At 39.5% G+C, this 70,443-nt stretch overlaps 4 protein-coding genes across 5 annotated transcripts in view; all 4 read left to right on the top strand.

The window, feature by feature from the left end:
• LOC149283305 (RNA 3'-terminal phosphate cyclase-like) overlaps nucleotides 1–2,718 on the top strand; it is a 5,944-nt gene extending 3,226 nt beyond the window's left edge. The window contains exons 7-11 of the mRNA XM_089497745.1: nucleotides 331–455; nucleotides 1,043–1,101; nucleotides 1,419–1,513; nucleotides 1,937–2,041; nucleotides 2,626–2,718. Coding sequence (XP_089353871.1) covers nucleotides 331–455; nucleotides 1,043–1,101; nucleotides 1,419–1,513; nucleotides 1,937–2,041; nucleotides 2,626–2,718 — 477 coding nt within the window. The remainder of the gene's footprint in view (nucleotides 1–330; nucleotides 456–1,042; nucleotides 1,102–1,418; nucleotides 1,514–1,936; nucleotides 2,042–2,625) is intronic.
• A 7,273-nt stretch (nucleotides 2,719–9,991) lies between these two features.
• LOC149283304 (dual specificity protein phosphatase CDC14A-like) lies at nucleotides 9,992–41,446 on the top strand. 2 transcript variants are annotated; one of them, XM_089497667.1, is made up of 17 exons: nucleotides 9,992–10,034; nucleotides 13,137–13,227; nucleotides 18,450–18,525; nucleotides 24,719–24,811; nucleotides 25,663–25,742; nucleotides 27,924–27,990; nucleotides 30,904–30,966; nucleotides 31,190–31,277; nucleotides 32,830–33,060; nucleotides 35,124–35,262; nucleotides 36,264–36,417; nucleotides 36,886–36,995; nucleotides 37,220–37,270; nucleotides 37,770–37,898; nucleotides 38,315–38,332; nucleotides 39,594–39,855; nucleotides 41,417–41,446. In XM_089497667.1, the coding sequence occupies exons 1-17, from the start codon at nucleotides 9,992–9,994 to the stop codon at nucleotides 41,444–41,446; spliced, it is 1,725 nt and encodes a 574-aa protein (XP_089353793.1). The 2 variants fall into 2 exon arrangements, with proteins under 2 accessions (XP_089353793.1, XP_089353791.1); XM_089497665.1 differs by having other exon boundaries at nucleotides 36,868–36,995.
• A 6,870-nt stretch (nucleotides 41,447–48,316) lies between these two features.
• Nucleotides 48,317–49,318, top strand: LOC149283303 (G protein-coupled receptor 88-like). Its single transcript, XM_089497695.1, has one exon. It carries the CDS (start codon nucleotides 48,317–48,319, stop codon nucleotides 49,316–49,318), a length of 1,002 nt encoding a protein of 333 aa, XP_089353821.1.
• Nucleotides 49,319–63,366: 14,048 nt separating this feature from the next.
• LOC149283302 (vascular cell adhesion protein 1-like) overlaps nucleotides 63,367–70,443 on the top strand; it is a 23,788-nt gene continuing 16,711 nt past the window's right edge. The window contains exons 1-3 of the mRNA XM_089497693.1: nucleotides 63,367–63,427; nucleotides 68,661–68,939; nucleotides 69,516–69,836. Coding sequence (XP_089353819.1) covers nucleotides 63,367–63,427; nucleotides 68,661–68,939; nucleotides 69,516–69,836 — 661 coding nt within the window. The remainder of the gene's footprint in view (nucleotides 63,428–68,660; nucleotides 68,940–69,515; nucleotides 69,837–70,443) is intronic.

Genomic DNA, 70,443 nt, shown 5'->3' with positions numbered 1-70,443 from the left:
AAACCTGTGATCAGAGGTATTGTGTGCCTTAGTTTTTGGGGTTTATTTTCTCCTCTAATTTGTTCTATGTAGGGCCCTTGAAAACCTCCTCATGGGGTGTCTCACCTGTACGCTATACAGTGCAGCACTGAGAACATAATCAGTAAACTCCAATTATAATCGGACACTGCTTTCATTCACACAAAGCAATGATATTTTCTGCTCTATGATAGGCATGGAAATAATTGTCAACAAGACATGCAAGTTAAGAAATAATGGATAACATGGAAAGAGGATCCCAGCCCTCAGAACGTTGCAGTTTACGGTGTATTTCTCTTTTATACGTGTCAGGTGGTGAAAGATATGATTTCCGCAGCAGTGAGATGTATACGCAAAGAGCTGAGGGATCTGTATGTAAATATCCAAGGTGTACAGGAACCCAGTGAGAAGGCGGTGGGAAATGGCAGCGGGATCATGTGAGTAGTGGGGATGGTCCAACCAAACTAGTAAGAATGGCATTGTTGAAATAACACCAGAATGCCATCAGTCCTGAGTTTGCTGAGGCTATCAGCAAATGTCCTGTTTGTTGGAGATCGGGCAGCTTTGCATGCATACCGTTTTAAGGGCAGAGCATCCTGGGATATCATGCTGACGTCCTAACATTGTAGGAGGGGTCACATCATGATGTCTTGGCACCGGTAACGACGGTGTTTTGTGTGTAATGGAACACAGTAGGATTCTAATATGTTATTGTCCTGAGGTTAACAGACACCGTATTTGTTCAAATATAAGACAATGTTTTTCCCAGAGCAAATGCTATAAGACTAAGATCCAGATCCCCAGCAGCGCTGCAGGACACCTGGATCCTCCTCTCTGGCAGCCTCTTTTTTTTTGGGGGGGGAGCGTTTTATAATCGAGCATAATGTGTGTATGTTAAGAAGCCAATGTATTATAGTCCAATGACAGAACTACCATCACACAGGAACCAGTATTGTAAGAAGAATGTAAAGATTAGATAATAGTCTTCATTACTGTTTAACATGTTCTTTCTCCTTTTGTGCAGCATTGTTGCCGAGACTTCCACAGGCTGTTTATTTGCAGGTTCTGCACTTGGCAAGAGAGGTAATGGTTACTAATCCCCTCACCTGCTGTCATGTATTTTTTTTTGTTTTTGGTTTTGTGTTTTCACTCGTCAGATGATATGAAGGTTCATACAAGTAATTTACTTGTAAATATCCAGTTTTATACCAATCCCCTTTGCGGTTACTGGAACTTGTGAAGTGTATGTTCAGTAAAATGTATGCAATACATCTATTTACGCTTTCTTCTGGTTTACTTCCCCTTAGCCTCACACCTGTTGTGTCAAAATACGTCCCTTTTCACTGGATGCTTCTTTGATTTTGTGGCTTTGAACTCGTTCAGTAATGATGTTTTCACAGGGATTACTGCCGATCGAGTTGGAGCCGAAGCTGCTGATATTTTACTCCGTAATCTGCGCCATGGAGGCTGCGTGGATGAATATCTACAGGATCAGGTACACAAGTGGAAAGTGCCCGATAACAGTCTGTATTTAAAAGGGGGTGTCTACAAGGTATATTTTTAAGTGGCCTGGCTGCCTTAGATGTAATTCCGGCATGAAAATGTACATCTTATTTGGGCTCCGCTCCAGAAGCCAGTGGGTACTCAGCATGGGAGAACTTTGCAAAGATGTCAGGTGTTTGGTAAGCTTAATAAATCCACCCTGTGTAGTGAGTAGTATGCCCTTACTACACCTTCAGAAGCTAGTAGTAAACTTACTTTGGGCTTCATTAGATTGCTAGCCCTCTACTTTAATTTCGTATAAGTGGGTATTCATGCTGTATATGTGATGACCGACCCCATGTCTTGTATCTCTTTTCCCATGTGTACGTATGTATAACCTGGATTGCTGTGCCTCCATTTTTCTGCTGCTGTGCAGTTGATCATTTTCATGGCGCTGGCGGATGGTGTCTCCTTGCTCCGAACTGGTCCTGTGACCTTGCACACCCAGACTGCTATTCATTTTGCAGAGACTCTAACTAAGGTGAGACACAATAAAAATTCTATTTGGTTGCTATTTTGTGTAACAGAGGGTTTTACATTAATTAATGGGACTGTTTGTCTCCTACCACCCCTCTATAGAAGGATGCAAATTTAAAGTGCGTTCTTCAAAACTAAAAAAAAAAAGTTCCTGCTTGCCACAGAAAGGGTAGCCCCCAGCAGCAGCTTCCCTACTCCTTTATGTGCTGACTGTTCTTGCCACTGAGTATTTTTGTTGAAATCAATGGAAGCACTCTGTGCGCAGGGGTCTAAAAAGACCCCCGCCTGCAGCATTCCCCAAGCCATCACTTGTACACAGAAATGTGGGTCCAAACACCTCTCCTGTATGGCATATAGCTGGGGTGCAAATATTGAAAAATGCATATGTGGAGTGCAGAATTCCCCCCCCCATGTATTTGCAAAACGGGCAACAGAAAAAGTGCATCTGATGCCAGGAGTCTGTCCTTGCAATGGATCATCTAAGGATAGACAGACTACTAAGAATGATTGATATTGTCATTGGATGTCGTAGAAAACGAGAGACACATCACGGTATGTAAATGAAAGGCTTTGTTTTTTACCCCACAGGCAAGGTTTAATGTAAAGAAGTGTGAAGATTCAGACTCTGACAGTTATATAATTGAATGTCAAGGAATTGGCCTCCAGAACAAGAATATGTGAGGCTTAAAGGTCAGGATGGCCACAGGAAGCCCGAGTCCACCAGTATGGCACACCAGGAGCAGCGCATGGTCCGATGAGGACAGCATAGAGGAATCATAACCTCTTCTACAGAGTTGGTTTCTGTTATAGTCTGAGAGCTAATCAGACGGTTTGTGTGCATGGAAGCAAGTTTCAGTTAACCTTATTGCACTGAACAACGTGTGACATTCTACAGTCACATTTGTGCCTCCAAATAAAATGGCGGTGAATCAAATAATGGTAATCTGTTGCTTTATTTATATGACCTGCCATGCAGTATCTAGGCTGAGACATCATTTTTTTTGGGAGTCAAGGTTTTTCAGATGCAGATTTGAAATATGTTCTGGGAAATGTCTTTTGTGGTGGTCGGCTTTCAAGCGGATCCGATGAATGTGCGCTTATGATGAATAGCCTACCTTGTTTATTTTATACAATAAAGTGTAAAAACTGCATATGCTTCACACTAGGGGACTGCATCGGGGTGTCAAAAAACTTGCAGGTGCGGGTGGTCAGACAATGTACCTGCGGATCCCAGTAATCCCACACTCCCCCAAGGCTGCCTTTGCGTTGCTCGCACACAGCATCTCTTCTCTTGTTCCGCCTAGGAACCCAGCGGAGTTATGTGAATTTACGTCACATGACTCTGCTCCGTTCATGCTTCCCCTGGGCGGGACAAGAAAAGAGACGCTGTGAGCGAGCAACGCAAAGGCAGTCTTGCGGGAGTGCGCGGGAAATCTGCAGTTCAGGTAAGGGGGGGTTGTATGAACGAGTATGCGTGATTGAGGGAATGAATGAGTGCCTGTGAATGAGGAAATTAAATTCTTCACTATCTCTAAAAGCTGTGACAGAATTTAGAGAACTTCATGATGAAATAAGCATTATTTTCTTAATATTCCAAAATGCAATAAAAGGGACACTTTTGCTTTATGAGGTGTGAGTTATGGGTTGGGGTTGAGGCTTTACTGGAAGTTTTATGTGACTTTATGACCTGCTTATGGCTGTTTATGTAATCAATGCATTTACATGCAATATATGTATGCTACATTAATTTAATTAATATATATTATTGTGAATCTTAGAACACTATGAAGTTCCCGCCACACAATCTGAGCTCCTATGGAGGGAACGAGAAAAACTTGATTTGGGTCCCAAAAAGGGACTGACCCTTCTAAAAAGAGACACTTGGGAGGTATTTCATTAAAAAAGTTTGTGCTACATTTTCAAAAGTGTACATTTAAAAAGTGTGAGTTATGTAACTATATTTCTTTACATATAGCGTGCAACACCTGAATACATTTGATTTGAAGACTACCAGTGAATTTAAGAATAATAGATGTTTTCTTGGTGCTAAAATGGGATCATTAAAACAGTGTGGGGATGCTGCCACTGGGGGGCAGTATAGAAACACAAGAATAGGCAAGTGCAGAGGTTACTGATCCCTGTCTGCGCCAATGTGGAGATTAAAAGATTACTGCGGCTCTCGTTGAGCCATGCCTCACTAACTAGGCCTCTAAATCCTAGGTTTGTTGTTTCTCCCTCCTCCCTGTGACTTCACTATAATACGCCGTCTACAAGAAATTCCGCTAGGTGCTTCTGTTACACCTGTCAGCGCCTTTTACTGTCCATGGGGATACATTGTACAGTCTTCAGTATCCTCCTGGATATAATAAGATAATTACACATCACTATGCTGTGTAATAATGCAGAACTCGCCAAAATTCAATGAGGAACGTTTAGTTCTGAAGGTAAATATCTGTAAGGCGTGGGTTAGTTTAACCTGGCGCATTATACATTTCCTTTATTATAACTCTTTGATGTGAGAGATCAATTTCCTCCCTTACTACGACATACTTCCTGCGTTACTTTTCATCTTTTGTCCTGTAGTGAGCTTCCAACCGGTGCTGGAGACAAATAAATATTTACCTGGAGAGGCTCTGCTGGATGGCGGAGGTGCCTTTGTTTCATAATATATAAGTAGCAATAAGAGTAATTAAGGTGGTTTTGTACCTTAATAATCATTTACTGCAGTTAAGTTGTTTTATCACAAAAAAACCCATAATACAATAATAAACTGACTCTAATGTTAGTTTTAAACACAACATTGACATTTTTTTTTTTTAAATATTAGTAAATAATTTTTAATGACGCATTAGGTATGTGAGTAATATATACTTAATGCTTTTGCTTAAATCTCAATAATTACCTAAATGTTTCACGCAAAGGCTCACCATGATCCCGTGGCACTGTGAAGCTTGTTATCGAGACCTGGAAGCCTCCCGAAGAGCTATTATGTCACACGCAACACATTTAATAAAGAGGCCGCAAATGGCATCCAATGTCCCTTACGCAAGCTGCAACCAGCAGAAGAGAAATATTTTCGGCAATGCACCCCAATACAATATGGGGGTTCTGATGTCATTGTTTGCGATTACTGCCTCTTTTAATCTGAAGTCTGGTTGGGAGAGGTGACACTGGAGAGCTGTGAAGAAAGGACACCTGTGCAAAATATCAGATTTATCCTACACACTGCTACATACTAGGTAAGGACACAATACTAGGTACCCTACTGACCGTGTAACTTTACCATGGAATAAAAACTGGTGGGATTTCCCATTAAACGTACATGTCAAAGCTCTTCTACTGCAAAGATGATGTATCCCAGCATGCAGCTGATCTCTCCCATCTAGTTTGATTTCCACTCGACTGTTTTGGAAATACAGTGCATCTATGGCATTTTGGAATCTCATTAATGTGCATGTAGCTGTCCCATGTTATACTCAAATGACTTGAAAGCACGCAACAATACTTCATTACATTAACTTGAACAGAGACTTACCTATTTACAAAAATTTGAGTTGAACTTGAGTACTGTCATTGGGCATGCAAGCAGAATTCACCAAAATTCAATCGGGTTGAATGGAGTTCTCTGCGTGATTGTGTTATGTTGGAATTGATTGTCACCTCAACAGCCAACTCAACCCATGTCAAAATGCTATGATTCATTTTCGTAGGAATTCTCTGAGAGTTGGCAGTGGAGTTGACTTCAACTGTGCTCCAGTTGACAGACGAGTTTAGTAAATATACACGTTGCTCAATTTCACCCAGCGTTGTTGAGTTTGTCTTAGCAGTTCCACTCGATCGTCAGCCTGATATTTTGGAAATAGATCCCCCTCTGATAGGCACAGTCTGGAGACCGGTGGGAGCAGTGGGGGGCTTGTAGCTGATCAACATCTAAGAGGCTTCTGGTTGCTACCACAGCTCTATGCCAAGATAGAAGAGCAGTAGCCTCACAGGCTCTGATCCACCCTCTAATTTAGGAAGATGTGAATCATACATTACCTTGAAATGAGATTTATTTCCCTGTTTGAGGAATACAACTGATTATCTGAAGGATTTCACATCTATTTTTTTTAGATTAGTGTCCATTAGGAGAGTAAACAACATGCAATTTTTAACCGTCCCATGTGGCCAAAATGTTAACCAAGTGCTCAACTATTTTAAAGAAATCCAAGCAGGGCTGATGATTTACTATTTCATCAAAACAATTTACATGCTTAAAAACAATGAATATTTCAGGAAGGCTTTTGGGTGAAATATGACATTAAAGAAAGGAAATGTGCACTCAAAAATAACAGGAATGGTCTTTCTGAAGCTGTGTTTAGTTACAAAACCCTTAAATTCACTGGGTGGCCTTGCGAATGCTCAGCTCACCAAAGGCTGACTGTAAAGGTGATGGTGATATTGATGGCTGTAAAGTCCCCTGTGCTTTGCTAAACTAATTGGCGAGGCATTGGGTATAGGTTCATATGTGAGCAGATCCAGTGCAAGGGCGAGCTGTGCAAATGACTGTGGTGACGCCTGAATAATATCAATTCCCCATCACTACGATACATTCCCAGGACGTTAACATGTGAAAGCAACAGCGGTGACTGGAACATCACACCTACTCTTTAAAGCCGCACACACCTCAACATCAACCGGCTGTTCATTCCATTAATACGTGTTTCTTTTCTTTCTCGGAAACACTAAGTTTCGCAAAATCTCTCCTTTTGAGGAGTGTCTGATGAAGAGACAAAATCGGAATATGTCACTCTGCCAGCTTGAATGACAATGACAGAAGCACAATAGTCCATGAAGCCTCTCCTTGAAGCAGGCAGACACAAAAAGATCTATGATATATGATAGGGTTGCTGCCCAATGCATCATATAACATAGTGAGTCCTTCCGTGCCTTTAGCCTTTATGGTTCCACACCCTATCCTTTATTATCTGTCCACTTGTATAGTTTGTCCCAAACTATTCCGCACCAACAGTTTCCAGGGAAGCTGTCTGCCACTCCCCGAGTTCCTTTGTGCAATCATGTCCGATATATTAGAGACTGGAATGGTGTTATTTACCTTTAAACCAACCCTTTCTATGCCAGTTGTTTGTATTATCGCCATGGACTCTGGTACACATATAACGTAGTGCTAGTCCAAACAGCAAAGGCAAGGGTTAACCCTGTGTATGACACTCCGGGCAATAATGTTTGTGAGGCTTGCTTGCCTAGGTTACCGTGTATCTGAAGTTGTACTGATAATGATATCACGATGTTTCTTGAACCAAAAGCAATTGTGTCATCTAATTATATGACATCACCTCCTGTGGGTCAAAAATGTGCAAATTGGAGCATTTAAAGCCCATCAAGCAAGTAAAGAGTTAGTTAAAAATCTGTTCTGTGCCGGTATATTGCAGTCTCATTAAATAGCTATGAATACAATTTTATGACCTGAAACTGCCAAGTTATGGAGCAGTAACAGTAAACCTGGAACTCCAGCAAACGTGTGTCAGGTCTGAAACCTGCATATAAATCTCAGCACGGGCATCTTCACACGTTCAGGTAATGGGAAACACCGTGTTATTATCCGTGTAACTGCTGTGTATTCAGAAAGAAGATTTCAATTAGTTTCAAACAGAATCTTTACAGTGAGCCCATAATTATAGGTGTTGAACCACTGATGGGGTCCAGCTAAATTGGCAAAGCTGCTTGAGTACTTATTTGAGCAAAGCCATGCCAAATTTTCAGATGAGCCCAAGTCAAAGTTCTTTTAGGCCACAAAGATCCGGTACTGAAAATCATAGAAGAACAGAGCAGAAGAACCTGAAGCACAAGGTGAAGAAGGTGGAATTAGCCTTTAATGACCGGCCACACAATGGCTCAGCACGGATCTCCAAGTAGAGTGGGTAGCCATGGTCCCAATTTCCAAACACGTACTGTGTCAGGGAAGCGGTCGTAGATACAGTTCCTGGAGGCCCATCAGGGAAATCAGAGACATCCGTGTCCCTAATTGTATTCCTATGTCCCCTTACAACCCTATTGTGTTAGTGAATCTGGGTATGACTTCATCTATAACTCTTACTAAAAAGATTAAGATTAAGAGTTTTGTCTATGACACAAGTGGTGGATTTAATGCAAGTAAATGACATAAGTATATTCATGTTCCTAATTGAAAATAAATATATTCAGTACCGTTTTATGTTTTTAAAAAGTGTAACATTTGCATAAGTCTTCTTCCCTCCTTATGTTAGTTTAGGTACTAAGTTTATTCCAGTAAAACCACTATGGGGATGGAATTATTCCTTCTACACTGCTTTGTTAGTGTATTTTACAGACAATAGGAAATATAAGCAGTAGGTATTGAGGGCTTTGGTCATAACAATCAAAGAAATTTCAACTGTAACAGATTAAGGAGAAAAGCACCAACAGGCATCTATAGATGATGTTAAGAAGAGTTGTATTTGCCCATTCAGCCTGAAACTGGCATTAAAACCCTAAGATTCCTGGTCAGACGCTGTGATTGCCGGTCAGTAGTATGTCCAGCCCTACACAGATTCTTGAGCATAGAGTTACTCTTCTCTCTCTCTCTTGAGATCCTTGAAAGACGACTCCAGTTTCTGCTTAGTTGAGGCTGAAGTTCCAAAAATAGTGTCAGGCTGCTGTTGGAGACACAAAGTTCTTCTATAAGGGACACTGGAGTATAAAACCACCCTAACCCAAAAGACCTACATGAGGTAGGAGGAGTAATGAGAATGGGATTGTTCTTGGTAACGGCAAGAGACTGTTTGGCGCCAACCACAACAAATCTCACAAGTCATTAACAAATTGCATTGTGAATGTGGGCAGTCATGCTGTAGGTGAGACCGTAAAGGTCTCTGCAGACTGATGCAAACCCTCACATTGTTTCATATTGGAATTCTGGGTAATAAAATACCTGGGGGCTCTTTGGGTTTGTATCGAATCTTTACTCATGTGCCAGTATTGGTCGTTCGAACGGACCTTTAACTCTTGGAGCCAAGTTGCAGCACCAGGATTTTAAAAGTCTGTATAAGCGACTCTATTGGTCACCAGCAGGGGGCTGGTCTGCCATCAACCAATGAAGTGCACTTGAACTTCATTGGTTGATGGCAAAGGAGGCCCCTACCGGCGACCAATAGAGTTGCTCGTAAGGATCTTTGAAATCCTGGCGCCAAAGCTGCTGCGTAATGCATACCGCGTCAACCCCGTATTTACCCCTTCAAAAAAAACGAACACGAAGAATGTACACGAATATTCGCCCTGAACAGAACACAGGAACAACGAATATTCGTGGTATACAACGATTTTTTGCCCCACGAAGACGAACACAAAGAGTTGGCCGGGGCCCAAGTCTACTGATGACAATGATTGCATATGATTCAATATGCATTTACAATGTGACAATATGGTGTATACAATATTATTATTATTATTATTATTACTAATAATATGAATCAATAATAATTATAAGTGTTGTTATTGTTATTATTATTTTAAGTAGTATTGATAATAATAATAACAATAATAACAATAGTAATTTTAAATTCTTCATGAGCCTCTTTCTTTGATCCCTGCGGCAGCAGACGAGTTAATCCCCAGCAACCTTGCTCCGCCCTCTATGGTCAGGCGAAACAAAGCCTTAGTAACGGAGCCCAGTGTATGATTGGCTGCCGGTTACTAGGAGCTGCAACTTTAAGAGACAGGAGAGTGAGTGGAAGAGGCTGGGGGTGAGAGACATCTGGGAGTCGAGAAGAAAGAGAGTGAGAAGAGTGTGAAAGAAGGAAAGGGGCGGAGGCGGAGGCCGTGTGTCTGGAGGGGACACTGAGAGGGACGGGGCAGATATGTGGAAGAGCACTCGGGGTTGGTGTAGGGGCAGATAAAGCAATGCCAGGGGCAGGAGCGGTCTCCCTGTAATCCGGGGATGGAGAATCAGGATCTGATCAGCGCATCGGAGATTATTAAAGGTGAGACGCGCGCCCTCGGGACCCGCAGCACTGATCCGTGTCACACACGCACACACTTTCTTGTAGATGCGTGTCGTCGTGAATGGACTGCTTCCTACTATTACATAAATGCATGGGGCTGTAGGGCTGCAGTTATTTAGGGGATCAGCCCCTTACACCCCATGTTCACGGTTATCATGTATGTTGATGCATTGACACAGCACATGCACTCATATAGCACAGACATGTAGTTGTATACATCGTGCATTACTTTGCCGCTCATCGGTTTCATAAATCCATATGGTGGTGAAGCAGAACTTTTACTGTCCCTGCTGATAATGCCCTTATGGCTGTACATTAGTCACCCTATAGCCCAGTAGTTTAGAACCAATTCTGATGGCTGATGGGGGCAAAGATCCTGCCTTATCATGTTACTTACAGCAATCACTGCTCCCAAGTGCAGTTCTCTGAATCTGTGCATTACTTGGTCACATTGATGGGGAGCTACTCCTGAGACCTTCCGCTCTCCTACACCCTGAAATCACCACCAGTTCGGCGTTTTTAACCAAAACCTTTGTTTTTTTTGTAAGAAATCCTCAAATCTTTATGTTATATGAGATTATACTTTTAATGCATTCAGTAGGTGAACATTTTACTCAAGTTGCACGTTACCCAGTCCATGAATGATTACTTTCCCTGTGTTAATAACAAACAGGAGTGGCTTGCCAGCTTGTCCCGTTGTCTCTGGTTACGGTTACATAGCTTCGGGTTCCCTTTGCTTAGGAAACTGCGTTAGATTTATGCTTGACGCAGTAAAGCTGGATTATCTACCAGCGCTCGTGATTTAGCGGTCCGTGTTAAATGGCCTGTTCGCTCGATCCCCTTCCCTCATTAGCGACCTGTTTTCATGCTTTGTCTCCGTGGTTACGAACCTCCGAGAGGCTTCACAATTCCTACCTATTCTTTGTGGTGAAGCCATTTGCGAGACAAACTTTTACTGTTTAACTAAACTCATTGCTGGGCGAGAACGCATTAGACTGGAAGAAAACTTTTCTATTCCTGTGATATTCGATCTCCATAATCCTATTCCCTGTGACTGTTGTATTGCCTTCACTAGATGCCAGAGATGAAGGGGTTAAACCGTTACCTAGGTAACCCAAAGCAGCGCCCGCTAATTCCTGTTTTATTATACAGGCACTTAGATGTCCCCGTGACAAGGTGTCGCTGGAGGCGCATAATGGGCCAGAAACTATTTTATTGTCACAATGCTTCATTTTAAAGGCCAGAGAAAGTGAAGCGATCATGGTTTGTTCCGCTTTCTATTCATTTGTACAGCGCTGCAGAATATGATGGCGCTATATAAAACAATAAATAATAAGTTCTATATAGCGAAGGGCAGGGCAAATCTCAGGAGTCGGGTAGCCACCTAACTCTTTATAGTGTTTTGTGTGAATCAGCGAGGGTGACTTTATATCTTATAAAAAGACCAGCTGCTTTATAAGATTGTAACGTGACTGGCTGGTATATTTTACATAGATGTGTCCAGGCGTAAGAATTGAGTGACGCCATAATACAATTTACATCTGATGTCATCAGTTTAATTAGACATTGAGATATATATATATATATATATATATATATACCTGGGAACACCCAGGCTTCGGCTACGTGTAGACCTCCCTTTTCGGGATGCAGGTAGGCAGTCCTGCTGACGACTTGGAAGGTCCCACTGACATCACAGGTGGTCCCACTTATGTCAGTGAGTGGTCCAGCCGTAATATTCGAGTGAACAAGGTACACTTTGTAAATGGCAAATGATTAAAGTAGATTAGAAGAATGGTCAGGAGTGTGGCAGCTGCAGTTTAATGTTGATAAATGTAAAGTTCCAAGGCAGAATATAGCATTGGGAGCACTATTCTGCAATAGCGTCCGAGAAAGCAAGCAGTAAGACGTCACCTAGAGTATTGTGCACAGGTCTGGAGACCCCCATCTTGACATATTGACATTTTGGTAAATGGTTCACAGGATAAAAATTATGAAGACCCACTAAATGATCTCAATATGTAAAGTTTAGAGACGAGAGATGTGATTTAACAAAGTACAGAAGGGAAGCTTTTTTTTTAAAGGAGTAGACATGATAGCAGGAGATTATAATCTAAAACTAAAGGGGTAGGGGTTTACGTGTAATGTAAGGAACTTTTGCATTACAGGGAGGGTGCTAAATAATAGCACATCTATGGCAGAGAGTGCGTAGGGCTCTTTTTTAAAGGCTTTTTCACATAACCTCTATATGTAGATTAACAGATAGTTGAAAAGACACCCTGCATGAATGATGTCATAGTTCAAAATTCCTTAGATCGAACGAGAGATACAATAACTGAGTAAAAAGTGATGGACTTCATAAATTCCAATCATTTTAAGCACATACAAAATAAACTCTTGGTAATCCCATATTTCTGCCTTAATATATTTGTATATAGCATGAGTAGAATGTGGTTGACTTAATAGATTCTAGGCTTCACAGGAACATAAAAAGGATTTTATGAAAGTCTCCCAGGATTTGTGGTTGGATTTCTCTGAGCTTGGAAATACGTTATTTTTGGTAATCCCATATTAGTCTTTTTTTTTATATAGGTTGTTGTGTAATATTATTTTTTCTGCCAATGAAAAAGTTGCTTAAAAGCGCAGCTATCAATAGTTACAAAAGTATACACATAAATGAGACATAATTTCGGATATATTTCCGTCTCTGTATGTAATTTATTTTCATGTGAGCTCCATCACCATTTTGGTAGCCTTCCTCTGAACTCTCTAGTATGTCAATATCTTTCTGGAGATGGGGTCTCCAGAACTGGACTCAATACTCTAGGTGAGGTCTGACCAGGGATCTGTAAAGTGGTCAACCCACCATTCTCTTCCTACTAATGCCTCTAGCCATATAACCCAACACCCTGATTGCTTTTCCCAAAGCTTTGTGGCACTGCCTGCTTACCTTCAAGTCCTCAGAAGGACTACCTTGTTCCAGTGGAAACTCTTACAGATAAATACAGCTCTCATATTGAATGTTGTAAGTGCTTTTTCCTTCAATAACGGACTAATACCAAACTGTTCCATCTTTCATAGATCGCTTATATTTTGCAACCTTGAGGAACAAACCAAAGAGCACAGTAAACACTCACTATTTCTGTTCAGATGAGGAATTTGTGTATGAGAAGTAAGTATATTTAATTAGTTAAAAACAATCAAAGAAAATGTACTACACTGGTATACTTATATCTATTAAAATGGTGCAAAATACTTTATCATTGAGTAACTGTTACCAGTTTTATCCTGTGTTTGTTGCAAAATTCTTAACGCTATATAGTGTTCAGAAGATATTCTTGTGTTTATGGTATATACAATTCTAGGTTCATGAAGGTAACCGGATCTGATTGCAAGCCAAGGTCACCCACAGTATGAGAATGTATCCAGCATGACACATAGATACATTGAATTTGACAGCAGAACTATTCGGTCTATCTAGTCTGCCCATTCTTTTCTTGCTTTAAAGGCTTCAATTTTAACTAAAGCCTGGTCTAGTCTCAGATTCAGGATAACCATACACCTTTCCCATTCATGTTTAAATTCCCTCACTGTAGTAACCTTTGCCACTTCTGGAAACTTCAATACAGAATTCTCAAATACCTCCCTACTTAGACGGGCGGCTCAGTCACCTGACCGTTCCTATAGTTTAAATGTATTTTACAACTGTGTTCTTTTGCTCTGTGTTTGACCTTATCTACAAGGTCGCACAAAACAAGTTATTGCTATTGAATTATTATTATGTTTTATTGTTTTCTGTAGCGCCATCATATGTAGTTGGGGTATATTACAACTACAGAGGTAAAAGTGCCACTGTTAGGGACTATAATATAGAAATTGCATGAAAGGGACTAGGAAAGGTGAGCTGAAGAAGATGGGAGGAAGGGTGTTAAGGCATAAGGCATGCTTAAATAAAGGGAGAGGCGTTAGTAAAGCAATGAGCGAGGAAGATAAGTCTGGCAGCAGCGTTCATGGTGGATTATAGTAGGGCTAGATGCATATGAGGGAGACCAGCTAAGATAGAGTTACAATAGTCAAGGTGGGTGATAATGAAATAAGAACCTTAGTGGCCTCTTGTCTTAGGAAGGGACAAATGTGGGCAATATTTTAAGATGGAGACGATAGTTTTTTTATAACAGACTGAATGTGGGGGGTGAATGAGAGGTCAGAGTCAATTGTGACACAAAGGCAGGGAACATGAGGAGATGTTTGCACCATTAACATTGAGGGAAACTGATGAGGAAATATTAACATTGTAGGGAGAGTGGATGAGAAGTTTTGGAGAGGTTGAGTTTTAGGAACTGTGCAGAAATCCAGTCAGACGAGGCAGTTAGTTGCCCTATCTAAAATAGAAGGAGAGAGATCAGGAGAGGATAGGTAGATCTGAGTGTCCCCGGCATACAGGTTATGTTGAAAGCCAAAGGTTGAGATTAGTTTGCCATAAATGTAGTGTAAAGGGAGAATATAAGTGGTGCTAGAACTAAGCCTTGGGGTTCCCGACTGAGAGGGTTAGGGGAGGGGAAGTGTCACTGGAGACGGAGATGCAAAAAGTACAATCAGAAAGCTAGGATGTGAATCAGGAGAGAGCTGTGTCACAGAGATGAAAACCATGAAGAGTTTGAAGGAGAAGGGGATGGTCCACAGTGTCAAGAGCAGCAGAAGGATTAGCGTAGAGTAGTGGCCCTTGGATTTAAGTAACTTTAGCAATGTGATATCTGTAGAATGTGTTGTGTGGAATACAGGATGAAGAGGGTCAAGTAAAGAATTGGAGTCAAGAAACTTGGGATGGTAGTTGAAAAGATCAGGTCTGGGGAGGACTTTTTTAAGACTGAAGTAGCATGGTAGCATGGTTGATGTAGCATGAGTATGGGTCAGAACCAGTAGAGAGGGATAGATTGAAGATATGTGCTTGTGTAGGGCAAGGGTAGATGAGAGAGACTAGGTAAGATGGGAAGGGATAGCATCAAGGGGACATGTGGCTGGACAAGAGGAAAGAAGAAGAGTGTGAACCTCTATTAACAGCATCGCTATTTCTAAAGCCTGTTGATTTGTCTGGTTTTGTGACAGCTTCCCCAAACACAGGCATGTGGACATGGATGCCTTTTTGTACCATAGTTTGAGACTGCAATCTGAAATTGATGTTGTAGATCAGGTATATGATGATAATGTGTCATCCTAGCATGACCACTTTCCATAGACAATATGTGGTCTTTATTGCAGGAAACAGTGATTTAATGACCACTCTAGGAGCTCTGTGATCTTGGCGTGCCATGATCATTAATTGTTCAGGAGTAGAAGCCTCCTTCTTTAATTCTCTGTACAGGCTTTGGTTGGTGGATGGAACTTGCAGTTTCCACACCATCTAAGGCAAGGGTGTTAAACTCCAGGCCTTGAGAGCTGCAAACAGAACAGTACTTTCTGGTACTCAAGCAGGGATATCCAGATACTGACAACTGTTTGCTTCTCTTGAGGCATTGAATTCAACACCCATTTATTAAATGTAAACCATGTGTATGTTAATGCTTCGTATGAAGAAGCTTTGGAAGATATTATGACCCAGTGATGGAAACCAACAACAGTATATGGAGGTGGTGTTTTTCTCCAGCCCGTTAGATGAGATAAGAGCTGTAGACTCAAAGTATGTGTTTCAGGAAAATCACATTCGTTTTAAAACAGGAAATTCTGCAGCCATTAATTGTTCCTTATACAAGGAATAATCAGTTGATTGTTAAGTACTTCCTTTAATCCTAGTGAGTGGAGATGGTATCTCGCCAACAGACTTTTGTTATCTTTAAGATAACCAATAAGAAGATGTCACCTATGTATGTTTATGACAAAGAAATACTTCCTTTATGGATTTGTGCCACCAAAAAAAACATTAATGTAATAGCCTGTCCCACTTAATTTCCCCTTGCCTAAGAATTTCTACATAGAGTTTTAATAAGTAACTAAGGACTGATTAAGGTCTGAGTCTTATATCAGGAATAATGGGCAGAGTAGGTGGGTCCAATGGTTCTTACCTGCCAGCAAAATCTATGTTTCTGACATAACCCCTTCCCACAACTGTAGATTCCAGCGGAGTTAAAAAAAAAATTGGGGTATAGTCCTGCGCCAGGTGAAGAGAAGGAGAGGAGAAAATAGAAAAAGAGATTAAAAAAGCTGCTGAAAACACCAGCCGAGCAGTTTCCGATGCTGAGAATAGAGGAGTGCAACAAGATAAATGATGATGGCTCTAATAGAGAGCAGGACTAAACACACCTGCTGTGTTCAGTAATATAGACATAAAATTTATATAAATAGTACATATAAAACATATTCCAATAGAATAAAAGTGACCGACAAAGCATAAAAGTAGATATAATGCTTGTTTGTCTGCGACGCAAAGTGAGAAGCACCCGAAACTCCTTGGAACCCTGAAAGTGGATGACAAATCTGTTTTATTCTCCTCCGTGCTTTTTAGAAATCAAATCATATACTGTATAGCGGACATTCTCTACATCAATATTCATATCCCATTGTTTATCTCAGGTCTTTTATCCTGCAGCCATCTAGACGCATATCCTTTCTTGCAGCTAGTACTACTTAAAAGACTTATGTTTGTGTTTGTCAGCCATTACTTCTGAAAAAGCCTTACAGCACAACACGTCATTGACAAACAAGCATTGCATATTGTTTTGTGCTTTGTCGATCACTTTTATTCCATTGGAATATGTTTTATATATAGTTATATTATTATTATTTTTTGTTTTTAACACCGTCACCATCATTTACCTTGTTGAGTTAAACCCAGTCAGGTCTAATTCTCGTAGTTACCAAAATTGAGCCGATTGACAGGGTTCATTAATTGAATTTGTCAAGGGAAGGGGTTATTCTTCTATGGTTTTTCATCTACATTTTAATCAGCTCATTTTCATACAAGGGTGAGTGGTGATATCACAAGTTGAGTAGGGATAGTTGTATTAAAACTTTCATCACAGTACCCAAAAACAAACTTTCTCTCTGGTTTTATTCACACAGTTTAGGTAGCTCTTGTTTTTGGTAGAACCACTGAACTATTGTCCTTTTAGTTGCTCTCATTCAGGATTAAACCTGAAACTAAAAGTTAGACCATTGCTAAAAGCTCTTCATATGAATAGTCCATTACTCTAAAACGATTAAAGGGACATGAAGAAGTGTATGCAGTAGCAGTAACAGTCATTGTATAGATCAAAAGGGAATACATCAGTTGGCTTCACTCCTTAGTGACTGCTTTATATAACATTCTAGAGGCAACAACATTTAATTTGCTCTTCTTCTCATCTATGAATATGATATTATGCAGTGTCCCATATACACTGCATCACCAGTATGACAATCCATTTGGTTACTGTTCCCCTTGTAATTGTGAAGTGTTATTGTTCTTGTGAATCTGATGCTAATATGGCTCTACTGAGTTTCTTTCCCTGTGACTTTTAGAGTAGTTCCCCCCCCCCCCGAGGGTGATCTGCGATCCCCATTTGTAATCTCACTTCTCCACGCTGATGGCTTTAGACTAGTCATGGGTTTACTTGTCGGATTTATTGTTCCGGTGTTGCAGGCATACAGGCCAGTGTGAGGAGCCTTAGGGAATTTATCCATAAGCAGTAAAGCTTACGATTTCAGGTTCCTAGCACAGCTCAATAAAAGATGCCGGTAATATTTTCTCATTATCCTTTTCTCATATTTCCTCTTCATCTTCCTTCTTCCCTTGTGCTTCCCTTCTTCCTGCAAGGTTATTCCTGATTTTCATGTGTTAATAGTACAACTACTTTCCTGCTCTGTCTCCCCTCTTCATCTCCTGTTCTAGTCTGCAAATCCCTTCCACGCCGTCCTTCTTTCATTTACATGCCAGCCAAGATAACTGTGTCCCATCAACTCTCCCCAGGGGACAATTTGTCTGTCACACTGTCACAAGGATTATATTATTTTCCAATGCTTTGTGAATTCTCAACCTGTCTGAAAATAAGCAGTCTTAAAATGTACTCTTAAACAATTCTCGCCAGAATTATTCATTTTTGGAAGATTCGTACAGCTGTCCAGCCTTTGAAATGTCTATTCAAGTGCTTGACAAATCCCAGGAGCCAGATTTTTAGGTCTGGCTCCTAAATTTTCAGTTCATTAGAGGTGTACATCTTGCTGGCTAAACAACAAAAACATCAAACCGGTTCTCAGATTTGTCTGCCTGGCTTCTAACTTCGACCGAGTTTTGACCGGTTGTGGTCTAATCCATTATGCTTCTGTATGCTTGTATGAGAGACCTCCTTATGTATTCAGTTATAGTTGATATCTGTAGTATTATCTCAAAACCAGCTCCTAAACGGAATTCTTTCTTTGCAGCTTCTATGCAGATTTTGGGCCCCTAAACCTTGCTGTTCTGTACAGGTTCTGCTGCAAACTCAACAAGAAGCTTAAGGTATGTCTGCTCTGGAATGTAACTTCACTGTGGGCTTCAGTTAGGCCACTGCTTGCCAATTCATGGGGTGACCTTCTGTGACTGTGACTGCTGACTCTCAACTATATTCCTACTGCAGAATGTCATTATCCTCACATAGTAATATGACTGGGGCTTCATATACCCCATTATTCTGGGTAAGAATTATGACTTCGGCACAGCCATGTATTATGAATTGATTTCATCATTGTATTAACTGGGGTATATAAAAGGTGATACAGATGCAGTGTTTCAAACATAGCAGCCAATGAAATGATCCAGTCAGTAGGATTGACTCGTAGGTTTTCATGGTACTAAGACCAAATGTTAATAACTGCCACTAAAACCAATGTCCAACTGTGCACCCACAAGCCTTTCCCAAATTGGACCTCAGAATTTAGGAACTAGTCAGAAAATATCCGGAACCAGTTTGATTTCAGAGCCAGGTAGAGACCTTAAAGATAAATATAAAAGCACAGGCAGGGCTGGTGAACAGAGAGAAGGTAATAAGCAGTAGGAGAGGATAAGGGCATTCAAAAAGCTGTATGAAAAATACCATAAACATTTGATTAAGCCGTGATTGTGTGGCCCAAAATACCTGCAATTGTGTTGGCACTTGACTGTGTTGGCGGAAGAAAACAGGCTTAGATGTAGGTTTGCATACTTCAATAGGTTTGCATTTGTGCTTTAGTGTAGAGATTTAACAACCTTCAGTGAGTATAAAGTAATCCTCCAGGCTACAGTATATCCAGGGACTGAATGAGAGATAATTTACTAAAATAACCCAGTCTTAGTGTCCCTTCCCCCCTTTCTGTAATCTGCTCCCTCCCCGTTTTGCTCTGATTGTGCAAGGAATCCGAGATCCATGAGATTTACACAATGGGCTAGTCTTTGTGTACCAGACCTGAAATCTGATGAGACTCCCTCTATCCATCTCAGTGCCCAGGAGTGCCAAGTACATACTCCAGACCATGAGCTGATCACATTGTAGCTCTGCACCTTGTGCCATTAGATGTCTGTTCCCTCTTGGGCAAAAGCTCTTCGATTCTTATGCCAGAAAGCACAGAATCTGTTGTAAGACCTTATTAAAAGACCTGTCACGTGTTCACGTTTTACCAGAACAATCTAAGTATTAACAGGAATGTCCCAGTTTCCCTTAAACCTTTCTGCACGGCTGTTTTATGCCCCAGTTCCGAGCGCAGCAGATTAAAGCTTTTGTTTATCCCACTTTGATTGATGCAGTCGCTGCAGGTAAGCATGTGAAGTCATGCACAGTGTTTGTTACCTCCTGAACACGGCCGAGGTTTAGAAAACATATTTAATTAATATTTAAAACCATTATTAAAACCATGTATTAATCCGGATTGGCCAAAGTGGTACCCTTAGTTGTGTTAATTGAACCATGCGTGGTGTTGGCAGGAGCTGATGGCTGTGATATTTTAGGATACATTATATATAGGACACCCTTTTGTTTTAATCAAGTTAAGAAAGTTCAGAGGTGACCATAGGCAAAAGACTCCCTTCAGGTTCTTCAGCCTTCTTTGTAATCACTGTATTATGGTGCGTGACATTGTTGATTGTAGGTCATGTTTGGCCGGGATTCCAAACGCTCCATTTGTTTTCTGTTCCTAATTCATGTCCTTATCTACCAATTAGCACGGTGCCTGCTTCCAGCATGTTTCACAACAAAGCAGACAGTAATTGTTGCAGATTAGATATGTCGTTCAGAGCAGGACACTTTACAAAGCGCCTTATCGCAAAGGGCCAGTTCCTGAAAACACGATTTTTCTGCTGTTACCATGGAAATTGTGCATCATGTGTTTGAGGTCTTCATGCTCGCTTCATGTTATCTTGGACAGCTTCAAAGGGAATAATAAAACTGCTCATTTTTATTTACATTGTTAAAGTTATCCACCAGGCTGTGGTACAATGACAAAAAAATGTGGTTTGAAAAGTGGTTGTATCACCATAGCAACCAATAGTTTTAGAAAAGTTAGTTCGAGTAAGAAAGCCAAAATTAAAATGAATTTGAAATTGTAGGGCGCATATGACCCTAAAACCCTAAAAATTCTAAGACTAAAGAATTAGGAGTGCGTTTTAAGAGCATCAATTAAAGCTGTAAGTAAAACTGTCCTCAGTCAGGCGACCAGGGTGTGCAGTGTGTGATATTGTATCTCTCTTCAGAGGGTTTGGAGGTGCTGTTGTCTTCTGAGGAAGTTGAAGGTAAAGTGTCAGCCGAATGCTGCTTTGCTTGTGTGCGTTGCCCGGAGATCACCACGGGAATAGGCCCGCATGTGGTCATCACCCCTAGGGCTTGGTGGAAGCTCAGTCACCCATTAGTATTCACTGCATGCAGTGCCTTGGGAGCAGCTTGGGAATTGGATTACACGCTAAACACTCCCACTACTCCAGCAAGGGGATGCGCTACCGCTTGTGCCGTTACCTTGTTTTTTTGAAATTGTGTCAAAGTCCTTGCAGGGGTGTGTTTTCTCACTTCAATTTAGTTTACATTTGTGCAGGCTTTATCTTTCTTTTCAACATATTTAACCATGAAGATAGGTGAGGTTGGTGAACTTCCATTACATTCGCTGCGCCCCTGTGTGTGAGGCAGACTTCCATTCACTGCGCCCCCTGTGTGTGAGGCTGAACTCCATTCACTGCGCCCCCTGTGTGTGAGGCTGACCTCCGTTCACTGCGCCCCTGTGTGTCAGGCTGACCTCCATTCACTGCGCCCCTGTGTGTGAGGCTGACCTCCATTCACTGCGCCCCTGTGTGTGAGGCTGACCTCCATTCACTGCGCCCCTGTGTGTGCAGCTGAACTCCATTCACTGCGCCCCTGTGTGTGCAGCTGAACTCCATTCACTGCGCCCCTGTGTGTGAGGCTGACCTCCATTCACTGCGCCCCCTGTGTGTGACGCTGACCTCCATTCACTGCGCCCCCTGTGTGTGACGCTGACCTCCATTCACTGCGCCCCTGTGTGTCAGGCTGACCTCCATTCACTGCGCCCCTGTGTGTGACGCTGACCTCCATTCACTGCGCCCCCTGTGTGTGACGCTGACCTCCATTCACTGCGCCCCTGTGTGTCAGGCTGACCTCCATTCACTGCGCCCCTGTGTGTGACGCTGACCTCCATTCACTGCGCCCCTGTGTGTGAGGCTGACCTCCATTCTCTGTGCCCCCTGTGTGTAAGGCTGAACTTCATTGTTATACTTGCATGGCAGAGTCTCTGCATCCCTTTGTGTGTTTATTATCTATTTTGCACCCTGTATTGTAGATATAAAGATAACTTTCTTTATCTTCTCTAAATCAGGTGTTTGCATGTGAGCTGGAGACTGTGGTGTTCAGCTGGGGTTACAACTGTCTGACTACATTGTATATTATTACCCTGGAATGTTTCTCCTGTGATTACTGTCCCCTGCATAATGCATACTTCAGTCTGTGAGGAGGCTTTTGAGAACTCTAACTATGCATTATCCAGTCCAACCAAGGTCCACTTTCAAGAGATGCTTAGTGATGACCCGCATAATTTATATGAAATAGCATGGCTCTTGTTTCAGTAATTTCTTGCCTGGTGATACTTCATCACATGGCGTGTAGCCCTCCTTCTCCTACTGTTGTTTGTATAAGGAGACCCTGTCCCACTTTGTGTCAGGAGAAGACAAGGTATCACTAGTATCCACAGCAATTCCATGAAGCATTTGGACTGTGTGATCACTGTTCTACACTAAGATTGCTGGTAACCCATTCACCAAAGAGTTTGCAGGAAAGATGAGGTTTCAACCCCGATGAAGGGCCAACCCCAGTGAAAGACCAACCCAGTAGGCTTCTCCTGCAGTTTGGCCTGAGCTGGCCCTGTATAATGCATTATTCAGTGAGTGAGGTGGCCTTCATGAAATTTAACATGTATTATACAGGACCAGCCAAGCTGCCAGTTATTATGTAACGTGTAGGCTGTGAAGGGGCAAACAGTAAGCTGTCTTCCTCTTTTAGGAGTTTGTTGTGAAATGTCATACATGTGCTCCCAATATGTTCCTCTCAACTCCAAGTCCCCCTCAACTGCATCGTGTGCAAATGTCAATGACAAGAGGTATACCATGGATGGACCCATTAGCTCTCTGTATTGACTCATTACGATAATAAAAAGGGAATTCTTACATCTGAAGAAGGGACCTCAAGTTCTGAGGTCTCGAAAGCTTGGGTTACTCTACAACTTCTAGATTGTAAGCTCATTTGAGCAACGCCCTCTTCACACTTTGTTTCTGTTATTCATAATTTTATGCACTACTTTTTTTAACCTTGATGCAGCATTTGATGGCACTATATAAATCAATAAATAATAATCTTACTTTATGAACACACTGGTCCAATAAAAAGGTATTACACACATTTTCAGGGTTTTTTTTGTTTACTTAAACGAAAATATGCACAGGTCTATTCACTAAACAGCAAGCGTATGTGAGTTGGCAGAAAATAAAAGTTAGCAGCAGTGTCCACTTTATAAATACAATATTTGCCCTGTTGGTTAAAGATGCCTTCGGAGGCATAGAGAGCATCAATGCCCACCAGCCTGGGCGCATTGGGATAAGGGTTAAAGTGCCGTCAACATTTTGCAGAGGCATGAAGGGCCATCCTTACATCCCCATTCCTGTTGGGGGTTAAAGTCCCTTCTAAGTACCCCCTGGGTGAAACCTGTAAACTATGTGTATCTTAAGGACCTGTGTGTTCTAAAATATTAGTTAGATGCTTTTGTTTGTATCATGTATACGGGAGGTATGTGCTGGATATCATCTAAGGATGTTCTCTTAGTATGATAACATTTTCATATATAAACACGTGTGTCATACAGTAGTTTCCTGAATGTGTGTACTTTGTATTCTATTTGTATATATTCATATTTAAGCAAACTTAGCTTGTATACTGTATTCATAAATGCCCAAGTCAGTAGCTGAATGCAGAAAGATGCCACAGTCAGGTACATTTGGAGATCTTTAGCTTGTAGTTCCAGTTCGGAGTCTTTATTGATGATGTGAACGTGGCTTAATAAAGACTGGCGCTGCTTGCCTAATTATTCAGGTAAAGAATGCTCAGAGTGGAGTTTGAATCAATTGCACCTGATTTTTAGCGTCAAAATATTAAATTAACATCTTTAGTTGAACATGAAAATTAAAGAACACAAAAAATTATCTAACAATGCAAAGCTTAGCACAAGATTTTTATATATGGGAAATAACTTGCAGCAAAATAACTATAGGTGTACAGAGGCCCTTCATCAGCAACCATCGCTGCTGTATTCCAATGGCACATTGTGTTAGCTAATCCAAGTTTAAGTTTAAAAGGCTAATTGATCATTGGGAAACCCTTTCGCAATTGTGTTTGCACAGGTAGAAATTTCCTTATTTTCCATGAAAAAGTGACCACAGACATAATCCAGTGGGGACTTCTGGCAAAATGGCGGTGCTTGCGGTTACATCCTTTCCTTGATCATTCAATCAGGGGAGAGTCCGTCACCAAAAAATACCGTCATTTTGCCCTTACTTGAATTCTGGCCAATATGGCGGCACGTCTGGTGATGTGCTTTCCCCAATCCTCCAGTGTGTATATATATATATATATATATATATATATATATACACTTGATAGGTGCTTCTAAATAGCATTTACAGTATTTATTTGCTGGGTTGTGTGTTGATTCCTTGCCATGTTGTGTGGACATATTGATTATTTCAGCAGCACCCCAAAAGTTGTATTTATATGCGCGTGAGTGTACCATTCCCTGTTTTATTATAATTAATACTTTTCAGCCACAACGTGACCGGTCAATGTTATTGTGCCAGTTGTTATTGTGCATGCCACCGTGTTCTTTTTACAGAATGAAGTGGCACCAAGCAGAGTTATTGAGGACATCTAAGGCTATAGATCTTTTAAGGAGATTTTAAGGGCAGAGGTGTTTGTTCCAACCAAAAATTAAAACACAACGCAACTCAAAAATACTTTAAATGGGAACCATTTAAAAAGAAGATATTGTTTTATTTCCAAGCACTTCTAATAAGTTGTCTGGCAGTAACAGTGTTAATGCTGCATTGCCCTGCCATCAGATAAAGCCAGTGCCTGGAATATTACCAATTTGTGGAATATGAACAGCTGTATCACCTTAATCCTTCTTGTGTTCTTCAGTCCTTTAGCCTTTCGGGAAAGAAGATTGTTTATTACACATGCTTTGACCAGAAGAAAAGAGCTAATGCAGGGTTTCTAATTGGTGGATATGCGGTGAGTTACTGACCCTTCCTCTGTCTGATACAGTTGTGCTGCATTTCCCGGGGAGATATTATTATTATTATGCAAAATCTTCAACGTGGCATGGAAATAAATTAGCCATGAAGACTGCACTTGCCGTAGGATGACCCGCTGAACTACGGATGGTGCCTTTTATTCTACAGTCTGTTCCACCGTGATGCTCCCTTTTGTCTGTAAGGTTCTCATTCTTCCTCGTTAATATTTTACGGAATAACAAGGGCACGTGTCATATGTCTCAGTCCTGCTAGAGGACTGGCCTGTGTTTTCATTTATATTACTTGTAGCCTTCAGTGCGTATCAAACCAACCCAGACATGATGTCCTCTTAGGAAGACTGGGCAGATCTCTGCAACGGTGGGGAAGAAATTGGGTATAATATTCAACAGCACCTATAGTGCCCTGTATACCCTCTATAAAGATTTATTTTACAGTCGGTGATTGCAAGTAGGTCAGCAGTTTAATGACTTACCTGATGAACATCTAGATAGGCTGTCCTAGGCTTTCTGGTACAAACTATAGAGTGTTTTTTCACCAGTGACCATAGCAACCAATGAAATGTTCTTGCTAATTGGATAATTCCATTGGATGCTGTGGTGATACAACGACTTTTCAGCATTTGCACCCTAGTCACATTTGGGTCTGAGGTCCTTGAGGAAAAGACTTTTTGAACCCGTACCTCCCATTACATATGGAAATCCCCATAATCTTGGCATCCGAGCCGATTGTCATCCGTATGGCATTGTATTAGTGCCTGCTTACTCACGGCTGTGTGTCCTTGTGTGTCTCAGAAGAAGCAAAATATTTTATTTAGTATCTTGATTTTAGGTTATTTATTTAAAGAAGACTCCAGAAGAGGCATACAGAGCTCTGCTGAGTGGGGCTAGCCCCCCATACCTCCCTTTTAGGTAAGCGAACAAGAAATGTGTGCATTGTTTGGTTAAATAATGTCATTATTCACAACATTCCAAAACAGCCAAAAACTTAGGGGGTTGAACTATCTTTAACAAGGAATTCTAACAAAAGGGAGCAAATTAAAGTGGAGAATGTGGGGCAGTGGAGAGCTTGAACCAAGGTTCGGAGAGGAGTACCAGGAGTAAAAGATCAGCAGATGACTCTTGGTTTAGGAAAAGCATCCTGCATTTGTCATTCGGAGTATTTCTAAATATGTAGAGGATCTAAATGCCTGGTGACTTTTGGAACAGAATTGTGCCTTAAATGATCACATTCTTCAAAATAAACTTGCTTGGAGCATGGGAGTCAGATATCCTGCAGAGTGTATAGAAATGCTCCTAGAGGCATTTGCTGAATGTGATTCTCCCCCCAGCAGTGTTTGAGTATAAGATCTGCCACACGTGGCTCTTAACCCCCCCCGACCTGCGACCTGCGGCTGAATGCTTGTGCAGATGTATTACCGAGCACCTGCCCGTGTCAGTGCCGGAGCATGTAGCGCTACAGTAGAGTACGAACAGAGCTGCTATAATACAGCGATTGCAATTTTATTATAACTGGTATAATATATACGTGCTATAGGTGGCACAAATACTCTTCTCTAATGACGATACAAAGGTAAAGTGGTTAGGGGCTATGTGGTGGGACCCCATCATATATAGAACCTGGATCCTTCAGTTACACCACTGATCCTCTCTTATCCCCCAAGGTGGTCCTGAGCCATTGGAGCTTTGAACTAGATAGGCAACCGATGCCACACAAATAAGTGCATACTGGCCACATCGTGCAATGCTAATTACACAAGCCATTGTGTGTGTTACTGTATCAGTGTACAGTTTGTTACTGGCAGGGATCTAGTGAAGCGCCTGAGACCTGCAGCTCTTGTTTCCTGCTTTGGTTTTGTCTGAATGTATGAACTTTTCAACCCCTGGAGCTGGAATGTGAGATCTCTTCTGATGAAGAGATGATGTGGGTGTACCTGTTATAAGCTTTGCTTGGGGATACCCACCTTTCCTTACTCAGACTCGCCTTTACGTGTAGTCAACAAAGCACACCGTCCCATTCTGACAGCTCAGGATCTGTATGCTCTAGACAAGCCAGAGGCGGCCCTTTCCATCCTCCAAGGTCTTTTAGCGAGTTTAATGATCATTTATCTAGTTAGAACTGGAGCTGGCTGACAAGCACACAAATGCATGTAAACAGTCATACAATCTAGTTATCCACCCCTTTACATCCACTCTGCTAAAGATTTACTAAGGACTAAAAATAAATACACTAAAATAATGTACTTTTGTAGAATGTGTTTTTTTACTACTTCCAAGAACTTCCAAAAGTAATTCAAGGAAATGCTGAAACACAGTTCTGTCTCAGTGTCTTTGATACCTTCAAAGTGGGGTTTTCACACCTCAAAGGTGTCTCCTTTAATCCTATTGTTCTAAATCCATTTTAATCAGCAATGTTTCACAGGTTAGCTCTCCCTTTGCAATCTCAAATTGTAAAATTGGAATTGGAGTGGGTCTAGACTAATTTTAAAGGTGATCCTCACAGAATCCTGGAAATAGAGGGGGTCATTTGGATTATGGAATTTGTTGAGTACCTATGGGTTTTAATTTTGGGCTCTGATCGTTTAATGTGAGCCTAGAACATCACAAATATTCTTCTGTTTCCTGTAAAATTGTAAAAACCCTGTATCTGCCTCTGAAGGATTTATCGCTATAATTTTGGGTCGGAATTGGGTGTAGTTTAAGAGTTTAGGGCTGGATCTGGGACATTAGAAGATGGTGGATACACTGGAAGTAAGGAGATAAGATCCATGGTTAATGAAGATAATGTGGACAGGGGTGAGTCAAGATATCTCTAAACCACTCCATTAACTTTGCTTTTGTAATATAAGATCAAGAAGAAAGTATAGCATCAGTATAGAAAAGTGGTTTCGCTCAACTCTGTTGTGTGTGGAACATGTCTTTTCATGGCAAACTCCCAGATCAAGAAGGACCTACAACTTATGGAAACACTTATGCTCTAAATGATGCATTTGCTTTATTCAGAATATTAGTCTGCTGATAATTAGTTATCTTTCACATTTATTTGCAACCTCCTTTTAGCGCAACAGTAATTTGGGTTGTCTTTCTCCACAGAGATGCCTCAATTGGAACCTGCACATACAATCTCACCATTCTGGACTGTTTGCACGGAATCCGAAAGGTAACGAGCCACTGAGAGTCTTTCACGATAATAAAATGGCTTTTTCACTAGAAACATGACTATAAATTGGTCTATATGATGTACTTTGGTGTTTCTATGAATAGCTTGTTAGCTCATCCCAAAGTCGCCTACTATTCTTGGTATGCCACATTCCCCAATCCATACCCCATGTATAGGAAAAGGCTACGCCTAAAATGTTGGCAATAGCTGTTGGTGTGTGGGGCTGACTGTTCTATACCGGCTGGAAATGCTAATTCAATTATGTATCAGAAAGCGTTTTGTGAGCACATGGATATCACATGGTATTATCATGACTATTGCAGTGTGCTGTCTTATAAAGAATGCTTTAGTAATAATATGTAATAAGAGGGCACACAGTAACATACACAAAGAGCCCCCCAAAAATACAATAATCTAAAAATGCTGCCTTCTCAACTAGCAACATGCACCAAGTATATGATCTTAGCATACAATCCATATTTTATATACATACGTGTATTACAATACATATGAAAAAGCATAGTAGCACAGTGCCACCGCATGAGATCCATTCCTTAACCCCCCCCCTGGCAGAGGTTTTTTTTATTATAAAGGTAAGGGAAACAATAAAGAATGACCATTAACTCTCTTAAAATAAACTTGGTGCTTATTAATCTGACCTAATATTTAAAATGAAATCTAGGGACATTTTAATGCTTTATTTTAGAATTATAGGTAAAGGTGCAGGAAATGTATGCTGTTTAAAAAGATACCCAGAAAAAAAAGGAAGCGTAGTGAGAAATATAATTGTTTTGTCTAAAATAATTAAAGGTTGTATTGACTGAAGGGTTTTTTTATAATGCTATTCACTAAATACCCTTTAGAAAGGAAATGACGTATAATTTCCCTTTAGACATAAGAGGGTTTAAGGAGACAATTCCAGTGACATTTAGGACCCTATTTTAGATTTCTGGCCAGTAGTGCTGCATAGGAAAATATTTCTTAAGGAGGGCCGGATAGAAAGACTTTTAATGAGAATATGTATACCCTAAATTTGTAGCACCTATAATGTGCCAGTACTTCATTTCTTTTTAAACCGTATGTCAGGGTTTCAAAAAGGGGAAAAAGATTTAATCTCTCGATGCGGAGATTATAGTATAATAGAGGGACAATGTACTGAAAAACTCTAGCGCCTCTCTTTGTGAAGATAATGAAACGCTATATTCTTGCTACATGTCCAGATGAGCGATCATTATCTCCAAAAATGCCATGTCAGCCAAAATTTTGTTTAAATTTTACAAATATTTTCTTACTCTTTCTAGACTAAAAGTCTAAACAAAATAAAAGATGAAAGATGGTTGTGCAGTTCTCACGAATACACACAGATGATGTATCAATAAAAGTCATATGTCATTTACACAAATTAAAAAAAATACAAACACGACATGATCTCTTTTAATCTGGCAAAGTGGGGTGAAATTGCTAAATCTAGTGGCCGGTTATAATAATTTGTGTTCATAGAAAACAACATCATAGATTATTCTTAACGGGGCAGTAAAACCCCATGACACAATTAAAATGAGTCTATCTTATATATATATATATATATATATATATATATATATATATATATATATATGCGTTGATTAACATATAACTCGGACAGGCTGGGAATGTTTTCCTGTTTTTAACCTCATTAACGATATAATTATTCTTTATTACTTCTCCACTGCCCCAAAGATTAAGACAGGCAAATGGTATTATACATTGTATGAAATAAACGTCCACAAGAATTAGGGCATTGTGGAGATCGGTGACTCGGTTTAGCCCGTCCTCTAATTCAGCTTGAAAAGGGAAATTTTTCAGTTTCAGGTTTCCATTTTGTGGTAGCGGTCACCAGGCTTTACTATGACTTAATGACTGAAATAATCAGAGATGTTTTCATTGAATTCAGCATCGAAGTTGATAATGTTCTTTTATACATCCAGTAATCCAATTGATCAATAATCTGTATGCATTAATTATTGGAATCGGGTATATAATCCTCATCTGTGAAAATATTTAGCAGTGTAGCTTTTGTGTGGTAATCTTAGATACTTTTAGACTGTGTGTTTAAGGTCTCTGTTCATATAAAGTACTCGGATTTACTACAGTGGATGTTTCCTGGTTTCTAGATAAATCATACATTGGATTTTTCCCGAGGCCTGTGTTTTCCTTGTTCTGTACAATATGTACTGAACAGGACACCGCGGTATTATTACCAAAAAGCCATTTTAGCCTTTTCCGTTTTTAATGAATTTTGTAGTAGTGAATCGCAGCATTATCCTTTCCAATCAGATGCACAGATACATTTTGGCGTGAAGTTTCTATAGTTATCGCAGAGAGTCTGTTTACATGTAAAAAAAAAAACTTAAAGTGGACCTCTGTCATCCAGAGGTGTAGAAGACACGGGTCCATTGAAGGGAAGGATGACCAGGGGAGGGCTAGCAGCTTTTGGTTAGAGGGTCAGGTAAAACGGAGTGGCCTTCAGCTCCCTCCTCCTCATAACTGATATAGGCACTCACACATGCACACTGACCATAACAAGTACTCACACACAAACTACACACCCTAACACACTCGCTCTGTTATCACATATCACACTATTACCTTTTCTTATGGTTGCTCAAACAATTTGTGAGCAGCCACAATATTACCTTGGGGTCCCATAGCATTGTGTTACGTGACCTCCATGGGTGCACAAGCCTTGTTTGTATGACACATTATCTATATACCACTATATCACCAAAACAGCTTTCTGTACCGTCTCAGAATGATGTACATGTGATATGTATGTATGACGTTACAGGATTGTGGCTGCACACGAATGCATGGGGTTTTATCTCAATGCTGGCTTTCCATATTCTAACTTGCTTTTCCTTCTCTCTTTTTTAGGCTTTACACCTTGGGTTTTTTAACTTTGAGAGGTTTAACGTGGCTGAATATGAACATTACGAGGTGGGTTTGTCTCTGGTTGCACACCAGACACAGCGGCAGGTGTAATGCAGTTGATAGGGATTGAATGCTTGCAAGAAACATACTTACATATCAGTTGTATTCCTATTTAGAAAACAAGTTTCTAACAAATTATTTTAGCATTGGTGGAGCGTAGTGTCTATAACGTATAAGTAGTACCTGCCATTGTGAGGAGCATCATCTAACAACGTTCCTGTGTTCACAGAGAGTGGAAAATGGGGACTTCAACTGGATTGTCCCTGGAAAATGTTTGGCATTTAGCGGGCCTCACCAGAAAAGCAAAATTGAAAATGGTAAACAAGTAAACGTGTTAATATTTCTATCATACTGTATCTGCTGGTAAAGTTGCATTATCAAACGACAGGCCTTGTGCCTATCCCACCCCCTCGGTTAAATAAAAGTTCCTTACATTAAATCGAAACCTCTGACCTTCTAGTTGTAGACCTTTTGTTCTAAAACTTCCCTCCTGTATTTTAAGTGTTTAAATGTGCAATGTCAGTCAGCAGTTGCTAAGGCCAGTAAGGTATTGTCGTGTATAAAAAGGGGGCTTTACTTCACGGGACAAAAATATAATTTTGCCTCTGTATAAATCAATGGTAAGGCCGCACCTTGACTATGCTGTGCAGTCTTGGGCACCTATTCTAAAGAAGGATATCATAGCACTGGAAAAGGTGCAGAGGCGGGCTACAAAATTAATAAAAGGAATGGAGCGCTGTAGTTATGAAGAAAGGTTAACAAATCTGTTTAGTTTAGAAAAACAGCGCCTCAGAGGGGATATGATAGCATTATACAAATATATTCGGGGGCCAATACAAACCATTGTGTGGAAATCTATTCATAAACAGGACTATGCGTAGGACACGTGGTCACGCGTTTAGACTGGAAGAAAGGAGATTTAGACTAAAGCAGAGGAAAGGGTTTTTTACAGTAAGGACAATAAGGATGTGGAATTCTCTGCCTGCAGAGGTAGTTTTATCGGAGTCTGTACAGACGTTTAAACTGCAACTGGATGGATACCTGGAAATACATAATATTCAGGGATATAATTTTTAAGTTATGGGGAAACAGCTTCTTGATACAAGGAGAGATCGGACTGCCATTCTGGGGTCAAGAAGGATTTTGTTTCCTCTAGCTGGTTGCAAAATTGGAAACAGCCACAAACTGGGTTTGGGGGTTTTTTGCCTTCTTTTGGCTCAACAGCAATTAACAGATATGGGAAAGGCTGAACTTGATGGACGCGTGTCTTTTTTCAGCCTTTGTAACTATGTAACTAACTATGTTTCTATCACATCTCTTCTTACCTCCAAGCTATACATATTAAGACCCCTTAGTCTCTCATGCAAACCACTTACCACTCCAATATGTCAATATACTTCTGCTGATGGGGTCTTCAGAACTTTACACTATACTCTATGTGAGGCCTGGTCAGAAATCAGTAAAGTGGCAGAACCATCTCTCTTTCTGCCACTAATGCCTCTCGCTATACAACCCAGCACCCTGCTGGCTTTTTGTGACACTTTATTGCATTGCCTGTTTACCTTTAATAAATAATGACTCCATATATGTGTTCCTGATTCCATGCCCAAAACATTTCTCCTAATACAGCATCTGTCAAGGGTAAAAATCTTTTATGCAGTGGGGGGTTAGATAGATAAAGAAAATGTAAAACAGCAATTTATTGAAACACTATTGGCATCTCCGAGAACAAGGCAAAAGCGGTGTTACTGCACATTTTGTGCAGCTGTTAAAAAGCCCTATAATGTTATTTAGTCTACTGAGTAAGAGAACGTATGTCTGTTCTAAATATTTCCAATATTTTTGTTCTTTCATCAATTCTCTGTAAAGGTTATCACCTACACGCACCAGAATCATACTTCCCGTATTTTAGAAAGCACAACGTCGTAGCTGTGATACGTCTCAATAAGAAGATTTATGATGCGAGTCGGTTTACCGATGCCGGGTTTGAGCACTACGACCTATTCTTTGTGGATGGAAGCACGCCCAGTGATGGCATAGTACGGAGATTCCTAAGTCTTTGCGAAAACACAGATGGGGCTATTGCTGTTCACTGCAAAGGTAGGCAATAGATTCAATTGATTCAATTGATTGATTGCCAATCACACGGAGAACTATTGAATTTGACATTATGGAAGATGGTCCACAAGACACATAGGTTGAAAACTGGGGAAAGCTGTGAACTTTTCTCCCCTCACTTTCGTTTGTAAGTTCTGCTCATGGTTTTGTGTACCAAAGAGATTTAGATGTTGGTTTGCCCAATAGTTTTGAGTATTGAGTGAAGCTGCAGAGATACACAGTCTGAAAAAGTAAAAAAGTCCATAGCTTGCTTGAAATAACACAATAAAATATGTGCTACATTACGAAAGATACTTTGGTTAAGGTCATATGACCTTCACCTCCAGTGGTCATACTGTGTGGCTCAACCACTGGATCAACCACTGTCATACCATGAATGCAGAGAAATACTTCAACTTTCCACAAGGAGGCGCTGCTCACTTTACTATATGGAAACCCTTTAATTATCATCAGCTGACACTAGAGACTCTTCTTGTAACTATTACTCATAATGTTGCTGTAATTAACATGCACTTAACACTCTTCTTGGCTTTGAGTCATAATTGTAATCACTGGAGAGGAGGATGCCAGTCTTTTGAGACTTGCTGGCACTGTACAATCGCAAAGTATAACTGATTTGATCCTTTGCATTTATCCCCGTTCCTACAAAAACCCTCAAACCAAAAATAAAGTCCTTTCCGATAAGGCATACACCATATTTAAAACAACATATAGAAGTTGTGTAACTGTCTTCAGATATTGATTTTAACTACGGCTTTGATTAACAGGCTACCTCTCTCCTCAAAAAACAGCTCTAGATAAATCATAATGGTATTTAAACTCTGTATGGAGATCTAACCTAAGGGCCAGATAGAGACTCAATTAATGCTTATTCTGGTAAATTGTGGGGCCACTTAATTAATTCACAGAAATACATCTACTGTGTTCCGGAAATACCTTTTTCTCTTTACGGTAACAAAGAACTTCTCCATTTGTGGAAATACGTGATAAACTCCTATGGCAGTTGAGACAACAAAGGCAGTTGTAGTGAATTTTTCAAGTCCTTTAATGTTTTTGGGCTGTTTCAACCAGGTTACCCACTCCCTAGATAATGCTTGCTGGGATTTGCTTTCTGTACATTTGACCGATTTCCCCAGGAACTGAATTAGTGTTACCCATCAGGTAGCTTGAACACCTGCTCTTATTGTTTGTTCCAGTCATACCTGCAGCCTCTCTTGTTCCTTATGGGCTGCAAGAACATGTGTGGCCATGGCAAGGGGGTACAGCTAGCCCCAGTTAGGCTTTAAGGTCTGGGGAGTGCGTGCGACCAAACACTATTGACCGAAGACACTTGGAGACCCAGGGAAGTGGTTGATTCCCAGGTCTGGTTCTAAGAGTCTGTCGGACATTCCCCCGTCATTACCATATACACCTTTCTAAAGTGCAAAGATACCAATTCTAGGGTGTTGGGACAGTTTTGTTTACCCTGTAATATATTAGAAAAGATGAGAAAAGCAAAGCGTGACTCCTACGCGCACAGACACATCCTCTCATCAGTTAAACTGACTTGTTTGTTGGTTGCTAGACTGGAAACGGATGCTGCAGGTCATGTCAACAAGCAAGGGAAAGAAAGCTGTGATTACTGCACCCTCTCTTAGAGCGAGCAGATCTGACGTTGAGATGCACGAAAACACATTGCTCCAGCAAATTGAATTAATAATTCGTGCATCAAATCATGTGATCACGGCGTTCTCGTGAGGGTGAGAGGATAGCGGGGGAGTCGGGAAACGATTACATCCCTTCATTATATATAAAATCCCCAGTCATGGCTACCTGCTTCCTAATTTCCTAAATCATGAGTGACTTATAGGAAACACTTTCAATGTTATTGTAAACCATTGAAAAGTTTACAGTACTAAGGTGTGTTACGGACCCAGGATGTGCGTAGTGATTGAGTGCCGTATATGTAAGGCACAGCTCTTGGGGTACATATGAACAAATGTGTTGTGAAAAACAAAAAATAGATGTTGGTAATGAAGTAATGCTGTTTTTCACATTCCCCACAGCCGGCTTGGGCAGGACAGGCACCCTCATAGCTTGCTACATCATGAAGCACTACAGGTTCACTCATGCCGAGGCAGTTGCATGGATAAGGATATGTCGGCCTGGCTCTATCATTGGCCCCCAGCAGCACTTCTTGGAAGAGTAAGTACCATGTCTCCATAGCACATCCAAAGAGCAATAACTCAATTTTACTCTTGTCCTATTGTTGTCCTTTTAGTTATTTACCAGCTTTAGTTCTTGAATACACTAAATGGACCACACAGCGGATACATCATTTATTATTGCAGTGAGACAGGGAATATTTAGTCTTTGTTACAATGGTTTGATAGCCTAAAATAGGACAGACTTGGGGGGATTCAGTTCAGGGGTAGAGTGAACTACCAACTAGGTATTATGCTGGTCTACAAAACATGATGGCAACGCACTAAGGACCCCAGCTTAAACTGGAACATGAGGATGTCACAGTTGCATTGGGATGCGCGATATGGGTTCAAAACCAGGGTCAGACATTTCTCCATGCAATCATATAATATTTAATCACTTGTCCTAGCATTATATACAAGACCCCTGCAGCTCTTATTCACATCTACATGTACATTTCCATCCATAAGCATTTTGTATTTTTGCTGTACTTTCCAGGGGTTTTATAGCTGCACAAGAACAGGCTGATTTCTATATAATTACCTTTTCTACTTCCCCGGCTTGTGGTCCTCTGAGTGCATAATGGGAAGAGATTGCGCAGCACATAGACCGATTCCCACCACCAGCTGTGTAGAGTAATTTGCCAATCACAGTGAACATAAGGGCTGCACGGCGGTCTGTCATATGTTCTCGGCAGTAGAGCGGGGTGCAGAATTGTTTCAGAGATGGTGGGGAGTGCCTGAACATATATGGCCTACCTTAGCACAGACAGGTCCTTTTCCTTTGGAAACTCCAGTTTCCAAAGCTGAAAGAGAAACCATGATGTTTGGGGAGGAATAAACCTTCCCAAAGACACTTGAGCTAGCCGTAACACCAAGCAATATAAAAGCATATACAAAAAAGAATGCCTTTCGCATTAGTACCGTTTTTACAGTTTTTTATATATTAGAATAGAGTGATAGGAATGGTTTCGTTACTTTATGACATCTTCTTGCTGTTAGGAAGCAGACCTGGCTGTGGCTTCAGGGTGACCTTTACAGGAGTAAGCAGGTGCAGCTGGAGGATGGACCTGTAGCCCAGATCCTGTCAGACTTTGAGGACATGTCGGTGAGCGAGAGGCTGTATCGCCATCTGAACTTGGATAAATCAGGGGAGGTATGTGTCAGTCCCACTGTGCCTCTCTCCCATCCCTTTTTATCCTAACTCACAGTGCTTTCCTTCTCATACAGCTTAATGGCGTTATTATCCCTAATGACAGACATTCCCGCAGCACTGATTGTTCTAGCCGTGTTATTCCCCCTCCTCTTAAGAGCTGTCTCATTATGTCACGTACAGACCTGTCTCTCTTAATAACAAGGGCAACTGCACACTTTATTCACGTCCAGCCCAGTTCTTACATGGTTTCCCTATGACCCTTAGTAATTTGTAATTTTTTTTTTCAGTATTTTCAGTATTGTCTCTGTGCCTTAAAGCTATTACAATGATATTTCTACCTCCCTTACAATTCCTTTCCTTTATCTATGCTCTCTCTCTCATCCTTGTTTTCTACGGGGCTAATCTTTATGTTCTGTGGGACTAATCATTTTGTGTCTTGACATTATTAAGATATCTATTTGTTTCCAGTATAATTCGGATGAAGAATCGGATCAGAAAAATGGTCTCACCCAGGGAGACAAACTCCGTGCCTTAAAGAGTAAGAGACAGCCGCGGTCAGCAACTACCGGAGCACTAAGGTAAGTGCTGTCACAAACTGCGGTCTCTCTCGGATGAAGAAATGCATGCGTGGAAACAAAAAGGCAATCAATTACAATATTTTATTCTATATTACCTCCGTTATACACATTCAGTGTAAGGGCACTGTTGGCCTTAAGGTCTTTACATAAAATAATATTTTTTAATCCTTATTAAATGTGTATTACTTGTTTTGTAGTTCAACTCATATTTTTTAACCTTCTAGGCTGGAGGACATGAAGTCACACGCAAGATCTGCCACATCACAGCCCTTCAGGTGATTTTTCAGAAATGGTTTCAGTCCCTTCGTAGTCCAGATTTATTCAGATGTGTTTCATATAATCTATATTAAAGTCTGTCTGTCTTCATTGTATCTAAAAGGTTTAATCTTTTAATCAATCAAGTAATCTTTCTAAAGTGTTTAGGCTTTGGCAATCTGTAGGATCATTTTCACAGTCGTTATTATTATTATTATTACTTATTGTTTTATATAGCGCCATCATATTCCACAGCGCTGTACTCCCATCTTGCAGCAATGACCTTGAGGTGGAGATGGCCTTTTCATAGAGAGCTTTACCTGCTGTTAGATGACACAAAGAACCAGAGATTGCACTCGCATGTAACCTTTAGGTTCCATAAATGTATTTTGAAGGCCATGAAGCTATGTACCAATAATTATACCAATAATAACTAAAAAGTGGCCATTTGTACTTCATTATTCAGCACGCATCGGTGCACAGGTTCTTGATTACACTTGTCCACACATATATTTACAGGGTGATTGCTGCCAATAGTGCCCAGGGCTCAATGTCTCCGTTGAAATCATCCAGGGTTTGTGCGTCCACATCGGCCACCGCAAGGAGAGTTGGGCAGAGTTTGCTGTCTTCCAGCAGCAAAGGAAAAAGGTGCGTGCTGTGGTGTAGCATAGAAATGCATAGTATGAGTGTCGTGTCTTTATCACAAAATAGCACGTAAAATGAGTGCATGAGAGCAAGAGTTATGTACTTGTTTTGGAAGGGGGTGCTACCTCTCATTTACAAAAGTGTTGGGTGAAGGAAACAAGGAGAAAATAATAAGAGATGAGTTATAAGAGCTGCAGGGGTTGATAGTAAAAGAAGAAAAAGTGGGAGCAGCATGTCATTATCACAAAAAAGAGGATCTGACCCAAAACAGTTGCTATGGAGTCAGTTGTCAGAAGGGTCTTCTGGACAGTGCCACTTTAACATTATGGCAGCCCTAGAGAAATTGTTACACCTCCTCTCTCATAGCCTCATTTTAACTGGTGTGAGGAGGACAAGCAGAAGCTTGTGAGGATGAGGAGGACAAACGCGAGCTTAGGGTGTGATGGGGGAGAAATAGGAGCTCGGCATGATGAGGTGAAGAAGCAGGAGCCTGGGTTGGCATGGAACCTTGGCATGAATGAAGCCAAATGCAGATATTTGAGATTTATCATAGGGGATACACAGCTTGGTTGTGAAAAAAAGAGAACATGACCTTGTGTCCTAACAAGAGAGAGAAATGAACTGCACTTGAGAGATAACATTTCTGAAGCCTTTTTAATGAGAAGGGAGATGCTTGGAAGGGAGTTGTAAAATAGGAGCTCCATCCAGAAATTCTTACTTGTTGCTAGAGAAGTGTCTTTCTCTGCGGCAGTGAAATGGTTAACACCTGTTGCTTCCACTGGATGCCATTTTCTGAATATCTGCGTGGGATAATACAGCAGTGCTAGTCACAGTGTTATTATGTCATTGTGCTAATGGCTTTAGCTGCTGAGAAATCTGCCACCTCGGTGTACTAGATGTACTGTGAATATTGCCACATACCTCCGGTGTCCTTATTTTAATCTTCTCTATACATTTTTATTATTTCTTACATTTTTATTAAGTGCAAAGCCGTACAGCAGATTTTCTTTTTTTTTTTTTTTGTCGACCTTCAAAATTCCATTGCTGTCTTAAGGTTTTGATTTCCTTCACAGAACTTCAAATTCTTGGTTAGTTGCCAGAAAATGGGGGGACGCCCCTCTCTATTTCCTTTGTTCAGAAATTCCCAACGCAGACAGAAAAGTCCAGTCTCCTGTGTGCTGACTAGCAGACAACACCAAAATTTCCCAAACCAACGGGAGACGAGTCTATAACATAGATTTTGACAACAGATGTGGACTTTCCTTAAAAAAACCCACAAAGTCTAGATTTACTTATGTGTGGCTCATTTGCATCATGTCTCAGAGGTTCATTAATGCCCCTTCTATCATGGCTTCCACCATCACTGCTCACATGAGTGCTTTACCTATCCATGTGTAATGCAGACAGTATAGTCTATACACACTTCATCTCACTGACTTAACGTTTTGAAGGGTCAACCCTTGGGTGTTTCTCTGGTCACCAACTTTATTATGTATAAGGCACAGCCAATGGGGACTTTAACGCAGGAGCAACCTGATAGGGTTGGCCCTTCGTAATGGTCCAGCTCGCTGCAATTCTTCTACTTCTTACTGTTCCAGTGAGTAAAATTTATTTGTTACCCCATCATGTAAATGCATACGTTGTACCAACTGTGATGGTGTCTTTGTCATCCCCCACCTCATGTTTTTTTCCTCTCAGTTTTGCCGGCTCGCTTGGGAATCTGAATGCTGCTCTGGAAGAGATAGACAGCAGACGAAACGCTTCTCCCTCCCGCCCCAGCTACCCCCCAGCTCTTCCCGACAGGCTGTATCCCTCCCAAGTTCGTGGCCGGAGTCAAGGCGAGCTAAACAATAACCGCAACCAGATTACTCTGGGCGCCAGTAGCAACACCTACGGATCCTTCCGCCCCTCCTACTCAGGCCTTTCTCCCAATGCACGTTACCTCAGCCGCTCTATTCCCGTAAGTGACCCCACGACTTCTTCCAGGAAGAGAAGACATGCTCTCCAAGTGTAGCCATATTCCCTTCTAGCACGTCTTTGCTGTCCTGTCCTCATTTTGTTGTTTGCGAATGCTTTTCATCAAGACACGTTGTAAATAGCCTAAAACTTCAGTAACCACAAGCTGTGCATACTCATTAAACCCTCGCTAATGTGACTGCTTTCATTCTTTGAACACATAATACGTTTTTGAATATGTCACAGAATTTGTGGTTAATGAATGTTTCTGTAGAGCCTCAATTTTTTTCATCTATTAATTTTCCTTGCCTGTTATTCTTTACAGTAAAGGTGACAAACTAGTGGTGATGATCTTACAATGTTGGGCTTGCTTCGCAGTAGAACTTTCCTCCACATGTGTTACCAATATGATGCAGCATGAAACACAGGGGGCTCCCCCACAAAATGGAATAAATGCAATGGAAGACAGAATACAGATATACTGTATTAACCTTAGTCAACTATGCCAATGTATGTCTCCTTTGGCAAAAAAAAGGGTAGGAGTAACCATGCAAATGATTTAATTAGGGTGGATGGTTACACTGGTCTAAGGATTAGATTGATTTGCCTCATTTAGTAATATGGAGCTTTCATATCTACATGTGTAGCAGCCATGCGATCAGCCATAACATCATGACCACTGACAGGTGAAGTGAAAAACACTGATAACCTTTTTATCATGGCACCTGTCAGTGGGTGGGATATATCGGCAGCAAGTGAACATTTCATCCTTAAAGCCACAGACCATTCAGGGTGCCCATGCTGACCCCTGTCCACTGTCGAAAGCACCTACAATGGGAACGTGAGCATAAGAACCGAAACCCAGAGCAATGGAAGAAGGTGGCCTGGTCTCATGAATCACGTTTTCTTTTACATCACGTGCATGGCCTGGTGCGTGTGCATCGCTTAACTAGAGAACACATGGCACCAGGATGCACTAGGACGAAGGCAAGCTGGCAGAGGCAGTGTGATAATTTGGGTAATGTGCTGGGAAACATTGGGTCCTACCATTCATGTGGATGTCACTTTGAGACATACCACCTACCTAAGCATCATTGCAGACCATGAACACTGTATGCCCTCATAACTTTGGCCTCTTTCAGCAGGATAGTGCGCCCTGCCACAAAGCAAAAAAAGTTCAGGAATGGTTTGAGGAACACAATAAAGGTGTTGACTTGGCCTCCAAATTCCCCAGATCCTAAGCCATCTGTGGGAAGGGCTGGACAAACAAGTCCGATCCATGGAGATCTGCAGCTAACATATTGGTGCCAGATCTTACAGCACACCTTCAGAAGTCTAATGGAGCCCATGCCTCGACAAGTCATGGCTGTTTTGGCGGCAAAAGGGGGACCTACACAATATTAGGCAGGTGGTCATAATGTTATGGCTGATCGGTGTATATTTATATATATATATATATGCTTATTTCCATCCTAATTTCAATGCTTGTATCAGAAGATAAAAGATCAATCAGGTCTTTGATGTCGGGAATTGTTTTAATTTCTCATTACTTGTTTCTGTTCCAGTCCCTTCAATCTGAATCTGTTCAGTTCTAAAGGCAGACAGGCACCTGTAGGTCCATTTGCCGGGATCGGTTCTCTGCAGCAGAAGAATGGAGTAGAGACCAACGAGAAGAGCCCAGTCTCCAGATAAAATATTTCAACCTACAACACTAAAAACAATAGGACACTTACAGGTGTCTCTTCTATAACCTGGACTCCAAACAACACTGACGCTTTTGTTATTTTTGGGGGAAAAAAACATTTGGAATTTTATATTGAAATATTTTTTTAAGGAACTTCACCTTGATGTGTACATACCCTAGTCTTGTTCACAATCGTACTTTTAGGTAAAAAGAAATATATTTTTAGCATATTCTAGTTTATATGTATATTAAGCATATGATATGTTTTAAAATCTTACAGGATATATTTTCATGTTAGGAATTATTTGTAACGGAAAAATCAGAACGTATATATTTTTCTGTATAGGGTATTTTTATAATGTTTGCAGTGACTAAGTATTTCTAATTGAGGGATTCACTATTGCTGGGCTGAGTTCCCCTTTAGTCGAAATAGGCGATAGGCTGCGGTTATGTGAGCTCTAAGTGGGTGCGGTTAACTAAAGCTCCACCCAAATCTCACTTATACCCACCCACGACATGCAGTATATTTTGGGATGGATGTCCGGAGTATTTATAGAAGTGCCTGAAATATACATCCTGTCTGATTACCCATTTTTAAATGCTTTGTAATGCTTCATACAATACACATTTATGCTGTGAAATGGGTGAAACACCCGGGTGTACAAAAATAATAATAATATGGGAATGTTTTGGTTTTTAACTTAATCTTTCCAAAAGCTCAAAAAAGAAAGCAAAAAGAACTACTGACGTCTCAAATGACATTTGTATTTTGACAAACATGAATTATAGTAATTAAATAATTCATGGATTTGTAAATGTAACAAGCAGTGTATAATTTAGTAGGCAATTACCTGTTTTAGAGTTAGAAGAACTTGGTTAAATGTGTCTAATAACATAATTTACAGACATGACTGTTATGGCCATTATTACACAGTAGGAATGAGGGTTCAGTATTAAATTATCTTCGTACAGCAGAGGTTTCTTTGATTATGTGTGTTTTGTAAAGAAAAGGACAACTTTTAATCTATTTTTTTTCCCAAAATGATTTAATTCTGGTTTATTTATAAAATTGCATCGAAGCTTTTCATGTCAGCAAAACTTGACTTAATGGATTTTTGCTAGTCTGCTCATTGCTGTGCTTGTGTTTATCAACAAATAATGTCATTATGCATATCAGCAGACAATGGGTCTATTATATCAAGCTATCTATATCTGGGCTGGCAAGGCAGATCAAAAAGAAGCCTTGAGCAGCAGCACACTGGGGTACCTGATCGCCCAAGATGGCGACCCCCCCCCCCAACCTTCTGCCTCATGCCTGGTCAGCCTGGGCCCGTATACATCACAGGAGCATCAGGGTAAATGTATTGAAGCTGGTTAATATGGTGTGACTAAGAATTAGTAAGTGGAGCTGCTGTTAAGCACCCCTTTAATGTTCTTGTTGTATCCTAAGCACATGCCTTGTCTGCCTAATGGGGAATCCAACCCTGACACCTGGGAGGGATAGCCAGGTACATGCAATAAAAAGACTCAAAACCACCGACACTGGGCACGGGCTACTGTTATCAGCAAAGTCTTTCTCAGGATAAGGATGGAAGGGTTTTAATATGTAATTGATAATGTAATCCTTAATAATGGACACACAACACTTTAGTTTCTTACACGAAAAGGGACATTATACCACTAAAAAGGGGTATTTCTTAACTTCCACGAATCTACAGTATCTCTGATGTGGCTTTGGTAAAAATGAATATGATAGCCGTCAGAAGATGTCTGTGTGTCCATCACCAGAATGATTTCTCAGAGGCCTCCGTAAACTGCATTAAGAAGCTGTGAATGGAGAACACGCTCAGATCTGTGTGCCTTAGCCGAGTCGCAAACAGGGACACCTGTAATCAGAACACAACTGATAAAACCCTAACCTTATTACTTCTATACACCACACGCACATAATCATTTTCATGGTATTTTAGGATAACCGAGATTTAATTTATCTGTAATATTAAACGTACCCCTTGAGAAATATATTGTTACCTCCCATGACATGTAAAGTGTAAAAGAATCCTTTTTATTACTGTAGATGCAGAATCAAGCATTCACATTTCTATTTAATAAACACAATCACATTAACAAGGTGTCTGTATTGGATTGAAGTGAACTGCGAGAACAAGGGCTCAGCAAACAGAGTTAAAGGATGTGCGAAATTACAGAAAATGATATATTATTTGTAGTCAGAGATGAGCGTTTTGAATTTCCATTTTGAATTTGCACATAAAATGCCCTGGCTGTTCCTTGCTATTGTTACATTCATATGAGCAATACTCTGTTTCTGTGGCTAAATAAATTGTACAAATAACTATTGGCCGAGTTGTGTAGTGTGATCAGTTTTACATGTTTGGTGCTGCCCTGCGTTGTGTGAGATGCATAACTGGGTAACTAATTGGCTTCAATGAGTTATTACAGTCCAAGTATTTAAGGGCAAATTAATATATATGTATGTAGAGTTAAGATAAAACATAACTTTTAATTTAATTTCAAAAAGAAAAAAAAATGATATAGAATTGTACTTTACACTTACCACTCATTTGCCTGTACTACTTATACTGTTACTGTTCTGTTTTTCATGTCCATTCTACTGTGAAAGCAAGCACTCATACCATTGTCAAAAGTACTGGAAACACACAAAAAAAAATAAAACTAATAAAGAAATGTTAAATAAAAAAAAAAAAACACGAAACGCGAACAACCAGTTCACCGTAGTTGAGTGGAGGTATTTAGGTAATCACAAAACATTTTGTTAGTGGCAGGGATAATCAACGAGATGGTGGTAGATAAATGAAAAAAACCTTCCACCAGAGACCAGAAGTGGTAGAGGCTGGCACAGTTAGGGAAATTTAAGATGAGATGAAGGACTAATTAAGGTCAGAGTCCTTGCATCAGGAACAATGGGCTGATTGGTGGGCGAAATGGTTATTCTTATCATGCTTCAAATTCTATGTGAACTTTTTGACATAATGTATCTTTATCTTTAATACTGAAGTCAACCTCTTGGCTCTTTTTCATTTTATAGTACATTACTTTGTAGTAGTTTTTTAAGCAAGCCGGCATTCCAGTCTCAGCAGAGTTCAATCTGCTGCAAGGGAATGCACTTCAGTGAAATAATGGGAAAAACCTTTACACATAAGTATTTCTGTAAACATGTTGTTTGACTTGTTATGTTCTTCACAGCCAACTATTCCTGTGCTGTATGAAACACATTGTATAACAATAAATAGAACTTGATACATATACAACAGGAGTAGAACTAAAGGGCCCTTTATATGTCATCCTTTTTGCTTCACCTTCGCATTCTATTTGAATAAAAGGTCTCTGATGTCCCGAAATGCTACATGACTCACTTTTGGGTGAATAAAGGATTTCATTTTTTGACTGAAGACATCGTCCAATGTAGTTATATCCATTTCCTTAATGCACCTTCAGAAATAACACCCTAATCCCATACATCACTTTATATTCATTGAAGATCTATTCCACTGAAGATATATATTTATGATAGCACTGTTACTATTTGGTTGTAATGCTAATATGTTATACAGTATATCACAGAATAAAGCCTCCCATTTAACAAAGCGTGGGTGTAAAATGGGCGCCCACGTTCCATTTCTATGTATGTAGCCTAATGGATCTTGATTACCATATAATCAGTTTAAATAACCGTTTTCAGATTACGCTGAACCTACCGCCCGCTCAAATAGTGTCTGGAAGACAGCCATTGTAAACAAACACTGTACAAAAACTGCTCTTTTTCTTCTATTTTATAAAACCCTATAAAGTTCATGTGGCAATAGGTTGCACTATGTTCACAGCTCATGGCTTGCTAACTACCATTTTGCCTGCTAACTAAATCTGCAATGTGTGGTTTTTAGCTGTTCCATTGGCAAGTGCTTAATAACTAGGTGTTGAAAGTCATTGACTTACTGTACATGTCTGGCACTCATGGGTTAATTATTGCGCTGGTAAAGGATAGATTTCTTCTTGTTTTATATTGACCAAGTCCTAAAATTGGTGCTGCGTTTCCCCCTCCCAAAAAAACTGCATGAATGATTTAAAACACCAGCATTTGAAATACCCATGGGGTGTCTAGTTTTTAAACCAAGCAACTAGACAAAATACTACTGAAAACTTTGACAAAGGCTGGTGGCAGAAATAGTGTATGGTTAAAATACCACAGTTTGAATTACCCTGGGGTGTCAATTTTCTAAAAGTATATGGATTGACAGGGTAAATTTTTTTCGAAGATGTCCCAAATAGGAGATTAGCCCAGGATGACCAGATGTGAAAAATATGCTAATTGTATTTATTAGCCTGAAAAAAAAAATTACGGGTAAATTAAAAAATAATGTTAAAACAGCCTTTGTCTCAAAGTGTCTTGTAATTAAGGGGTTAATATGCATTTTTGCTGTTTAGCCGGTCAGGAAACAAAACAGTTCTTTAACGAGAGCTACTTATGGTTAATTAAGGATTTTGAGAGCTACTACAATTTTTATGGGCATTGTGGCACTTTAAAGCCAATGGCTGGATGTGTGCCGCCGCACGCTGCTGCTGGAGAGTGTGTGGCTCTGTCAGCATTTGCCCGGTGTGCCAGATGGCCAGTCCAGGCTTGTGCCTATACTTAAAGAGCTAGCCAGAGAGCTACATCTATTCTGTATTTTCACTCTGAGAGCTATCATCCACTTAAGTGAAGATGTTCTCTGGGAAGGGTGAAGTAATGAATGCTTTTTCCATCCCCATCTGTATGTACAATAAGGCAGAAAGTCTCTAAGCGAACACTTGAACCTCATCGCATGTAGTTACTCCAAATGCTCATTGCTTAATGAAGATTTTTTACTGAACCTCGGAATTGCGAACTTGTATATAAAGCTGTGTGCAGAGAACACTATAGGGGTTATGCATTAAAGCCATTCTTGAGTGAAGTTTGCAAAGTGGTCTATCACTGCGTAGCAACCAATTGAATGTTCATGTTGATTGGACTATTGTGTTGGTTGCTGTGGTGACAAGACCACTTTACAAACTTCAAAGCCCCATAGTTTTGGCGGACTATTGTCACCCACAATCTAAATACGACATGGAACATATTTCCAAGGCATCGATATCATGCTACAGAAAATATATTATGGTATATGTATCAATATATCATATCCGTACAGCCTTCACTTTTGGTGATGGAGGATGATGGAGGATGATGGTGCTCTTGCAGCCCTGTGTGTGGTACAGCTCAATGTTTGTTATGGACGTATGAAGACCAGTCAAGAGAGATCAGATGATTGTCCAAACTGGGCTATGATCCCAACTGCCCATCAAACAAGGACAGTGGGGCAACTATGTGTTGGAAAATTGGACTGTACCATAAAAACCTGGGTACTTGGTAGGTATGTAGTGTTATGATTTTCCAAAGCTACCTTCTGTCACAAAAATTATTTTATATGACACAGCAGCATATTTATGAAAGAAAGCATGGATCTAATAATGGTGTAAAGTGTTAAATTTGGAGAAAGTAGGAGCTTTTCATTGGTTGCTGTGATGATTGCTCTACATTTATGAAATTACTGTTACAATTGCACCAGCTTTGTCTTTATTTGCAATATTGTCTCCCTTATGCTAAAACTAGGAGACTTTCATGACTAAGTAAAAAACATCCATTTCAAAAGAGAAGTAAAACCCATTTGTCCTATACAGTCACACAGAAGACTATATGTCCCAGACCTCCATTTGGTCTGGGGTCTGGAGCCAGCTGTAAGTATGGTAAAAAGACATTGATGATGGCTGCTTTGTGAATGTACTGTATGTGGTCAGAGGTCTTTAATATCTTTCAGAGAATATTTTTTCTCTGTTAATGCCATATCATTTCGATCGATACAGGTTAATTTTCACTCCAGCATGCTCTGGTTCTGGGGACATTGATAATATGTAAGCACAGAGTGTGAGATGCAATGTAATTGTCAGACGGCTTTAACTGTTAAAGACGTGATCCAAAAACACAAGATCATTTCTCTTCCAGCAACCAAGACGTTAAGCTCAGCGGTAGCTTTGTGCAAGTAAAATAATTAAATCGAAAAAATTCCTACCACAAAACCCAGATGCAAATCTCCACACTGAAATGTTATGTATTTTTGTTCCTTTTCAACAATCCAATAAAATGGTTAATTCTAAAGGATCAACAGATTTCACTTTACCCCTCAACCCCAAGTCTGTACTTACCAGCATTTGCAGGTGGTGCTTCTCATGGACCCATCGGTTATTCACAAAGCAAAAGGCAGATATTGATTTCCACACAGTACGAGAAGACCATGAATCAACAGGTTTGTGCAGACACTACTGCAGTTCTCGCCACAGCCCCTGAACACACAAATGCAGACCTATTTGTTTTAGCAATGTAGTATGAAGTTAACAGTTTCCTTTTTTCACACTATATTTTTATGGAAAACACAGCAGTAGACTCCCCACAAACACACACGCACATTATCCAGATTAAAACCTGTTGAATAATCAATTGCAAGGAGGGTTTTCTTCCCAAGAGTATAATGTCACTAGGATGTAAAGTGAGATGGAATTATAGTAGCGAGTCATATCACCATCATCCCTCCCTCCTTCTCAATCCAATATTCTTTCTCCTTGCCTGCTCCACTCTCTCATTCCTCCTCAGACATTCACTTTCTCTCCTTTTATTAGCCTTATTCTCTCATTTATTTTTAGCTTTCGGAATGGGCTTCTCACTATGGACAGGATGACAAATACCACATCCTCTTCTATCCGCTGTGAGGAACACTTGGGGACAAGAGCAATCGTGGCCGCTGCATACTCCGTGTTTGCTGTCTCTGGAACTTTGGCCAACGTCCTGGTAATTTACTTGGTTTGCTCTTTCAAGAAACTCAAAACAACTAGTAACGCCTTCATAGTGAATGGTTGTGTTTCAGATCTCCTTGTTTGTGCTTTCTGGATGCCACAAGAAGCCATTTTAGTTTCTACTGGCCGGGTGGAGAATCCTACTTACAGGATCTTTATGGAGGGTGTATTTTTCCTATGGATGACTGTTTCCCTACTATCTCACTCTCTCATTGCATTGAACCGTTTTGTGCTTATCACCAAGCTGCCCACTGTCTACCATACCGTCTACCAAAAGCGCAACACAGAGTGGATGATTGCTATGGCTTGGGTACTACCTCTTGCATTCCTACTTCCTTGGCTGTTCGGTCAAAGGCCACTTGAAGTGTCTATTCCATGTCCGCAGCTCAGACTTTATGTGTTTTTTGGTCAAGGAGTGCCAACAACCAGTTCCTACACAGCGATTCTTTCTGCGGTGACGGTTCTCAGCCAAACAGCTATCCTTCTCCATTGTTACTTCCGCATATTTAGAAAAGTACAAGTCAGCCTGAAGAGAGTGAGTGTCCTCAACTTTCAGGTGGTCCATAATCTACCCTGTCCTTGCCCTCGAAAAGACAAACGTCTTGGACTCTACGTGCTCATTGTCTGCTGTGTCTTTTCAATTACCACAGAGCCCTTTGCATGGTCAGCTCTCTATGGTCTCTTTCAGCCTCTGCCCCGGGGTCTAGAAACAAGCAGTTGGCTTATGCTATGCCTCCTTTTTGTTCTGAACCCTTTTATCTACACCTGGAAGAACGAGGAGTTCAGGAGGTCTTTTCGCACAGTGGTTGGAGGAGAGCTATGGAAAAGTGCTGCCGTCAGTGCTGATCCGGCTGTGCAAACCATTTCTCAGAATGAACCATGAGTCAAAGTAATAGTGTGATAGAGACGGAACAGTGCAGAATCTCAGGAGGGTGTTCAACTCAGAAATCGAAGCTGATTCTTGACTGTGCTGTCCTCGTTCCCCTCACTTTTGTATTGATGGTTTCCATAGAAACATTCTGCATTCACCCCCTCTAAGCACCATGGGCCAGGAAGAACGAGCCAGCATCTTCAGTCTATCAGCGATGGGATAAAATGAGTGGATATTTACACAAAAAATATAGGCTTTTACATGAGCTGTCAGCATTGAATTTAATAAGAATAAAGACGTGAGAAAGTACGTAGAATAATTGTAGACTTCCGTTCATCTAAACTCTTAATTTGAGTTACATTTTTTTATGGTTTACATTCACAAACCTTCTGTGTGTTACAAAAATAAACAGTAGGAAAAATAAAGCCTCAAGATTTCAAGGGTATTTAAGGACCAGGCAAATTGATGCATGAAGGTAAGAATCCCTGTAGAGGTCAACTGATTTAATCGGATATATAGTTTGCAGTTGGAAATTCCTAGTAACATAGGATTTGATGGCAGATAAGAAACAATCAGCTCATCTAGTCTGCCCATTTTTCGTGATTTAAAGACTTAGACCTTAATCAGTCCCTGGTCTGTTTACATTTTCTATTTATATGAGCCTCTACCACTTCTGCTGGGAGACTTTTCCACTAGGTAAACCAAAAACTTCCTTACATCACTTCATGTTTCAATGTAACCTGTACTGTGCTGTAAAAACATTTTTTTACTAAAAAAAAATATCATTTTTTACTAAATGAAAAAAGGAATTTTAAAAAGAAAAGTTCAGAAAAGGCTCTACAGATTAATTTAAAAAGAAGTTTCTGTCTTGTCTGCGCTATGTCTTATTGGAGTATAGAAAACTGCTAGGATTCCAAAAAACACAATGATTTATTTGATATGGTTATGATTTAATGAGGTAATACACAACGAATATAAGGAAGGAAGATCGGACTGGTTGATATACAGTTATGTAACACATTTTTATATATTATTTTAAGTAGATGTTTCAAATAAATCTTGCATACTTCAATTAATGTGTTTAAAACAGGGCCGCATCAGCAAGGTTAAGCTCCCATTTGCCAGCTCTGTCCTGCATAATGGTATGGTCCATGTATATTTACCATTCAGGGAAATTCATTCTTGTTTTCTACAGCTTTGGAGCACGTGTATGTAAATGTATGAAAAAAAAATAAAATAAGATGGACTCTCATTAAGATTATTAAGTCGTACAACAGTTTGACAAGTGAGCGTAGTGATTAAACCAAGCAAAACAAATATCTTGTGCCTCCTATCAACACAACATTGGTTTCCATGCCATCTTATTGATGTAGGAAAAACGACATGATGTGCCAACACACTGAGGAACCTCCTAGCATCAATACTAGTGAAAAGCTGAGGTTTGCCTCCAGTAGAACATGAACTACTTGAACCTGGCAAATACCACTTTGCATGGTTGGTGCGGCTTTGAGGAGTAAGCTTCCAGTGGTGGTGAAGGAAGACAATGCAGCTCATATTTTCAACAAGTTCCAGCTTTGAGAGGGTTACAAATAATACATGGAAAACAAAAAAAATATTGTCAGGATAATTGTATAAAATTTGTAAAAAAGTGGGTGGTTTTGTAGTGAACATGTAAACAGGGAGGTTTGTGTATTGTGTGCCAATTATTGTGTGCAGACAGCAGTATTGTGTCAGTTTAAAGCTTGTACAAATTGTTCTGTGGAACGCTAGATTATTTCTCAGGATTATAATGCGGGGGCAGGTTGGTGAAATAAAACATCCAACATTTTGCAGTTGAAACTTAACCATTTAACTGATTAGAGGTAATTCGTTTACCACACACAGAGCTCTATTAAATTATTTTACACTTGATTTCAATAAGATTGAGGCTATGGAAAAGTAGAAACACTTGATCCTGGCCATTGGATTGGGAGTGCCCTAGAGTCCAAGGACCCACAGGACTCCAACAGGCTTAATCCAACCCATATGGAAGCTGCACAGAACAGAGCACTATGGAACCACTTATTATATAGACCCCAACCATTAATTTGTCAGTATAGTTGGAATATAGGGACAGTTTGAAAACCCAAGCTTGACCGATGGGGACATCTCATTGCACTTCTCACCGACTTATTCATGGCATGGTGTTCTTTTTAAAAGGAAATATAATCCAATGATCACCAGTCAGGAACTCACTATATTATAAACTATATTTTAAATTAAGGCACTACCATAGCGTATCCTGATAATCAGCAGTCGGTGGTCAACATGCATCTACCATAGAGTGTTTACCTGAGCCTCAATGTAATTCTCAAGGGACAGCAAATTATGGTTTGTCAAAAAGCTACAGGACTCCACCTATAAGTAGATGACAGCTGACATTTTAGTAAGGATACTTTGTCTATGAAAAGTATGATTAGACACACAGAGCGTAAACGCTGGCAAATAAGCTTCAAGCTACCCAATATCTGTACTGGGTAGCCTAGAGCTCAATGCTACAGGGTCACACAGAGTGTGTGGCCCCGCCCCCTTTGTCCTAGGATCCAGATAGGAAATGTCTCAGACTCCAGAATGAGAAGAGCTCCTGGTGGCCTACCCTATGAAGTTCCCAGGTCTAATTATTTCCCATGGAACATGCTAATTATTTCCCATGAAATATGCTAATTATTGGAGCATATAAAGGGTTTTTCATACTCTAGGCCTTCAGAGCTGCCAAAATTACACTCCAGGTGTCCATAATGAGAAATAGGGGTAACATGTGGGCAGAGATAGCGTGGAATGGGTGGAGTAGGTGGAGTTTGCCAAGTCCAAGCTTTTCATCTCTTTTGGAGCCCCTATAAACATGGCACGCTGGGCACATGTCTAGCCTGCCTAGTAAGAAACCTGGCTTTAATGATTTCTAGATCTTCCTTGCTTGTGTATTAGTGAGTTTCATGTGGTTTTATTAAGCAATCTGTGCTCATGCAGGAATAGCCAGAAATCCTGGTCTATTTGTTGCGCTTGAAGCCAGGTGTTTTAGAATCCTGAAGCACCCCTATATTTGCATTAGAGGCACTACTGTATATCATGGTACTTCATTGTAAAATGCATGCAGCGCTAGAGCGTACACTTCATTGTGAAGTTTGTTTTTGTACCTTAAGGATTTAGAATACAGTTTTATTTCAATCTACGTTGTATATTGTTTTTTTTATGTTTACCATAGCGTTCTTCTGTATTTAGATGCTCCAGTCAAGGCTTTGTGTGGGTGAAATACAGATTCTAACCCGTAAAAACCTTACAACACATAACATAAAAGGACTGCAGATTGGGGTCTCTAAGTCTGAGAACAAACTGTCTGCATGAATCATCGCCTAGCTTAAAGAGGATCAAGCACAGCGTGATGATAAAGCTTCTACTGAAGGTATAGGAAGGAAGTGGCAAGAGACATGTTTTTTATGGGTGTAGAAACCCAAGAAAATCTAGGGGGTATAATCCCAGGACCCGCTTTGGGGAGAAATCAGAGGTGCACTGCACCCAGCCCCCACAAATGTAGGTGGCTCACTCTAGGGTGTATGTATGTGTGTATGTATAAAGTGGAGCAAATATAAAAGTATGTCCATTTGTTTTATTTTATTAAATATCATCCTTAATATGTTAGTTACATGAAAGATTTGAAGAATTATATATCATATATATATATAGATATATATTAATATCCTAGTAGGATTAGGCCACTGTTCCAATTATATTGATGTAGAACTACGCGACATCTGTGTACCACATTCTGCCTCGATGTTACTTCTATAATTGCATAAAAGTGTCCCTAGAGTTTTCTTTAAAAATCTGGTCAGTTTATTCTTGGCGTCCTTGGACATTTGAGCTGAAATACTTAACAAACATTCTACAATCTAACACAGGCTCATGGGAGTTGTAGTATAACAGAGCGCTACAGACTGCGTTCCCTGACTTAGACAATACACCCAATTAAGAATTAATCAAGTTACTGGAACGTGGACAGACACAATATCTATTTATTCTAATGTAAATCAGCAAGTTAACAGCTCATTTTGATCTAATTATTTCGCCAGAAAAAAAACAGAATAAAATATTATAGCCCTCGCTGTTAGATGTGTTTTGGATAGAATTCTTTATTAAATAAAGAAGCATTTTAGGCTTTAGCATCCTGTACCAATTCATACATGTATTGTGTGTATCAGTGTGACCTTATGGGTGTGGGGGTGAAAGAGACCATATCCTGAAATCGAGCACGATGGGGAAGAGACTTGAATTCTCACGCTGAAATAATATGAAGCTGATATATTTGGAAAGCACCGTTTGATATCAGGAAGTTATAAAATCATGTGTTTCATCACTTGTTTGACATACAACCTGAAATGCAGCAGAAATAGTTATTATATTTTATAAGCAACTTTGCAAATAAAACATAGAAAAAAAAATACACAAAAAGTCAGAAACTTTTCCAAAGAATATTCATATAGAAACATTTACATACATAAAATTTAGAGAAGGGAAGTTTATTGCAAAGGAGGAGAAATGTTAGTACATGGTTTAGCTCATTTAAGGAAAAATATTAAAGAAGGCTGCTCTAATATTTGCCAGTCACAGCTTGTACTGAATAGTTCACACCATGTGTGTTTCACAGCCCACCTGTCGTATATTGTATATCTTAGATTAAAAAGAGGTGATTGAGAAAAAGTGGAAGAACTGTACTATGGCAATTGCATGACCATCTTCTCCTTTTGTATGTTTTAATGTTTTTTTTTGTTTTTTTTTTAGATTTTTGTTTTAACATTTCAATATCATTTTCATTTTTAAATTATCTTTGTAAATTTTTTGCACTGTCCCCCTTGTACCCTCGCTACGGAAACTGCTGGTGCTACATAAATAAACGTCATGTAATAAACCTACATGTGCATTTACTTTGCACTCTGAACATCAACACGACAGAGTATTAAAGCACTTGTCACTAAAATTATATGTGCACGGGTAAACACACATGCAAATTCTAGCAGGCTTCCAGCAGAACACCCCAAAACCCTACTGACACTTCCCTGATATTGATGCTAGAAAGGTATGCTCTGTTGCGCCCCTTAGTGTTAAATAAAGAATACTGCAGGCAGTATATCAACATAGTAATAATGGGAGCTATAGTCTCACATACCGGTACATCTTACTTTGTGAAATGCTCACTGAACTCTGTACCGGCTGAATGAGAAGACTATGTTATTGAGATCTCAAAAAATCTAGAAATATTTAAGCAGGCAAATTGCGGACAATATGTAATTACATAAAAATATGATGATGATAATAGTGTAAGTGTGTGTTGTGACTGCAAGCTTACGTTGCAAATGATGGAAGCCTAAGGAAAAGCATCATGCTCAAAATCCCCTATTTTTCTGAATATGCTCCAAAAGCTGTAAGAAGTTCTAGTGTACAGGTGCTGTAGCTACAGAAAGAAGTCTTATCTGTGGATTAAAATTATTTATTCCTTGAAATGGTATATGTGCTAAAACTCATTCATAAATTGGCCTGAGATATGGTAATATTTGGGTAAAATACCAATTTTTAGAATTTTCTGATGGCATTTACAGAAATGTGTGCACTTTAGACAACCCACCCTCCTCTGTAGACTCCCTAACCTCTGCTCATCCATACGGAACCTCTGCTCCTCCATACGGAACCTCTCATAATATTTAAAGTCTGGCTTTTATCAAATATTCTGGTGGCTGCTGTAGGCTTTGATTTAATAATATACCATATGTTGTTTTTCATGGTTCTTGGAGTATATTCAGGTGTTATTGGTGATGTTAATTATTCACATTATGCATTACAGTGAATATTCATATCTACCATATCAGATATCATGATGATGTTCATGAATCACCTTATGTTAACCCGGGGCTTAGCACCATCTATATTTATCTTTTATATTATATTGCTAGATTTTAATTGAGAAGATACAGTTAGCTGATCTAATGCTCCAAATTAATTTTTTAGGTTATATATATTTCCTGTGCAATTCTTGTTTTTTTTTTTTTATTTAGCCAGATATAATTTGCTAATACTCTCTTAAATTGGTGAGGGGTTAGAATATAATACCATTGTATTATAAATAAACCTGTAATTTCACCAGGTTTTCCAAAATCTTCATATTGAAGGCCTTTTTGGGATTCTGTGCCAAAATGATAGTCTTAGTAGGGTGGGAGGTAAGCTTATGGACAAGGTTAAGGATACTAAGGGTGTTATCTGCCGCATTTTTACCCTGTACAGACCCAGATTTATTAATAGGAATAATATCCAGGATAATTAGTTAAAATAATTTTTGCTAGAATTTTAGAATAAATTTATTAGGGAAATGGGTCTATATTTGGAACTTGTCAAACAAATATTAAATATCCTAAAATCACCATTAACATTCATAGAACAAATTTTAAAGTTCATTAACCAGTATAGCCTCAGTAGGATAAGTCAAATCTTGGTAAATTTCATACAGGTATCTGGTTCCACAAGAAATAACTACTAACAATGGTTAATAGATAATTGGTTCTAAATTATCCAAAGATTCATAACACAGATTATTACATTTGTTTAAGCATTAAAATAGGTTTTCCATGGAGAGTTAGAATTCATTAAATACATCTTAAAGTGCGTTATCCTCAAACCCATCATTAACATTCATAGAATACATCTTAAAATGCATTACCCAAGTTTGCTAGTATATAGGTCAAATCTGAGTTATAAAGCACATTTTATAAAGGTATGAAAAAAACAGCAATGGATCATAAATAATTGATTTAAATTTAAACCACTGCTAAGATTAGTAAAATAGATTGCATTATTGAATTTAACCGGTGAGCAAATCAATTCTAGGTAATAAAATGGATTTCCCGAGAAAGTATGAGTTCATAAGCTAGTGCTGACGATATCTTTAAATCGCCATTCAAAATGGAAAATAAAAATAATTAATCACATTTAAGTCGCCACTGAAATACAAAATATAAATTAATGCAGTGCGTTATTCAATTTAACCAATATTAATTGGTTTTAATATACCTTAAAGTGTGTTTTCTTATTATGCTGCATTAAGGCTATTTTCCCTCTACTTTGAATTTGGCAACACTACTTGTTAATAACGCTCATTAAGCTTTAACTTGTATTGTCTACTGCCGAGCACAGGGGGCCAGGAAGGCTAGAATATTTTTAAAATGGATAACACTGTCAGCCATTATAGTGTCAACTTCAAATGGCTTTCATATAACATAGAAGATTATTGGTCAGTATTATATTTACTTAGGCCATGTAAATAATACATCTTGATAAAAACTGTGTTAAAAACGGTAGATTAAGATTCCATACACATGATTTAATTATATGGGGCCTAGGGATAAAAAACAAAGTTATTTGAAGACTTTGGTATATGAGGTTGTTGTGCTTTGCAACATGACATCATTCTGAGATCACCCTACCTGGAGGCTCCAAGAGAAGCACTGCCATGTTTGTCCCCAAACAGCTTGTCTCTGACATCTTTGTGCTGGAACAAATTAACAGTGCCATCTTCGTGCCCAAACAGTTTGTCTCTGCCATGTTTTTCTACAAACACCTTAAAAGTAACATATATTTGCTTAAACAGCTTAACAGTGCCAACGTCCCAAAACAGCTTAACACTACTTAAAGCTTGGACACCTTTGTGCCAAAGCAGCGTAATAGTGGCATCTTTGTCTCAAACAGCTTTCCAGCACATATTTGTCTCCAAATAGCTTGTCTCTGCCATCTTTTTGTCCAAACAGCTTTTCTCTATTTTTGTCCCCAACAGCTTTACAGTGCCTTATTGATCCCCAGTTTGTCTCTGACTTCTTTGTGCCGAAACAGTGTGTCTCTGCCACTGTTGTCACCAACAGTGCCATATTTGTGCCCAAAGAGCTTGTCTCTGCCATGTTTGTCCCCAAAAACCAGTTTAATAGTGCCAACTTTGTCCCCAAAACATCTTAACACTGCCATATTTGTTCCCAAACACCTTAACAGTGACATTTTCGTCCTTGAACAGCTTCCTATTGCCATCTTTGTCCCCAAACAGATTATCTCTGCTGACTTTGTATCCAAACAGCTTTTCTCTGCTATTTGTGCAGTACTTTATAGTGCCATATTTGTCCCCAAACAGCTTAACAGTGCCAGCTTTGTGCCCAAACAGTTTAACAGTACCATCTTTGTCCCTAACAAGCTTAACAGTGTCATCTTTGTCCCTCACAAGCTTAACAGTGTCATTTTTGACCCCAAACAGCTTAACAGTGCTTTGTGCTGGTGCATTGCCTCTGGGTAGCTCAATATTGGCCATTACCTTCTGGACCCTGCATATGGGTACTAGAGAAGTCTTTTGTTGAAGGTGATACTTTTTATTGGGCTAACATAGAATGCGGAATTACATAGATATCAAGAACATCAGAGCTCTCTTCTTTAGATGGAACTCTGAATCTGATGAAGAGAACTCTGAGGTTGTGAAAGCTTATATGAATCTACATCCTTTTCTATATTTAAAAAAGTGAAGCGATATATCTCCCTGTGATGCACAGGGCTCTCAAGGATTGTTGGTGGGTGCAATGACGCTGCTAAAGACGTGAGTTATAATCTCACTATTTGACTTGCATACACAGTTGCCCCATTGTGTTTAATTGTTCTATAATAGAATCACAGATAAATGCAATTTCATGCATGTGTAAAGGCGTAGATTGAAACACAACTTTTAGATCCAAAGCAAGAGAGTACACGGAGAGGTGGCTTAACGTTGTGTGTAATGTCACTAGCAAAAACCCACACAAACACTTTTACTTTGACTCACAGTCTTCTGCTATGTGAAATTTAGAGGTTGAAAGAAGTGCATGAGTAAGTACTGGATGAGGAAGTAAGTACTGGATGAAGTGAGGAAAGAAAGTTTTCTCTCCTGGGTTTTGAGCCTCCTTAGAATATGTACTGTATATTAGGCTTTCATTGAACTATGCTTATTCTTCTTATTATTTATCTGATCTATATCAGTGTCTCTTTTGTCTTTTAGTCACATTAGCCTCCTAATATTTTTCCATCCGTGCCATCCTTTCCCTCTCAGTTTCCAATTTCCTGCTACTAGTCTCACTTACAGAAACCAGCTATTACACATAGAGAATTAATTTGCACTTTCCAACCTGACTCTGTAGAAATGAAAAAAGGAAAGTAATATGATATAGACACAAATATTTTTAATCTATTTGTTTTCTGTACAGATGGCAAAAAAGTAAAGGACAGCAGGATGGCAGTAAAAAAATATTTATGCAAATAGCAATAAGGAATCCTCAAAATGCTCAGTCAGCAGTACAGCATGGTACCTGATATCAGAGGCATACCTAAAATATTTGGCACCCGGGGTGGATCCCATATGTGGCACCCCACTTACACTTAAACGTTTATTAAATAAATTAAGTATGTTTAAATAAATAATATTTACTGAACAGATAATATTGCTTTCTAGAATGACAAAACCTACAAAACACAAGTGGCCACCCACTCTTTTCTACAAAAGGTAAATGGAATTACATTCTCTGCTTTGGAGCCTCCATTTTTGCAAATTGATCAATGACTTCATCAAACATAAGTCTTATCCCAATTGACTGAGCCAGACATTGAAGATGGTACATCATAACTCCCATCACTATATATTGAGACAGGTACTGACTGTGGTACAGCATAACTCCTATCATTATATACTGAGCTAGGCACTGACGGTGGTTCAGCATTACTTTCATAACCATATACGGAACCAGACATTGACGGTGGTGCAGCATAACCCCATCACTATATACAGAGCCAGACATTAACAGTGGTACAGCATAACACCCATCATTATATACAGAGCCAGACATTGACAGTGGTACAGCATAACTCCCATCACTATATACAGAGCTAGACATTGACGGTGGTACAGCATAAATCACATCACTATATACTCAGCCAGCCATTGACGGTGGTACAACATAACTCCCATCACTATATACTGAGACAGGCACTTTCTGAGTAGAGCCTTAGACCATGGGAGGAACATAAGGATCGGGTAGGAGACTATTTGCTTATGAGGGCAGAAATTTATGGAGGAGCAGTGTTATGGATGGCCCTATATTACATATATTACAGCAAAGGGGGAACAGTAGCGAGACAGGGGAACAGTAGCTAGACAAGGGAACAGTAGCGAGACAGGGGAGCCTAGAGACAAGCAGCTCCACAGCCTGAATGGGGGGGGGGGCACTTTCATATTCAAATATTAACAACATTTGGAAAAAAGAAGATGTGTTGTTGCTATTGGCCATCTAGAATTATAGTTAGAGTTATTTAGATGTTTAGCGGTAGAGAACCCTCCATATAACATGGTGGGCATTCTTGGTTCAACCAACAAACCGCTTTGTGCACACATGATTTGGGGGCATGTTGTGGCCATGTGATTATGTAATATAACACATATGTAGTATGCTGTCATTCAGGAGACTTTGGAGATTCATTTGTTTTAAAAAAAATATTTCATTCAGCTAACATTGGAGAGATACCTGATCATATATCTTGATGCTGTAGTTGTTGTGTATGAGAAAATTAAAAATGTGTTTAAAACTCTTTCAAAGTTGTTTGTGACTCACTGCATTAATAAAAAATATATACTTTTGTTTATCTATTTTGACACTTTCTGCCAGTTTGACCATGGGACTTATCACGCATACCACTTACAAACATTATAAAACATTTCATAAAAAGATGATTTTCAGTATATATGCTTACAAAAATATAATTTAATCTACACACATTGAATAAAAATATACAAAGGGATATCAGGGGATGTTGTAGTTTTTTTTTATTTAAAAAAAACCAAAACATATGTATTAAAGCCAACGTCATAGAAAAAGATAATAAAGGCATAAGTATCAAGAACATTCCGAATTCAGAGTCAAACAGGCCTTCTTGTCAAATATATACTTAAACCTAATTTTATATTTTTGGATAACATGCACATTTACAGCAAATTGATGTTCAGTATGCTTACACTAAGGATATAGATGGATGTTTCTCTCTACCCTGCTGATAAGAAAGGAACTTCCCGGGGGGGGGTGAACGTTTGCCAAGAACAACATTTCAGCTTTTAGGAATGAAATCTCACGGGCATTCCATGCAAAGCATCAAGGAATCAACATTGTTTTCGGGATAGAATTGAGCTGTAGTGTCACTTTCCTTGTGTTATTTTCACACACTAAAAACCTCTGTTTCTGGCTGATTTTGTATAATGGGAGTGATCTTACTTAAGTAGATGTAATGGAAGGAGCCTTTTTTACTTTGTGTACTAGTTTTTAACGAGGGTGTGTTTTCCTATCAATTATTCTGCCTCATCTTCTTTCCTAGTTCCTAGGTGAATTGAGGAGTTACTTACTGATCATATTTATAGGCATGTTTTAGGCACAATATTTATTACAATGATTAAGTGCTAGAACGCATGAAATACATTAGGTCTTTACCAACATCATTTATACCCCATTGGATATCTGCTTTTGATTTATGCATTTTATTTTGTCTCTAATAGTGAATTAGAGAGGATAGAAGATATACCACATCATTTCGGTGACATTTCTGTAAGGCACCACATGGACTGCAAGCTCCTGGATTGCCCAGTTTGATTTTGAACAATTTGTCTCTTCCCTCCTAGAGCCTACTTTTGGTCACCACAGCGCAGGAATAGCTTCCTACCAAAGAACCCATTTCATGTTCTTGTTCTTTTTTGTTTCCTCATTTACGTCATAAGCTGGAGCCCAACTTAACACCAGACCAATTTTTAGATTCCTTCCTAAAATGTCATTGGGCTTCTTTATATATGTTTTTTGTTTGCTACTTCTTTGTATGTTCTGTATCCCAGCTCAATGGAAGAAGAATGAGGAACTTCACAGCATCATCAAGTTACTTTATTGCTTTTATGAAATACATAAATAGAAACCAGATGGTTCCCTTTTTCCCTATATGGTAAAATTGATGTGTCTTTTCCCCCATAATAGTTTCTGTATTTTTTTTTACTGTATATGGTAAAATTGTTATGTTTGTAAGGGAATCATGTGACCCTCCATAGAATAAAAGGGAAGGGATGCATGCACCTGCCATGCCATGCGCCCCCCCACGCTCCAGTGATCACAGAGACCATTAATCGGGCTCCTTGCAATCATTTACACTACCCCCAACTCATTTGAGTTCAGGCCATTGCCCGTGATAGAGCCTTTGTCACCTTTTACCATCAATATTGCATTTTTATCTGTTTGCTCCTCCAGTTCTGACTCCCCTTATTATTTTGGAAAATCAAAAAAGCAGCAAAGAGCACCTGGTTTAATGTGGTAACTTATTTGTTTAAGATGTATTCCAAATGTTACTGTAATAATGTATACTATATGTTATTAGGAATACATGTTCTTTTTATATATGTTCTGGTTATATTAAAAAAAAACAAAAAACTATTAAACTCAGGAATGTATGATATTAGAGTATTGAGTGTTAGAACAAGTTTGTGTGTTACTGCGTTCCTAACACAGGCACCACTAACCCTAGGTTCATTCCTGTTTATGGTCTAAATATATAATTATTAGAAATGAGTGCTACTAATAATTTCCGACAAACAGAAACCTAGTAGGTCTGACCAGAAATCAGGATGAATCAATGCTTGTCTGAGCCTTGTAAACTATAACTAAGGAAATTCCCAGCGCTAGAAATTGTTGCCAAGACCAACAACAGTTTAGGAGAATTAGACTGGACGTTAAGGTGTTTTGTTTAATTTCATGTCCATCTGAATGGAAACGATTATATGGAATTTCAAGGAAATGATATATTAATAGCTAAGTTGAAAAGTAGAAGTGGAAAAGGTTATTGTTATGCTGGACCATTTTCTTTCAGTGTATGGGAGCATTTTTTAACCCCTTCCGTCCCAGGGGTTTTTGGTACCTCAAGTCCTGGTGCAATTGTTGCGGTATGTCGGTTTAGCGATTATTCTTGCAAATAGTGTACACATGTAAACTATATATTGTTTTTTCAAGGAGAGATAGAGCTTTCTTTTGATACCATAGTTAGATAATTACCTGAAATTTTAGGATGAGAAATTTAGTAATAACTACCGAAAATTAGAAAAAAACAACTATTTTTTTTATATATTTTCCCCTCTGAATCCTCACAAATGTAGGTAAAGTGGTGGAAAATCCCCTCCAAGTTTATCAATTCAGAAATACCTCATTTATATACAATTTTCATACTTTCCCAGCACATACTATAAGGTGTACATTATTCATAGAATTTTTACATTAGGTATGATGGGATTGCAACTCTAATTTTAAACAAATAAACCAAAAATACCCACAAAAGTACATATTTCTGTAAAGCAGACAACCCAGACTTATCAGGGGTATTTGGGCACTCTTCATGCAGCTATTTGGCCACCAATCACTGTGGCTGCAGAAATTATTCCTGCGCTTTTTTTCACCAACACTCCTGTGTTGCTTAGATTGTGATTGTTAAGCTGCATCTCTTTGTTTATTGATTTTTTTTTTTTAAATTGCACTGTTATCAGTGCAGTATGGTTAGAGGTCCTCTTAGGGACCTCTTGAACATGATCACTTAACACACTTTTTTATTATCTATTGTATTATTATTATTATTTTTCATGATTTGTGTTTTAGCTTGGTTTTAACATGGTTTCTCACTCTCCTCCCCCCGATCCCCCTGCACCGATCACACTGTGATCTCAATGCAAGTCCCCACAGACTTGCATAGAGATCACAGTGTCTGTGATCAGAGCGTCATCGGAGTGATCGAATGTCCTACCAGGGTCTAGACAGACCCTGCAGGGGATATCCCGTCTTCCGATGACCTTCCAGGTGACGTCAGCAGTGAAGCGACCCGGAAGGGAATGCCCAATCGCATGATCGTGCATTTAAAACTGTAACAGTTTTCCGGCGTTCGTGCCACAAGCTGTTACAGGAGATCTGGCAGCAATGCTGGCTTCTGATGACAGGGGATGTGACCCTGCCGCTGCAAGAAGGTCAGGACATACCGGTATGTCCATAGGTGTTTCATGAGATGCATTTTATGGACGTACCGGTACGTCTATAGGCGACTGAAGGGGTTAATACATTCATTCAATAATACACTTGTCAAAACAAAAAAATCTGAGGACACAAAATAGAAAAAGTTCTATCACTATTCCCATACTTGTCTGCTGCATCTGCTGAAATACTATTCCACTACTAATCTGATTGCCTAGTTTTGCAGTCGATTGCCATTTAAGTGGGATAGGGTTAAATATGTTTGATGTTATTAATCTCTGGATGTCGACATTCCAAGCCCCTGCATCCAACTCTTCTGAGAAATCTGGATCAGGAGTGATCCATTGTCTTGTACTCCTCCTCACAGCAGCCAGGCCATTCTTTCAGTTCTATTCAAAAGACATATCCTGAAAGACACCCTCACACAATTTGTGAATTAAGAAGATTAATTGTAGGATTACCAGACTAGTGCTTTTATCCTGGTTTTGATAGCAGGTGTTACACAATATTCTCGGAAATTGAAAACAATTCAAGAAATGAGTTGCCATGGCCAAACAATATATAAAATACTGGCATTGAACAGACCTGCCAAGTCCTGCTTATCAGGACCCAGGTAGCGGCAGCACCAAAGAGTTGCAGGGAATTTATATGCATAATATAGTCTCATATTAGAAAAACAACGATCGTGGAACAACTAAGACATTTTGCATGCTCAGCAGAGTCACCCACCCTATCTACTCCTCTGTTCTGTGTCGCTAAAGGGCATACTTCACATACTCTACACTGTAATCCCGTTGAACCTAATTACAAGGCAACCTTCCAAGTATAAGATTACAGCTGGGAGGACAAGCTGTGGGTTCTGTTTTGTGATATGGAGCCAGGACACAACTAGAAACCACAAGGCCCCGTGCAAAAATTGTCCTGGGCCCCCCTAACTTCACCAGGCAACATATCCCACAGTGCCACCTTTGCCCCCAAGCAGATTATCAGTGCCATCATAACCCTCAAACACTCTGCCTGTGCTGTCACACTGGAACTGTCCGACCTGATTTTTAACTAAGTGTCACAGCCTCGCTTAATATGTAAATGATGCTTAAAACAACAGGAGCACATTAACTAGACACTGCAGTAGCCAGAGTACAGCCAATATGCTATAACGCTCACATTTTACATTTGAAGCAATCCCTTGATTACTAGCAAGTTGTAAACATAAATGTAGTATTTGTAACATGTACATATAGACCAAAACTATGTGGACACCTCACCTAATTATTGAATTTAGGTGTTTCATCCATACCTATACCCAGCTGTAAAAAATGAAGCACCAATGTATGGCCATATGAACACCTGTTGGATGAACTGGAATGCAGATAGAGCCAGGCCTTCTCGTCCAAGATCAATGCCTGACCTCAGAGATGCTCTTTTGGCTGCATGGGCACAAATTCCCAGAAACACACCACAATCTTGTGGAAAGAATTCCCAGAAGAGTGGAAGCCGTAAAGGGTTGGTCATATAGTGTATGAGAAATCACAATACAATGTATAGTATTTCTGGAACGACTAAACTCAGGAAAGGACAAGGATAAACTTAAGAGAGATCCAATACCGTCGGTGGGTTCCTCCTTGGGTCACAGTAAACTCAAGTTGAAACCAACTTCACAGCCAAGTCCCTAAAGAATACAGGAGAACCTGTTTGTCAGTGCGCTCAGCAGCTTGATGAATTGCTGTGTGTATACATTAGTGGAGGGAACTGAATTGGTAGCTTCAGTATACAGCATCTCAGATTTTACTCAAAGGATCCAATGCATAAAAAAACAACAATAAAATGAAAATTATATTTTACCAGAAAACTTAGTTACATTTCATTAATCAAACTAAATGAATAAAGTGTAAATAAGTTCTTAAGGAATGTTTATATGGAGATATATCCACAATGTCCCGATAAATATTTAGAAAGTAACATAATCCCATTTTGTCCAAGATCATTGTAAATTAATGTAATATTTAGAACATAAATAAGATCTGGAAAAAAAACTGCACAATTTTTATTTTCAAATGTCACAGCTATTATTTTTAACTATGAATTAAAAAAGAATATCCATGATGCAGTAGACTGGGAGGGTACTGACCATAGGAGACAGAGGAGCACATGCATGATTCCGACATCACGGGAATGTTGCTACAACACACCACATGATGAATCACGAGGAGATGGAACAATCAAGACTTCTGCTTTTGTATATATGTTGTGGGTTTTTTTTTTTATTATTATTGCATAGAGGTTCCACAAGGATACTGTTTTCCATGTACAGAACAAAATAACCGTGTGAAGCAGAAATAATTTTCTTATTTATTATAAATATTCATATAACACATAAAATATGTTATACTGCTACAGCAACAAAACTTTTCAACCTATCATTGTTCTGCCCATGACAGCACAGGAAAGGGAAAACTTGTGTTACCAGCCCTTGGAAGCTCTCACACTGGTGTTATAAGGTATTCTGGAGACACTAAGAAGTTATGTATAAAAGGTGAGGAGATGGGCTTAAATACACACCACAAAAATACATATAAAAAATAAGTCCCCTTATGGGTAGGTTGCAGGGTTCCCGACTAACATTGCACCAAGATAGATTGATCTGAAGTTGAAAAAAAAACTCGGTTTACGCATAGGGTTGTGATACGATCCACTTATGTGAATCGGAGACTATCTTTATTTATTTACTGACAGATCAGAAAAAAAATCACAGTAAATTGTTTATGTCTATATAAAGAGATCAAGGTTATTTATCTGAGCTTGACTTGTCAGTTAAGTTACAGGGGTAACTAGTCTGACTCAAGGCCACTTTAATAAGCCATCTCAAATTGCAACCCATTAATCCACTCAGAGTCCTGTTGAGGTTAATGCCATCAAGTCTTCTGTCAGGCCTTTGGGAACTCAGCTGTCAACTTGAACTTGGCTTGTAATGTCTGCCAAACCTTATGTAGGGTTGAGGAGCCATGTAAGTCTGGAAGTTGGGTCCACAGTCAAGTTGGTCATCAAATTGGCCAGTACAGTTTACTAAATGTATATATAAAAAGTCCTGGCTCCACTCGCCCGCTCCTAAAGAGTTAAGTTGCATTAAAGCACTTTTTTTTAACTTGCAGCCAATACAACTGTACTAACAATAGATTACAAAATGTGCTTTTTGCTGCAAGTTGGCATTTGAGTTGGTTTGAATTGACTTGTATCGAGCCAACTTGAACTACCTAGTTGACTTTATTGAATTGACAAGTTGCTCAGTTTTAGCTGAGTTGATCTGAACAACTCCATCAAACCCAACTAATTTATCAGTATAACTCAAGCCAACCTTTTGTGAATAGACCAAAAAGCAACCAAATCTAGGTCTCAAAAACACTTAGCACCAGCAAACTCTGGGCAATACACCTGTTACACAGACAAAACTGCGGGGAAAAAAGAAGCTTCAGTGGAGATAACTGGACAAGGTGTATATCCTACCTATACCATTTCTCAATCCTGTACACAGCTATTAACAACAGCTTTCCATATAGCCAAAAATGTGCAACATGCAAAAGAAGGCCACTCATGAGATGTTTATCAGCTATGTACCTCTGTAAATGTCCTCCCTAACTTCTCATATGCCCATTTCATGTATCCCATTGAACTACAACCTATCCATTTAACTCCTACTGTTGCTCATGTAAGCCTTTCATATAAAGTCCCTGTAAGAACCTGTTGATGTAAGCAACTCAACTTAACTGAACTTTCCATGGGACTCAATCAACACTTTATAAATAGACCACAAAGCATCCAAATCTAGCTCTCAAAACAATTATCGGTAATTAAGAACTAATGCAAAGGTAGTTTCACTTTCATTCCTGAACAAAGTCATTAGGCAGGCATAGGTTGTGATTTTTATATTAAACAATATTATCTGTACTTTTTTAGTGCCATAGTATACATGTTACTGCCAGTGAAATCAGTAAGTAAGTCTTGTTTTTCAGTGGTCAGGCTATTGTTAATGTTTTTACAAAACAATATTAGACATGTCAGATTCCTTTCATGTATCTTGTGACATTACATCACCAAACAATACTTTCTCTTTCTTGTAAGTGTCATACTGTACAGTAGAGGGCAGCAGTGGGACTTGTGAGAGTCACATTCTAATTCACTCTTCAGAGTGCCTTGTGGTTTCCCCAGCTGGAATCTCCCTCCTCCCTCAGTCCTTAAAAAGAGAGACATGACTTGGTCCGTTACACATCTCTGCTCACTGCTGAAGCAGACAGGCAGTAGAACACAAGAACCTGGAACACATTGGATCTCCATCACTTGAACCTCTGGCATCATAAAAAAATCTGGACTATTAAGGCTATTAATGAGATTATATGAAACCAAGGATACATTGTACACACTGGACATCCTACCTTGAAAGACTGTTACAAAAAGACATCTAATAATGTCTGGAACTAAAGGAATCCTCCCATCAGCTCTGGTTTTCATACAGATCACCTATCTCTTTATGACTAGTAAGATTTTTTTTGTATTTTCTAAATCCTAATCATGTATTTTAAAAGAGTTCATCCTTGTTCTTTAGGACCTACAAAGCACTATAGGCACTGTAATGTATTTTCCAGTAACATTTTTGCAACTGCTTGTGGGCTATTCACATAAAATAAAAATCCTCTTGCAATAATGGGTTAAATATTTACCCTGTTGTCTGATATATTTTAGAACAACTGCCCAAAAATGCTTCCCCTGAGCTATACACTAAATGTATAGTGATAATAATCCAGTACATACGCTGCTCTACACTGTCAATGTGCATTACTATATGAACTAAAGTTGACTTTGGGATATCAATTCAGTTTAAACTTGGTATATCACACCATGTAAATCCATCATTGTAAGTATAGTTTTATTTTGTTATAAGTCTTAGCCATTGGTTATGTAGTATGTGTGACTAGTAAGAGATCCCACTTCTTATATTCTGCAGACTCAGCATATTAAACCAAGAAGTGATTTATAACATGCGATATGGTCTGCAGTCTTATGAATGAAAGTGATCTTTCACTTGGTTAAAACCTCTTCAGCTTAGTGTTTCCACAAGGTCAAACAATTTTTGTGGACAGCTAAACCATATTGTACCCCTTGGTGACGTACTGGTTAATTTTACAATCTAGTTGCTTTTGACATTGAATTATAATATGTTTAACCTTCTGACTGATATGTGTTCTCCACAGCCTCCGCTTCCTCAATTATGTTTTCTCCTTCGGAGAGTGTGATTCCTGTACAAATTGGGGAACCACTTGTCATCATTGGTACTGCCTTGGATTGTGATGAGCCTTCCTTTACCTGGTCTAGTCTTATGGACAAGACCTTATCTGGTACAGTTAGCACCAAAGGACACATTTCCAACCTGACCATGATGGCGGTCACCAAGGAGAGTGAAGGTCAATACGTATGTAAAGTCTTTTGCAAGAATGGAAAATCAGAGAAAAGCGTCAAAATCATACCATACTGTAAGTTATTTTCTATTATATTCTTCTAGTGCCCATGGGCTCTGCTTCTTAGTTGCTGCACTGACATTATAGAAAGCACATTTGTTAGAAATTCCAGGCTACAGTAGAGTAGAGTAGTAGAGACTAAAACTAGAGTGAGGAAACTGTACTGCTTCCCTTATTTCATAAACAAATAGTAGCAATACTATAAATAATCTAGTTTAAATGAAATTAGTTGTGGGTGAGGCATATGTATGATGTGAACTTGATTTGTGAAAATAGGATGACTATGACAAAAATTGGGTGGATATACGGTTTAACTGGGCAGGGCTACAATTTAAACACTCTGACATTCTTCATGTGTTGCCCTTGAGAAAGTGGTGCCTGATGAAAGAATTAGTATGGGTAGAGAAGTATAGTAGTAATGTGATACCTCAAAACATGTAGCTTTACACTAGGTTTAACTGGTAATGTGTCCATAAAATGTCTTCCCTCATGTAGAAGTTGACTGGCAGACCTATAATAACTCAACAGTATTTTCCTGTGTTAAGTTGTACTTTTCCCTGACAATAACACTCCTTTCTTGTCTTGTTGCAGCTTTTCCCAGTGACCCCATCTTACGAGTGTCCTCACTGGTTGTTGGTGTTCGGTCTACAATCAATTGTACTGTCCCACTTGTATATCCTGTGGAGATGATGAGTGTTAAGATCCTGGTGGACAAAAATGAGGTGGCAGAATCTATCCCGGAATGGAATATGGATGACACAAACCAGATGGAAAACGTCAGCCTATCATACGGCTGGATCCCCACTGAGGAACATGAGGGCATGGAAGTCCAGTGTGTGGCACAACTAGAATTCACAACTAATGAGATTAAACCAATGACCAGAGATGCCAAGATAACACTCAATCTGAATTGTAAGTAACAGTGTGATCATGGGTTGACAAATGGGACTTGGTGTAACAAAACAAGGAGTCAGCACACATTCACCAAATACTGGATGAATAAACTTGTGTGGGAGATCACAGCTCGCATCGTCATCATTTAAATGTTGCAGAACTGAAAATATATTAGAGGAAATAATTGCCTCTCATATTTTACGTTACATCATATAGTTGGCTTTGACAAACCATTAGATTTTCCATATGTGTTGATGCCGGTATAATTGAAAGGCTATCCTCTTTTTCAGATCCACCAGGAAATCCCCATATTACAGTTTACCCATCTACTAAGGTGAACTTGATGGACACAATATATTTGAATTGTAGTTCTGAAAGCAGAACTCCAGCTAGAAAGTGGTGGGTGAAACAGACGGAATACCACGATTATGAAGTATATCCTACTGAAGATGGATTTCTGACAATTCTTCAAGCAAAACCAGAAAACTCTGGGAAATACATTTGTTATGTAGAGAATGCTGTGGGGAAAAAAGAGGACTCAGTGGAAATTACTGTACAAGGTGTATATCCTACATTTTCTTTATTTTTCCCCCTATGCTATTCCCCCTTTAATGATGCTTCTATA

This window comes from Sceloporus occidentalis, unplaced genomic scaffold, assembly GCF_023333645.1.
Source record: "Sceloporus occidentalis isolate IW3139 unplaced genomic scaffold, rSceOcc1.0.p SCAF_106, whole genome shotgun sequence".
In the NCBI taxonomy this organism is placed as follows: domain Eukaryota; kingdom Metazoa; phylum Chordata; class Lepidosauria; order Squamata; family Phrynosomatidae; genus Sceloporus; species Sceloporus occidentalis.
This window is presented reverse-complemented; position numbering and strand designations above follow the sequence as displayed.

What these genes read in the sequence shown, in the direction of transcription:
- LOC149283304 (XM_089497665.1), top strand. Translation starts at nt 9,992, where the DNA reads ATGGAGAATCAGGATCTGATCAGCGCATCGGAGATTATTAAAG. An exon ending in AACTCAACAAGAAGCTTAAG is followed by an intron (nt 18,526 to 24,718) that starts GTATGTCTGCTC and finishes TGTGTTCTTCAG; the next exon opens with TCCTTTAGCCTTTCGGGAAA. An exon ending in GTTTGCACGGAATCCGAAAG is followed by an intron (nt 27,991 to 30,903) that starts GTAACGAGCCAC and finishes TCTCTTTTTTAG; the next exon opens with GCTTTACACCTTGGGTTTTT.
- LOC149283303 (XM_089497695.1), top strand. Translation starts at nt 48,317, where the DNA reads ATGACAAATACCACATCCTCTTCTATCCGCTGTGAGGAACACTTGGGG.